This window comes from Populus nigra, chromosome 10 (genome assembly GCF_951802175.1).
Source record: "Populus nigra chromosome 10, ddPopNigr1.1, whole genome shotgun sequence".
Classification (NCBI taxonomy): domain Eukaryota; kingdom Viridiplantae; phylum Streptophyta; class Magnoliopsida; order Malpighiales; family Salicaceae; genus Populus; species Populus nigra.
In genome coordinates this window covers 2,394,002-2,466,090 of record NC_084861.1, presented here as the reverse complement: position 1 = coordinate 2,466,090, position 72,089 = coordinate 2,394,002, and the positions used below count along the sequence as shown (strand labels likewise).

General features: G+C 33.8%; 5 protein-coding genes across 7 annotated transcripts; 2 read left to right on the top strand and 3 right to left on the bottom strand.

The window, feature by feature from the left end:
- The first annotated feature begins 21,355 nt into the window (after positions 1–21,355).
- LOC133705865 (uncharacterized) lies at positions 21,356–26,948 on the top strand. Of its 3 annotated transcripts, none has more exons than XM_062131269.1 (5): positions 21,356–21,806; positions 22,160–22,324; positions 22,443–22,561; positions 23,714–23,788; positions 25,165–26,948. In XM_062131269.1, exons 1-5 carry the CDS (start codon positions 21,684–21,686, stop codon positions 25,307–25,309), a joined length of 627 nt encoding a protein of 208 aa, XP_061987253.1. In that variant the 5' UTR covers positions 21,356–21,683; the 3' UTR covers positions 25,310–26,948. The 3 variants fall into 3 exon arrangements, with proteins under 3 accessions (XP_061987253.1, XP_061987255.1, XP_061987254.1); XM_062131271.1 differs by having other exon boundaries at positions 21,358–21,806; positions 25,154–25,297; XM_062131270.1 differs by lacking the exon at positions 25,165–26,948 and adding an exon at positions 23,880–24,988 and having other exon boundaries at positions 21,358–21,806.
- Positions 25,282–26,776, bottom strand: LOC133705863 (protein DOS2-like). Its single transcript, XM_062131268.1, has one exon. It carries the CDS (start codon positions 26,774–26,776, stop codon positions 25,523–25,525), a length of 1,254 nt encoding a protein of 417 aa, XP_061987252.1. The 3' UTR covers positions 25,282–25,522.
- An 8,577-nt stretch (positions 26,949–35,525) lies between the features above and the next one.
- Positions 35,526–37,365, bottom strand: LOC133705759 (uncharacterized). Its single transcript, XM_062131148.1, has one exon. It carries the CDS (start codon positions 37,229–37,231, stop codon positions 35,741–35,743), a length of 1,491 nt encoding a protein of 496 aa, XP_061987132.1. The 5' UTR covers positions 37,232–37,365; the 3' UTR covers positions 35,526–35,740.
- A 1,627-nt stretch (positions 37,366–38,992) lies between these two features.
- On the bottom strand, positions 38,993–41,152 carry LOC133705592 (BI1-like protein). The gene is made up of 4 exons (XM_062130882.1): positions 40,615–41,152; positions 39,706–39,819; positions 39,431–39,588; positions 38,993–39,309 (listed from the first exon to the last, which is right to left on the bottom strand). The coding sequence occupies exons 1-4, from the start codon at positions 40,892–40,894 to the stop codon at positions 39,103–39,105; spliced, it is 759 nt and encodes a 252-aa protein (XP_061986866.1). The 5' UTR covers positions 40,895–41,152; the 3' UTR covers positions 38,993–39,102.
- Positions 41,153–49,212: 8,060 nt separating this feature from the next.
- On the top strand, positions 49,213–52,187 carry LOC133704256 (protein FAR1-RELATED SEQUENCE 7-like). The gene is made up of 2 exons (XM_062129035.1): positions 49,213–49,424; positions 49,716–52,187. Exons 1-2 carry the CDS (start codon positions 49,252–49,254, stop codon positions 52,033–52,035), a joined length of 2,493 nt encoding a protein of 830 aa, XP_061985019.1. The 5' UTR covers positions 49,213–49,251; the 3' UTR covers positions 52,036–52,187.
- Positions 52,188–72,089: the final 19,902 nt, after the last annotated feature.

Below are 72,089 nucleotides of genomic sequence, written 5' to 3'. Positions count from 1 at the left end.
TAGGAGATTGAAACGCAAAGGAAGGCCGCGTGAGGATACAAAAACAGAAGAGAAGGAGAAACCAAGCGGCGAAGCAAAGCTCATAGACAGTAGGGGAGGTCAGCACCACCACCGGTTTCCTTTCTCCAGAACCAGGTATGATCACTTCATTTCTTCGTAAAAATTGATGCATGTTTGTCTAGAAAAAACAAAAAGAAATAGAAGATGAAAGAAAGCCAAAAGATCGCCATTTTGCAATCTGTTAATAACCAGAGGTCTTCGTTTTTGCTATCTATAAAAAACAAAGTATAAACAGTGCGAAGGTAATTTAATTACCTTTGCACTGTTCCATGCACGCCTAAAATTTTACGCGTGCATGGCTTGGTTGAGTCACTGGGTTGGGTCAGTGACCAGGCCGGGCTAATTAAGTCAAGCCCCACCACATGGGCGGGGATGGGCCCAACCCGAAAAAAAAAAAGAAAAAAAATTCTTCAAAAGAAATTATTCAAAAATTTGTGACTTTCTGGAATTTTTTTACTGTGTTTTGATCAATATTGGTTTGTATTTTTCTACTATAAAGATACAAATTCGATATTAAAATACCTATTTTTCGTCAAAATATTTTTTTTAAAAAAATAAAAATAAAATAAATTAATAAAATGTTTTGTTTCATGCATACGGCTAAGTTTCTAAAAAAATCATATTATATTTTCATATAACAAAGAAAATTTCAAAAATATATATTAGCATGCATTTTGATTTTAATAATCAGTTTATTAAAGTCACGAGAACTAGACCAATATTTCAAAAATTCCAAAAACAATTACTATTTTGCTTTCTTTTAGTGTTATGGGATTATGACCTTATACGTAAGACGTATTCTAAATATTAAATTCTTTTGCTGACGTTAGAACGGTTAGGTTTTGCCTGATAAGATAAGGATTTCTTTACCGAAAAGAACTTTTCTTAAACCACAGACGGATCAACAAGTAGAAAACACGCCAAGACCTTAGATTTTATCAGAAATAAAACAATGCAGTCTACCTTAGGTATGATGTATTTAGGGTGCTAATACATTTCTTTTACACAACCAGTCCCCGTACCTGATCTCTAAGACCAGTTAGGGTTCTTAGTGACCAAAACATTAGGTGATGACTTCCATTCTATTTTTCCACTAATAAAAGACAAAAATTTCTTGTCTCCCCATATTTTCTAGATAGATAGACAAGAAAAAATATGAGGGTGGATGTTTTCGCCGCGATGCCGCACACGTGTGACACCAATGATCCAGGAATAGTGCTTAACATGTTAGCCTGAATTAACTTGGGTCGTTATTTTTTTTAAATGAATTTTTTTTCTAATTTTATCACTTAATATTGTGTAGGTTGGGAATTGAGCTTCTTAATCTATTTTTTTTCTACGGGGATACTTGGTCTTATGATCAAAGTTGCGGGTTTTGATATTTTAACCCCAGTTAAATCAGGTTTTTTTTCTTTTAAAAGGTTATCTCGATCTCATGTCCTTCAACATTGGATTTTCTTTTTATTGGATTGTCATCATCTTATGACCTAGGTTGTGGGTTTGGTAAGTTAATCTAGTTGACTCTTTTTTTATTTGACTTCTTTTCTCAATTTTATCATTTAATATTGTGTTTGATGGGAATTAGGCTTCATGAATTATTTTGATTTGATTTTTATGAGGTTATCTCAACCTTATGACCCAATAATAGTACTTAACGGGTTAAGCTATACTGACTTGGCTTATTTTTTTTGTTATTCCTTTATTTAAGATTTTTACAAATTTCATCGTTCAACATTGGATCCGACATGAACGATTGAGAATTAAGCTTCATAATTTATTTATTTTTTTGCTCTTTTTGGAGTTATCTTAGTTTTATGACCAGAGTCATGGATTTGGCAAGTTAATTTGGGTTAAATCATATTTTTTTTTCTATGAGGTTATTTCGGTCTCATGACCCAAGTCATAAGTTTGGTGAATTGACTTGAGTTATTTTTTATATTTTTTTTAATTGATTGCTTTTTTAGTCTTACCCTTCAACACAAAACTGATTGTGAATGGAACTTCTTAATTTGTTATAATTTTTTTATAAGGTTATCTCAGTCTTATAACCTGAGTCGTGAGTTTAACAGGTTAACTCAGATCACTTATTAGATCTTTTTTTAAAATTTTCTCCTTCAACACTAGGTTGATTCTAAATTAGGTTTTATAATTTGTTTTAATTTATTTTCTATGAGGTTATTATAGTCTCATAACCAGAGTCACAGACTTGACATGTTAACACAGGTTAACCCAAGTCAAACCAATATTTTGTTATCTTAATATTAAAAAATTATGTCATCTTTGTTGCTACCAAATTTTGACCTTTTTTTAAGTATTTTTTTTAATATATGTTTTTGACGTATTTGTGTTGTTTTCAGTGTTTTTTCTACGCGTTTAGTTGTTAAGGTGCTTTTTTTGAGTTGACATTGGTGTTGCTTTAAAAAAGAAGAATAAAGAAAATACAAAAAATATATATAAGAAAAAATCAAAATGGATAAAAGGACTAAATGTGAAAAGAAAGAAGTTGAGGGATCAAATTGTTTTTTGGATTGCTTAGTCACCAAGCAATTTACCTATAAATAGTTGCCACACACAAAAAGGAAAATGGGATAGAGCCATGGAAAAAAAACCTAAAGAAAGAACCCATAGACATACACCAAAAAAAACCTAGTCGCCACCTACAACTTTTTCTCCCTAATATCGATCACTCCCATACAAAAGAACCAAAGCTCCATTGTTTCTAAGGATAATTTTTTTTTTCTTTCCTTCTCCTTTCAAAAAACCACCACCAACTCCTCCCATTATTGTTGGCCATTCCACCAAGTCGCGATAACAATGATATGTTCTTCCTTTGGTGTCCAAGTTTCTTAGGTCTCCATTGAAGCTGAATAACACAACCAACAGTAGTAGATCTCATGCCTCTCTCTCTACTCCTCCAAGCTCCTTCAAACTCAGCTTTTAAAGGTGGAGCTAGCAAAACTCCCTCTATAGAGATCCATTTTGTTGTACTGCTAGTGGGGGATCCAAGAGGTGATGTAGTAGTTTCATACGCTGTAAAACTTTCTCTTACCAGTAGCAACACAAAAACACAATTATAAAAAGAAGAGACAAACTTAGACTATAAAATAGGAAGAAGACTAGAACTTTAATAGAGTAGAGCTCCCTTTAGAAGTGTCTATTTGTTGCACCGTCAGTGAGAAATCAAAGAGAAGACAAAGGAGTTTTAGATTCACCAATTTCTCCTCCTCTAATAGCCACAATGCGTGATTCCATGCATCAGCAATGACGGTGCTGCATGGTTCCACGCACTGCCGAGATTACCTAGCAACCTTGGAAGGTTTCCAACAATCCCTAGATAACCACAACAACCTTGGAAGGTGGATTCCAAACCCTAAATGATTTATTTGATAAATTGTTAGTTTTGGGGATAAATTATTAATTGTGTGTAGCGTTTTGTGACTGTTTAATGATGACTTGTGATTTATTGAACTGTTAGGATAAAAATTATCAATTTGTCTTTATTGGATATAGTCAAGTCTCTCAAAAATAGATTATATCTGCATATTTCCCTATATAAAAAAATCATAAAAAATAGTTTCTACTTTGCATATATTTTTTGGATTTAATAACTAGTTTATTAAAGTAATGAGAATTTGGCCTCTATTTCAAAAACACCAAACAAAATTTTATTTTGTTTAATATTTGGGATTATAAACTTATATGTAAGATGTATTTCAGGTATTAAATAAAAAGAAAGCGTTTTTTTTTCTTTTCATGCTTCAACTTTAGAATGACCAGATTTTAACATGATAAAATAAAAACCTTTTTACCAAGAAGAAATTTTCTTCGACCATAAACAGACCGAGAATTAGTACAATATTTTTTTAGTTTATGTTAGACAAATAAACAAAAAATTACCTCAGGTAAAGCATATTAAGGGTGCTAATACCTTCCATTTATACATCCAGTCCCCTTACCCAAACTCTAAGACTAATTAAGGTTCTTAGTGATCAAAATACTAGGCAACGACTCCCATTTATTTTTTTTTACTGATAAAGGATAAGAATTTCTTGTCATTATCACCCATTTCATTCCCGATCCAGAAGGATGATCGCCACGATGCCGTATACATGTAACAGAATGACGACTCAACTAAGGAGTATCGTGGACTAAGTATTGTTTATTTGTTTGATTATTTTGTTATATTTTATGTTATTCTATAAATTGTTATGCTCTAAATTTTTACTATTTTGTCTATCACTTTTATTATCAATATGCATTCTTTTATGTTTTAATGTTTCATCGCACATGTATTTGTATATTGAATAAGGATTAATGTCTCATGCATTACTTGTTTTAATTTTTAAAAGCACACACAAACTTCTAAGTTAGATGGGGGATTAGCGGTTTGCCCTATAATTATAGGTCAGAGTTCAGATCCATGAAACACTCAACTCATGTTTGAGTGCCTGCTTGGTAATGGTGGATATGCGTGCTTTAACCATTCCTCACAATGCCCTCATACTGTTTTTTCTGAAGATCGTCACTAGGAAGATCTGAGACCCTTTTGAGACTTGATAGAAAACCTACTCATGCTCATTTAATGAATAGAACATATCCTTAGGTTGTATGTGTTACCTACATCAAGGCAAGCCCTTCTTGAAGCATCTTGAGCTTAAGACTTGCGGGTGACACAATGGTTGTCACTTAGGAAATTTCTGTTGTAGAGTTTGGGCAAGAATAAAAAATTTTGTTCATCATGCAAGAGTTACAACCATGTGTCACCCCTTAAAGGGCGAGTTCATCATATAAAACATACTTATACATTTAATATGCATGATTATAGGTTGAAACATAGGTCTCTCACCCAAGGTCTACTATACCTGACTAGGAGAAAAGATGAAAAACGAAGAAAGAGCTCAAATAGAGGTTCATTATCAAAAAGCAATTTAAAGCATCATAGGTGAAGTGGATAAACTCAGTAACTACGCAGCATTTTGTTTGTTTTCCCTAATTCAGCCAACTTAAGCTCAAGTCATTATGTATCCAACAACAGAAAGACCTTTTGACGATAGGTCTACCAGTCCGTGAACCATGATAAATGGGTTCTAGAAAGGAGATTAAGAGCAGTTGAAGGAAATAATCTGATTGACCTTGTATTAGCAGTTAAAATTTGTTTGGTTCCAAATATTATGATGCCAAAGGAGTTTAGAATGCTAGACTTCATCAAGTATACCAAACTAGAATGCCATAACACCCATCTTCTGTCATACTACAACAAGATGGCTGAAATGATCCATAACAATAATGTAACAACCCGACATTTCAAGCCAAAACAACGATATTATATATATATATAGACACACACACACACACACACATACTTGACATATCATCACATCGGAATTCAATGAACCTGTTTCCTTTTATTATCGAGATGTAATCCATACAACAACATGAATTTACATGTTTAAGAGTAATTCTTACACATACACATAACATTATATTTTCCTGATTACAAGTTCGCATTAAAATAAACATACATAGACATGAGTTTGCGTTCCTATCCTACTAGTAGTCATCATGAATTTAAACAAAAGCATCTAATAGTAGTTATACATTCAGTACATTTTGTTCATACAAAATACATCATGATTTAAAACGCAACTACATGGCTCCTTGCAAAAGTAAGTTCTTGAGCATGGGGCTTCTTAGGCACCTCGTTAGTGTGATGTCCCGACTTCAGTACAAAATATTTATAAGAATATAGTTACTTAATAATAATAAGCAGTCTAGTAGTTTAATGAAGCATTAATATTATTCCATGTTTGAGGCGTAACATTCATAGTTTCTATATATATTTGGTATGCACAGTTCGTAGTACATATGCATGCATGAATTCTTGCAATCAACCATAATCTTAAATATGGGTATCCTTTTAAGACATCATTAGTCGAGGTTAACCATTCATTCAACCCAGTCATCCATTTAGGATGCTATTAGTCGAAGCTAATCACCTATTCATCCTAGCAATCCCTTCGGATGTCATTAGTCAAAGCTAATTAATCATTTATCCCGATCATCCACTTAGGATGCCATTAGCCGAAGCTAATAAATCATTTATCCTGGTCATCCATTTAGATGCCATTAGCTGAAGCTAATCAATCATTTGCCCCAGTCATCCATATTATCAACATTTACTCATTTGGCAGTTTGATATATGTATTAACACAATATGATAACATTCATGATAGAGCATTTCATAAATTAACATTATGAAAGAGGTAGGTGAAAATCACCTACCTGTTCCACCTGTGGTTTATCCTTGTCCTAACAAAGGTACGACTCCGGCCCCACCACCTAAGACATCAACGGCCAGAATCAATACATTTGCATCCTTTAATCATATTCATCACCCTACTTATTTCAAGAATCTATATGTTCACATTCAAGTGTTTCACATTTTACACCATCATATAATAAAATTGTTACTAACATTTTAGACATTTATGACCGGGAATTTTATTGTAGAAAATCGGCAATGAAAATTGATTCAATGCAGGCCGCACAATTCAGCGACGAAAACTAGTTCACTGTCGGCCACACAACTCAACAGTGAATGCTACTTCGCTGCAGCCAACACACTTTAGCAGCGAATGCTAATTCGCTGTAGGCAACTCAATTTCGATAACGAATCATAATTTTTCTGCAGACAATACACTTTCAGCAGTGAACATTGATTCGCTACAGACTACGCAACTTTGGCAACAAATCGCAATTTCGTTGCAGACATCACACTTTCAATAGTGAAAGCTGATTCGCTGTAGACAACACACTTTCGGTAGCGAATCATAAATTCACTACAGACAACTCAATTTCAGCAGCGAACGCTGATTCGCTGCAGACAACTCAATTTCAGCAGCGAACGCTGATTCGCTGCAGACAACTCAATTTCAGCAGCGAATGCTGATTCGTTACACACAATATACTTTCGGTAATGAATGTTAATTTGCTACAGCCAACACATTTTCAGCAACAAATGCTAATTCACTGCAGACAACTCAACTTTAGCAGTGAATCACAAATTCACTGCAGAACACACACTTTCGGCAGTGAATGCTGATTCACTGTAGGCAACTCAATTTCGGTAGTGAATCACAATTTCACTGCAGACAATACATTTTTGGAAGGGAACACTGATTCACTGCAGAAACCACAACTTTAGTAGCGAATCATAATTTTGCTGCAGACATCACACTTTCAGTAGCAAATCACAATTTCATTGCAAACAATACACTTTCAGCAGCGAACAATGATTCGTTGAAGACAACACAACTTCGGCAGTGAATAGCAATTTCGTTGTAGACATCACATTTTCGGCAGCGAACGCTGATTCGCTGCAACCAACACACTTTCAGCAACGAATCACAAATTTGCTGCAGAACACACACTTTCAGCAGCGAACGCTGATTCGCTGCAGACAACTCAATTTCGACAATGAATCATAAATTCGTTGTAGAACACACACTTTCGGTCACAAAAATCCAACATAGTCACATGTCACAGATTTTAACTTGAACACACACATGCATTTGCAATTCCAACACATAATTGGTCACAACCAAGGTTGTCAAAAATGCATTTTTGACACGACATGGAAAGTACAATATAAACTCGAATCGTAAAATCACAAGAAAAGTTTTTTACATTGAGATAATAAAGAGTGATTATAAAACATGGTTCAGTGTATATAATAAAGTGAAGCAATCAAACGTGCAAAATATGCAATCCATCATGAGAGGAGCATGCGTCTAAGTTCTTTTTATTGTCAAATCTTGAAACTGAAATTCTCAAACAAAGTGGAATATTAAGGACAATATCTCAAACAATATTTAGGCTTAAAAACTAAATTTTAATCACAATTAAACCCGACTTCATCACTTTTCTGGGTTTAATTATTGTAAACCCCGGGGAAATATAAAGGTTACGTAGATTGTAAACTAACTACATGAGAAATAAAAGTGAAGAAATTCATGCAAATGGTTAAATAAAAACAGGAATTCAGAAATTTTTGGATATAAGTTTCTAGATGAAATATTTCAAGAAATTATAAATTGACCAAAAAATATTGAGGGTTGGATTAAATTAAAGAAAAGAAAATAAACTAAAAGTTGTGGGGTGAAATCATAAGATATGAAAAGAGGTATAACTTAATTATAAGAAAAAAAAAGATGTAGGGGCCTAAATGAAAATAAGAAAAATTATAGAGCATAAATACTCCTATTCTGTTCCAAAAATCTGCAGAAATCATAAGGAAAGAAAATAGGGAGTTTTTGTATTCATTCTTGCAAAATCAAGAAAGAAACATCAAAATTTCAAGAACCCACCCAAGATTAAGGGTTTATAGATGGAATAAACACTTGTGGGCAAGGGATTAACAAGGAAATTGAACAAGAAGAGAAGATGTAGGGTTGGCTGTCATTAGATAAGAATGGAGGGAGTTTAAAAATCTTCAACTGGTTAAAGATCAAAACATTAATTCATACTGGGTAAGGTGTTCTAAACATGATCTTATAAGTCATTTCAAATTCGATAATGAATTGATGCCTTGATGTGAATTATAGATTATGGTTCTTAGACTTCAATTGGGGGAAAAGTATTTGTTGTTAAAATTAAGTTAATTCATGTGTGGTATATGATTTTGGGACGTGAAACCATGATAATTTACCTAGAAAATGTAGTTGTGAAAGTTATGTGTGAAAAGAAAGGGAGGTGACGAATCTGGATAGACTCGTCTCCTAACTTTTAGTAAGATTTCGGATAGGAGTATGAGGGAATTAGAACTAGGTTCCTTATAGAAATTGTAGTTTTGGATGTTAGATAACTAAAAAAATTGGTCTTGCTCAATTTAGAGCTGTAGAACTTCATTTATAAGTTATCAACCGAGACTGGGTCATGATAGACCCTGTAGAGCAGTAAGTCTGATTTTTTGATGAGCAGTTTTGACTATCTTAGAGGTAGAAATGGGTTCTCCTTTCTCGAAAAACTTGTACTCTTGTGTCTTAACTTTCCAACGAGACTAATCTCGCTTGAAATAGAGTTCTATAACTCTGGATATAGATAAAAATCTGATGAAAAGTTAGACAGTAACAGTTCAAAGTTAAACAATAACAATTCAAATGTCTAGACAGTAATAGTTCAAAGTTAGACAGTAATGGTTGGACAGTAAGAGTTCAATGTGTAGACAGTAACAGTTCAAATGTCTAGACAGTAACAGTTCAAAGTTAGATAGTAACGGTTGGACAGTAACAGTTCAATGTGTAGACAGTAACAATTCAAAGTTAGACAGTAACGGTTGGACAATAAGAGTTCAATGTGTAAACAGTAACAGTTCAAATGTCTAGACAGCAGTTCAAAGTTAGACAGTAACGGTTGAATAGTAACAGTTCAATGTGTAGACAGTAACAATTCAAATGTCTAGACAGCAGTTCAAAGTTAGACAGTAACGATTGGATAGTAACAGTTCAATGTGTAGACAGTAACAGTTTAAATGTCTAGACAGTAACAGTTCAAAATTAGACAGTAACAGTTGGACAGTAACAGTTTAATGTGTAGACAGTAACAGTTCAAATGTGTAGACAGTAACAGTTGAAAATTAGACAATAACAGTTCAAAGTTAGACAGTAACAGTTGGAAATTGAATAGTAACAGTTCAAAGTTAGACAGTAATAGTAGACTTTCACGTGAATATTATATATAAGAATATAAAAGAATTGAGTTTACGAACACTTGCACATTGAGATATTAACATTGAAAATATACATGATATATGTATGTATGTTATTATGAGGAAATGAACATGCATAGCAAGTAACATATGAGTAATGGATGAATATGGATTCTCTGTAATATCGACTTGAAGGAATGATAACTATGGTTGGATAAAGGATGACAACATTAATGGGTGTAATGAGAAAAACATAAGATATAAAGAAAGAAATGATTGAAAGAAAGATCTATTAGCTATTAATATGATTATTGTAAAATATATCCTTAAATAAGGAAAATTTATGAGATGAGTCTGTGACTGTAGGAGGGACCACTAGTGTGGTGCAACAGCAGCAATAGGGGAGCATGAGTAGAGCTTCTACTGCAAGTAGGTGACTTCACCTTTCTTTTTAATAATGTCAAATAATGAAAAAAAAAAACTTTATCATGAATGTTACTATATTGTGTTAATTCAGATATCAGATTGTCAAATGCTTAAATGTTAACAATTGATTAGCTTCGGCTAATGGCATCCGAAGGGATGACTGGGATAAATGAATGATTAGCTTTAGCTAATTGCATCCGAAGGGATGACCAGGACAAATAATTGATTAGTTTCGGCTAATGGCATCCGAAAGGATAGCCGAGACAAATGAATGATTTGCTTTGGCTAATTGCATCTGAAAGGATGACCGAGACAAGCAATTGATTAGCTTCGGCTAATGGCATCCGAAGGGATGACCGAGATAAATGAATTACTTACTTTGACTAATTGCATCTGAAAGGATGATCGAGACAAACAATTGATTAGCTTCGGCTAATAGTATCCAAAGGGATGGCCGAGATAAATGAATTATTTGCTTTGACTAATTGCATCCGAAGGGATGACTGAGACAAACAATTGATTAGCTTCGGCTAATGGCATCCAAAGGGATGGTCGGGATAAATGAATTATTTGCTTTGGCTAATTGCATCGAAAAGAATGACCGAGACAAACAATTGATTAGCTTCGGCTAATGGCATCCGAAGGGATGACCGGGACAAACGAATGATTAGGCTAATAGCATCCGAAGGGATGACCAGGACAAACGATTAATTAGCTTTGACTAATGGCTTCCGAATGGATGACCGAGACAAATGAATGATTAGCTTTGACTGATGGCATTTGAAGGGGTTGGTCGGGGTGATTGAACGGTTAACCTTGACAAATGATGCCTTAAGAGGATGGTCGGACTTAAGATTATGGCTGATTGTAGGAATTGGTGCATCTATATGTACTGCAAGTTGTGTATACTAAAAACATGAAGAAACTAAAAATATCACGCTTCAAACATAAGATAATGTTAATGCTTCATTAAACTGCCAGATTGTTTTCTTATTATTATTATTATTAAGTAATTTCATTCTTGTAAATGTTTTGTACTGCAATAAGGACCTCATACCAACAAGGTGCCTAGGAAACCCAATACACGGGGACCTACTTTTGCAAGGAATCATGTAGTTGCATTATAAATCATGATGTACTTTGTATGAATCAATGTACTGAATGTATAACTATTATTAGATCCTTTTAGCTTAAATTCGTGATGACTATTTGTAAGATAGAATACAAACTCATGTCTATGCATGTATATTTTAAATGCGAATTTCTAATCATACAAACATAATATTATGAGTTTATGTAAGATTTACCTTTAAACGAAATGTTGATTGTTGTTGATGTATGGATTGTATATTGATGATGTGAGGAAACATGTCGTCGTTTACCGACACGATGTGTGTCAGGTATAAAAAAAATTAATAAAAAAATTACTGTTGTTTTGGGCTTGAAAAGCCGGGTTATTACAACTATGCTGGTCACTATCAATTATATAAGTAAAGATTTGTTATTTTCTAGCAAAATCTCCTAATAGTTTTAAATTCCAGGATCAAGTTTCTCTTATTGAGCTTTCAAGTGAGCTTCCCTCTCTTCTGAATATGCAAGTTCTGATCGAAGTAATTTTAACTCAATGACAGATAACTCAACCTGCAAATAAAAATACAATGTGGTGATTAAGACCATATAAACCTCAAAATAATTGATAAACATGCTAGAATAGGTTGTTCCATAAACCTTTTCCTGACCAATGGAATTAGAACCCCATGACAGCCTCTATAGGTTAAACAAATTCAGCATAAATGAAATACTTCTTAGTTTTCTTCTAGACCAAAAACGACCATTTGAGTTATTCTAAATCAGAAAAAGAAAAAAAATCACTACAAATTTCACCAATCATTCTTAACAAAGGATCAAACTCAAGCAATTAAAAGTAATTATCTAATTTGTGGAAATTTTTCCTTTGATTTGTGAAATACGAACCCCTATTCATCATTCTTAATTCAAGAATCGACTTCAATATTCTAATCAACAAAGGATCAAACTCAAGTAATTAAAAGTAATTATCTATGATTCAACATTTCTTCAGTTGTGGTTTGGATTGATTCAGATGCACAAAACATGTGAAGAATAAGAGACATGATCCAATAACAAAAATAAAGCGGGATAGAAAACCAATATTGAAGAAAGAAAAATACTTTGGATTGAAAATCAAACCAAATGCAGTGTGTGGACCATGATCATAAGGTTTACTGGAAAAAGAGTGCAACGGATCTGACATGATTTAATTTGCAAACCCAAAAACCCTTTCTTTCTTTCACTTGCAACCAAATTAAATCGAACAAAAAAGAATTGAAATCAAACCAGAATTTCAAGGACAATAACAACAATAAAAAATAACAAATTAAAACAACACTTACTCTTTCCAGTAGCCGAGCACAGATTTCTGTACTGGATTCCTATGAGCTAAGATGGAAGAATGAAGGGTAAGATGTTGGGTCATACTCTTGCTGCAAGTAACTATTTCTAAGGGGATGATTTTTTAAGAGAAAGAAAGAGAGTGGAGGCGTTGCTGGTGTTAGTCTGCTTCTGCTAGGATTGAGTCGAGATTTAAGAATCAGAGAATGTGAGATTTGGGGAAAGGGGAATTTTTGTTAGACAAGATGGAGAGGAGAGGAGATAAGAGGACTGAGAAGAGTCAGTTAATGGTAAACTCGGTCCGAGTTTACTGAGTTTGACCGAGTTTGCTAGTTTTCAAGTTTTCTACCCGATTTCACACGGTATATCTGTGTTAACTCATAAAATCGTATGATTTTATGAGTCAACTCGCGAGTTTGACAACCATGGTCACAACAATCCAACAAAGTCACATGTCATAGATTTTAACATGAACACACACAAGCATTTACAATTCCAGCACACAATTGGTTATAACAATCCAGCAGAGTTACATGTTACAAATTTTAACATGAACACAAACATGCATTTCTAATTCCAGCACATAATTGGTCACAACAATCCAGTAGAGTCATATGTTATAGATTTTAACAAAAACACATGCATTCTGGCCAACTTTTCTGCTAGGGCCAGTCCTTTTCATGTTTTCTTCATTCCATTCATTCATATTTTTTGTTAAGTGCTCTTGGGTTTGGTCCCATTGTGTCTTTATTTCCTTGTTCTCCTAATTGATTTTGGTTTCCTTCATAGTTGGCCCAAAAATCCTTGGTCAATTTTCTTAGGATCTTCTTCTTTATTTTTAGTTATGGGTCTTAAGAATAAGAGGAAGAGAGTTTTATGACCCATTGAATTTAAGTAAGTTTGGGGAAGGTTTGACAATATTCTTTCTCTTTTTCTGCTGGTTCTCCTCCTTTTTTTTCCTCTCTTATTTTCTAGCCCCTTTTTCCTTCCCTCTAACCAGTCCAATCTTCTCTCAAGATCTCAACTCTCTCTCTCTCTCTCTCTCTTTCTCTCTCTCTCTCTCTCTCTCTCTCTCTCTCTCTCACACACACACACACACACACATTCACAAGGCCCTCTATGCTGGTTTGGTTTAGGTTTTTATTGGGAAGGAGGAAGAGATGAGCAACATGCAGATCGACATGCAATTGCTACAGACAACTTTGGGAAGAGGAAGGGTCACCTTCTCTCTCTTCCTTGTATTTATAATCCCCATTAAATGATGTGGGGTGTTTGAGGTTGGTTTAAATGTGTTCATATCCTTGTTTTGGTCTCTCCAAAATCGGTTTTACTCCTCCCTTCTAGCTCCTTAAGACAGTTTGATTTGTCTCTCTAAACTTTTAATTAGACTGAGTTGTTGCTGATTCAGAAATCAACAGTGAAAATTACATCGCTGCCAAATCAGAAGTCGACAACGACGGTGGGGTCATTTTTTATTTTCATTTTTTTCTTTGGGTGTTTACAAATAAGATGCCGATCTATTTTTTCCAAGATAGTCTAAAAGGGTTTGCTTTTAGTTGGTATATGAGACTAAACAATATCAAGATCCAAAAATGAAAGACCTAATAGGCGCCTTCTTGAAGCAGTATAAATTCAATCTGGAAACTACTCCTGATAGAACCAGCTCGATGGCCATAGAGAAGGGAAACCAATAGTTTGTGAGGGCATATATGTAAATATGACAAGATAAGCCAACACATATCCAACCTTTACTGATAGAGATAAAAATGGTATTGTTGTTCACCAACACCTTTTAATCCCTTTATTATGAGCATTTGATGAGAAGTTTAGCTCAATATTTCCATGAAGCCATAAGGATTACTAAAAGAATTGAACAAGCTATCAAAATGAGAAAAATTAAAGGTCTTATCATGGATTCTAGAATAATGATAAGAGATTAATCAGAAGATGGCTCTTAGGTGGGAAATCTTAGTTGTGTGGTCCAATCAAGTATTGTTGTAGCATCAAATGCTTAAATGTCTTTGTCGAAGATTGATATACCTCTGTCACTTGAGTTTGTCTACCAGCATATAATAGACTCCAGACTTGTTGCCCCAACTCCATCAAATTCCATACAACCACTATTTTCTAGGTAGTATAATTCAAACAAGAGATATGATTATCATGGTGGATCCTAGGGCATCCAATTGGTAAGCAAGGGATGAATTGAGTTTGTGAAGAATAGTGGTGCCTACCATATAGTCACCCTTATTTTTAGCAATGACTAGTAACTTGCAAAATGCTAACATGGCATAGATAATATGTAATTACCCAGAGAATGAGCATTGTATTTTGCTTCAATATATTTCCATATATCGTGAATGCATCACATACTTTCAATGAATTGTGTTTTGTTCCTTGTCTTATTATTATCCTGAAATAAAGAGATATTTCTTTCAAGGGGTATTTTGACAAAATATTTTGATTAAACTGGAACATGCGAAATTCCGGCTAGTCAATCCTAAAAAAAAAGTATTTTGATTGCAGAAATGACTCGATGTTCGTTAAAATGACATGACAAATAATATGAGATGGCCAAACAAATTTTTAACTCACATATAAAATTGAACCATACGTCATTTAACTAAGTTTTAGTATTATGCATAATGACATGTAGTGAACTTAGTAGTCCATTTTTGTTGGACGCACGAATCATAATTCTTATAAGTCCAAATCAATATGTTGGACGAGGTCAAAATTTATCAATTCAAACCGACCTTTCTTGAAATGAGAAGAGATCATTTTTGTTTACTCTTTTCACAATTCTTGAAATATATATCAATTACAATCCCATTTGAGCTTGATAAAATATTTTTAAAAAATAAAAAAAAATCCTGACATGGATCACACCCCATACAAAGGGCAAATGAGGGATTTTTAGTTGAAAAGATGAAGATAATAGTAGAATCAATGATAAAGAGAATGTTAAGAACAAAAGTCCAACGATTGAGAAAATGGCTAAAGGTGAAAAAAAAAGCCATAAACTGGGGGGCATCCAAAAAAACTTTGAGGAAGGCTACGTGAAAGCCAAAAAGTGGAGATTATCAGCACTTAAAAGGTAAGTGAAGGTTAAAGGTAGGAAAATGCCTATCAAGTCTAAGAGGGGCAAAAGAGGTTTTTTTTACTTGAGGAAAGGCACAACAAATGCCAATAGTCGATACTAGAAAAAATATTGAGCTACAAACATGTTTTTTTTTTTTAATAAAGCCTGTCGTATCTTCAAATGATTACATTATTTATCTATAAAAAAAAAGTTAGATTTTCCTTATGGCCTTTGTTAAGAGAATATTATCTTTTAGGTGAACACAAAATAAGTGGCATGGTTATATGTCATTCTTTTACAGAGATAATAAAATGAAAATAAGAACATAATGAGACTAATTATTGGCAGAGTACCCTGACCTTCCATTTGAATTGAAATTTAAGATAAAAGAGTACCATAGAGATAAATGATAGGTAATGAGCTTTAGTATTCTCTTTAAGTTTAAGATTGACAATGAAAGGAGTTGCATTGTTATACGTTAATGTTTAACCTTAATGGGTAACACTAAAAGTTTTTGATTGATTCTAAAATCCTGTTAAGAGTGAGGCATGATTATTGTTTGATTATGATAGAGTTTCCTATCCAGTTTTAGAAAACAAGATTTATTGATGAAATGTATGGCATGATTATATATTGTTTCCTCTATAAAAACAACAAAAGAATGAGAGTTAATGAATAGTTGATGTTGATTCTGAAACCCCCTACACACCTTTTGAGCCTATGGATTTCCTTCTCTTTCACAGCTATGAACCATAGCCTGCATTATATGTTTTTTAAAGCCATTTTTAATCAAGTAAGCGATTTGAACCAATAAATAGCACTCTAAAAATCTTGAAGAGCTCTTCTATATGCGTCGTGACTTCATGAATTAAGTTACTGGTTATTATGCATATTGATAAAATAGAAGCTTAAAAGAAATACTCTTTCTTGATAAAGCCTTAAGTTTTGACTTGAGCATCATGTTTTGTTTTTAAATTTAAAAAATGTCACCTCGTCACGTACCATCAAATGATATATCCAATATTAGAGATTAAAATAACACAGAGAACTATAGAAAAAAACTATTTTAATCTTACAACATGTCAATTTATGTTTTCAAAATACAAGACATTCAAAGAACTGCATGTATTAAATGACATGTGTTGGGTCTTTGACCAAAAAAGCATGATTTTTAAAAATACTTTCAAAAACTGACATCTTTCTTATTTTATTTCAACAATTAGACTTAAACATGCATAATCTTTGAAATGTGCAAGTTGATTCCAAAACAAGAAATATTTTCAAACAAAAAAAATCAACTAAGTTTACAAAGTCCTCAACAAAAATGACATTGACACTTCTTTATCATTCTTGAAAAGTTGAGCAGCCGGGGGCAATACAGTGGACCTTGGGAGGGAAAACAAACAATATTCAAATCAGTTGAGAGCAAAGAAAGATAATCATATGATGAATAAGTGAAATCCATTGAATTTATGTTTAGCATATGGCAATGACAAATACCTCTTGATTATAAGAAGAAGAACGAGCACATTTAGATCAACCAAGGGCAATAATTTTCAAAGACGGTTTATGATTTAGTGAATTTCAGCAGCAATTAAGAGTAATGTTACACTTGAAGGACATCTTTATATTTTCTTCTTGGTTTACCCTCTGAAATATGACTATGACTCCTGAAATATGTTATCGCATGAGTGCATTTCAATGAATGTCAGAAGGATGCACACCACTAAGACTGACTATGAGATAATTTGATTTAAAGCCTATTGACTCAAGGTGCATTTTCACCACATGAATGTGGGTGATATAAGGGAATATCATGGATAATGACAATGCATTTTTTTTCATAATTTGATTAGACAAGTTGAGAGGGACATGTTGAGAAAAACACTGAGTATACAACAATTAGCCTTTTACTGCAAGCTATGAGATGTATGTCTGGACGAATTGAGGTTTCAAGTTGACTGAGCCACTAACAAAGATTTTGGATCTAGTTAAAGGAAATCACCAAATTTGGATTTCAAGTTAATTGAGCTGTAGAAAACTATTTTGATTGTGGTTAAAGGGGATTCGCTAGTTGGGATCTCATGTTGACCGAGTTGAACACAAAGATTTAAGTTTTGATTAAAGGTGGTCTCTAGATTGATATTTCAAGTTAACCCAACTAAAAACACAGATTTTAGTTCTGGTTAAAGGAAATTGTCATATTGGAATTTCAGGTTAACTGAGCTGTAAACAGAGATTTTGATTTTGGTTAAAGAACGTCTTTAGATTGAGATTTTAGATTAACCTAATTGAAAATAGAGATTTAGGTTCTAGTTAAAGGGAGTCTCTAGATTGAAATTTCAAATTAACCCAATCGAAGACAGAGATTTTATTTCTGGTTAAAGGGGATCGCTAGATTGAGATATCAGGTTAGCCAAACTTTTGGCAAAGATTTTGATTCTAGTTAAAGGGATATGCCATATTAAGATCTTATGATAACCAAGTTGTATATAGTTTTGATCGTAGTTCTGGTTAAAGGGGATTGTTACAAAGATAGAGTTTCAAATCAACCGAACTAAAAATCTTGAGAAGATTAGTTTTGAAAGAACAGTTTGTTTGTTTTTACAATCTTACTATGCAAAGCACTTAGTAAGTCTTTGCTCCGTAAATATTGTAAAGAGGAGGCATTTGTTGCTGCCTAATTGTTTACATAATTTTTGAAATATTTTAAAAAATATATCTTCTTGATGTATTTGTGTCATTTTCAGTGTTTTTTCTACACATTCAATTGATAAATTATGTGGATGCCAGTAATTTTTGGAAGTTCAATTCCTAACCCCAAACCATTTATTTGATAAATTATTAGTTTTTGGGACCAATTATTAATTATGCGTATGGTTTTGGAACTGTTTAATGATGATTTGTGATTGATTGAGCTGTTAGGATAAAAATTATCAATTTGTCTTTATTGCATATGGTTAAGTCTTTTAAAAATATATTATACCTGCATATTTTCCTATATAAAAAAATCATTAAAAAAATAGTTTTTACTTTGCATGCATTTTTTGGATTTAATAACTAGTTTTTAAAGCCATGAGAATTTGATCTATTTTTCAAAAGCACCAAACAAAAATTTATTTTGTTTAATATTTTGAATTACGAGCTTATATGTAAGATGTATTTCATATATTAATAAAAAGACAACTTTTTTTTTTAGACTTTAGAATAGCTAGGTTTTAAATTGATAAGATAAAGACTTCTTTACTAAGGAGGACTTTTCTTCAACCATAAACAGACCATAGTTAGAAAACACAATATTTTCTTAGTTTATATCAGACAGATAAACAATGCATCGTACCTCAGGTAAGACACATTAAGGGTTCTAATACATTTCCTTTACGCAATCAGTTCCCTTACTCGAACTATGAGACCAGTTAGGGTTCCTATTGATCAAAACACTAGGTGACGACTCCTATTTTCTTTTTTTAATGATAAAAGACAAGAATTTCATGTTCTTTCCACCCATTCCATTCATGACTATTCCCGATCTAGGATGATGATCATCGCGACGTCATCTACATGCGACAATCTTGAAATATTTTTAGTCAAATTATATTTTTATGGGTTATTTGAGTTATTTTTACATCCATAAAATCAATTGAATTATATCAATCAACCCCCATACAGTTTAAATTACAGATAGCAAGGGTCAATTATCTAATTAACAAAGAAACTAAATTTTGTGGTGATATTATTGTTCATGCATACTCATGCAACTGTAGATTACAATAGTAATCCACAGTGCATTCCTTTTTTTTTTTACTTTTGTTTTTGCACTTTTTCATTTTTTTTTCCAACTTTCCCCTTTTTCTTTTTCATTTATTTTTTCTTTTTGTTGTCAAAATTACTTTCTTTTTTTTTTTCCAACTTTCCTCTTTTTTTTTGTTTATTTTTTTTCCACAATTATCTTTGTTGATTTTACTTTTTAAATATTAAGCTAGTTAAAAATTTCGATTTGTAATTTTTTTCCTTTAAAATATTATGGATTGCTACGCTGTTTTCCCACATAGATTTTCTATTTTATTTTTTTATTTTTTAAAATTATATTTGTTGATTTTTTTATATTGAACTAATTGAGCATTTAGTTTTGTATTTTTTTCTTTAAAATATTGTTGATTGCTACAATGTTTCTCCGTATTTTTTTTGTTTTTGTTTTTTTATGATTTTTTTCTGAAATTATCTTTTTTTATTTTATTTTTTAATATTGAGCTGGTTAAAAATTACAGTTACAATATGTGAGGAAAACATTATAACTTTTCTTGCAAATTACTGTGAATTGCTACAGTATTTTTTCCCACATGATTTTTCTATTTTGTTATGTTTTTCTCTAAAATTGTCTTTGTTAGTTTTAGTTTTTAAATATTGAGCTGGTTAAGAATTGCAATTATAAGTAAATATAAGTTTTTCCTCACAAACCACTATGGATTGATATAGTTTTTCCTCGCAAGGTTTTTTTTCTAGTTTCTTTTGTGTTTTCTTTTTTTGTAATATTTTTTTTCAAAATTATCTTTGTCAATTTTATTTTTTTCAATATTGAGTTGGTTAAAATTTAACTTTGTAATAAAGTTTAATCATATGGGGAAAGTATTGTAGCTTTCTATTACAAAACATTGTGGATTGCTACAGTGTCTCTCCACATAATTTTTTTTCTTATTATTTTTTCAAAATTATCTTTGTTAATTTTATTTTTTTAATATTGAGCTGGATGAGAATTACAATTACAAGTCATTACAAATAAGACTAAATCATGTGGGGAAGTGTTGTAGCTTTCATTACAAAACACTGTGATTTGCTACAGTGTTTCCAACATGGTTTTTTCCCCTTTTTTTGTTGTTGTTTTTTGTTATTTTTTTTTTCTAAAATTATCTCTGTCGATTTGATTTTTTTAATATTGAGCTGATTAAGAATTTAACTTTATAATTTTTTTTCTTTAAAACACCATGAATTGTTACAGTGTTTTCCTATACGATTGTTTTATGATTTTTTTCAAAATTATCTTTGTTGATTTTTGTTTTGAATATTGAGTTGGTTAAGAATTATAATTACAATAAAGCTAAATCATATAGGGAAAGCGTATTTTTTCTCACAAAACACTATAAATTACTACAGTCTTTATCTAAATGGTTTTTTATTTTATTTTATTTTATTGGGAAAAGCATTATAGTTTTCCTCACAAAACATTGTTAATTGCTACAATGTTTTTTCTTACGGGTTTTTTCCTTCCAAAATTATCTTTGTTGGTTTTTTTTAATATTAAGTTGGTAGAGAATTTAGCTTTGTAATTTTTTTTTCTTTTTATTAACAGAAAAGTTAAATCATGTGGCGAAAGCACTGTATCTTTCCTTACAAAACACTGTGGATTGCCACAAATCATTTTGTTTAGTCTCTAAGTTTTTGATTACCAATACAATTTTTTTTTTCATTATGAAATATTAGCTCTATCATATCTTTAGCTTTTATTATTTTTCTAGTACTATTTACAATTATAATATTATTAAATATATTTATTTTATAAACCCGTAAAAACGTGCATGGATACCATCTCGTGTAATCTAAAAGATGTGCATAATCGAACCCGGGTCAGTTTAATAGCTATGCTTTTTACCATTTTATTTTTCAACACTTGTCACTTTTAAGCTGATGTGCTAAGCCACGTGTAATTCGACTAATATATGTGTCTTTCTTTCACCTCACCAGTCATCGGAAAATTGATCAAAATTCAATCGGAGGAGCTCCATTAAAAAAGTTAAAAAGAAGAAGAAGAAGAAGAAGAAGAAGAAAGGTTACATTAAACCAAAATCCATTGGATGAAACACAGGGAGACGACGGCAGAGATACGGCAGCATAATATTTTTTTCTTACAATTTACAGCTACGGCAAGCCTGAGTGATAAATAAGGGTAGAAATAATACTTTTTTTTTAAAAAAAAAACCTTTTTTTGATCCATCGGTCGACGAGATGTCGTTTTCATTCTTCAAGGCGTCACGCCCGAAGACACCACAAGAAGTGGTGAAAACAATCAAAGATAGCCTCATGGCTCTTGATACCAAAACCGTTGTTGAAGTTAAAGCCCTCGAAAAGGTATCTTCTCTCTCTACTTTTATTTATTTATTTTATGATTACTGGCTTGTTATTTGATGATCAATTGCAGATTAATTTTTCCTTGTTTTATTAGATTAAATACAGACTTAATTACTGTTTGTTTATGTAATTATTTGTCAATTGTGAGAAATATATAAAAAAAATTAAAAATTCTGTTGGTGGTGGTTAGGATGTTTAGACGTAATTATTTGTTATGTGAAATGCAATTGGCGAAAACAATTTATTAAAATTTAAAAATGCAATTGCGAGGCGAAAATTAGGGTTTTTAGTGATTCTGGATGGATCATTGGGATTTAATTGATTGTTGATTGATATTTTGAAAGTTATGACAGGCTTTGGAAGAAGTGGAGAAGAATTTTGTGACATTGAGATGTATGCTGTGTGGAGATGGGGAGGTAGAACCGAATATGGATCAAGTTTCGCAATTAGCACTTGAAGTTTGCAAGGAGGATGTTCCTGCTCTTTTGATTCAAAAGTTACCAAATTTGGGATGGGAAGTAAGTGCTGCTGCTGCTACCCCATTCCTTTGGTTAGCTCATGCATTCTGTTAAGTCTTTTTTTTTTTTTCGTTGCCGCAGAAGAGATTATAATTTCTTAGTTTATGTTGAAATGCAGGCGAGAAAGGATTTAGTCCATTGCTGGTCCATATTGTTGAAGCAGAAGGTTGACTCCAGATATTGCTCTGTAGAATACATAGAGAACCATTTTGAATTTCTTGACTTTCTTGTTGTGTGGTAAGCATAAGCATAGAATACTTGTTGTTATGCTCTGATTTAAAAATCATGCTTTTGTGTCTTGTGGGCCTTTGGGGATATAGTTCTTTGATTTCTTCTGATTATCAGTTTTTTTTTGTATGGGTATTCAAGGGGTGTTCGGGAGTATGGTAGTTGTTGTTCTTCAAAATGTATTTTGCTCGAAAATGCATTAAAATAATATATTTTTATTTTATTTTTTAAAAATAATTTTTTTACATCAATACATCAAAACCATTCAAAAATATAAAAAAATTAATTTTAAGCAAAAAAAATGAAATTTTTGGGAAATGTCGTTTCAAACGCGTCCTTAATCTTTATATAGTCTTCCTGAGTACTGCCATGTGAATGCATTTTCTGCCCAAGAAGGAAACAGGGTTGTTTCATCTAAAAGAGTTGGAATTTTGTGTCTATTACCAAATTGTAATTCAGAATGATAATGTTGCAGGAAAATAAAATGAAATAAGAGAATAACTGATGTCAAAGATCCTTCTAAATTTTTTTCATAAGGGTATCATAAGAAAATAGTACCCTAGTCAATGAAGTGAAAAAAATAGTTTTTGCCGAAGACCCATAAAATTGTCTTGTTTTTGTGCCCAAAGTTATTTGTTTCAAGATTATTTTCTCTGTTAGAAGGTTTAAATCATACTTGCTATTGTGGATGGTTGGAGAAGGGATTTGAGTTTTTGGAAGCTGTAGAAACTATTAGAGACACACTAGTAGGGTTTCTTGGAATGATACCTAGAGGATAGAAAACTTAAGGTTCATACCTAGGGTTCTTTGGCTAACAGTAACTTGAGTCACCCAATCAAAAGCAAATTGCTGAAAATTTTATTCGTAAACTGATTTTCTCTCTGTATTGAACAATTACATAACCTAAAAAAGTGGTTGTCCTATTTAAAGTAGGAAAAACCTAATAAACCTAATTAATCATTAGGACTAATAAAATACCCCATTAAAAAATTAAACCTAGACAAATTTTCCAGATTTTCCTGCAAATCTGGATATTACTGCTGCAAAAATACGTTAATTTTTCTTATATTTTTGTACATGCTACTTTTTCATATGGAGTCTCTGTGAATAAGAAATGTCATTAAGGTTACTGTATGAGATTTAATGTTTTACTCTGAACAGCTATGATAACAAGGAAATTGCCTTGAACTGTGGACTTATGCTAAGGGAATGCATAAAATTTCCGACACTTGCAAAGTAAGACATTCAAGCTCTTTTTTTTTTTATTTCTTTTGTGGCCACTGTGTTATAGCTAAAACTCTTAAATTTTTTAATTTGATGGTATCAGTGGAAGGAGCTCTATTGTTATCCTTGCATAATTGATCAGTGCACAAAAGTAGTAGTACTGAAACATGGAAATAGTGACTCTTATGCGCTTCTTATTTGGCCTGTATGTAAGCTTCATCTTCATAAAACTTTCTTGTACTTTGGCATCCTCATGTGTTTGTATTTATGATCACAAGTCATCATTACCATTATTGTGATGACCTTTGACTCCATTGGATTACAATCACACTCATAGGAGGCCTTCTTGAGGTGAGACTTCAGGTGGTCAGGGCTTTGAATCCATAGCTTTTATGTCACCCATAAGTGTGAGACAGCAAGAGGTTTGAGTTCTCATTAACAGCTCAGCACGGTAACTGTTTCTCATGCACATTGAGAAATTTTGACCTTCTTAGAGGAGAGGATTTTTATAATGTGTTTGTAAGCATGAGGAGTTGCATATCCTTTTTTTTTCCTGAATAAAAACACATGGAGATTTATGCCTGTGGAGTTATGAATTTTCAACGCATTATTTGGTAGAACTCCTTCCTGTATTTATTTTTTTCTGTATTCATTATTTGATGTTTATATTCCAAATTATTTTTTTATGGTTAATGGTTCATGTGAGAGCTTCCCTGGAAAATAGGAGAATAATAACTCTAAGTGTGAGTACCTGCGACCAGGGGCTAGTTAGAATTTAGTTTTATTTGGTATCTTGACATGGGCTTTGGGGTTTCCCCTTCTGTACATTTTTGTGCATATAGGGTTGCATGCCCTTTTATGTTTTTCCCTTTATTTTGGCTTCAAGCTGATTTCACAGGGATCTGTTTTGTCATTTCTATATTTTTGTAAAATACCTTTTGTGATATCTTCTCCATCAATTGAAAGGACTGCTCATGCGTGACCTGGGTTTCTTTATGATTTTTTTTATGTGCTCATTGGTTGTGGTTCTACCCTGGTCCTTGGGGTCTTTCACTGGTTATGGCAATTTGAACTGTGCTCACTGCTGCTAAAGTTATTTAATTCCAAAGTTTGAATGCTTTGATATGATTTATTCAGTGACTAGCTTATTTACTGTAGAGATTAATGGCCCCACTTCCACTGATTGTTAATGGAATTTGATAATTGTTAGCCTATTGCTTTTCTGAGATTTGAAATTTCAGTCAGTTTCAATTCTAACAATTACTAAGTGTAAAATGGCTGTTACAGTCAATGCTGCTTTTGACATCTGCTTTTGATGATTTATTTTTTTTATTATGACAAGCAAGTTTTAAGTTTTCACACGGATAATTTTTGTAGTGATGTTTCAGATACATATTAGAGTCTGCAAGCTTTGAGTTATTCTTCAAATTTGTGGAATTGCCTAACTTTGATGTTGCTTCCGATGCTTTCTCTACTTTCAAGGTCAGAGTTATGAGTTTACATGGTTTCCACAACTTGCACATTGTCGTATAATTCATTAATCATCACAAAAAAGGTTCTTGTTCAAAGCACATTCTGGGTATTCTTTAACTAACATATGTAGATCAACAAATTTTAAGTAACATTTCAATCAAGATTGGTCTCCCTATATCTATCTAGAATCATAAAATTGACAAGCAAGTGTACCTCATCATAATGTGCAGTAAGATACTCAGCAACCACAGTGCAAAGTGTACCTCATCATAATTACTTTACAGGCAAATCAACTTCGTCTTCATCTTCATCTTCAACATCCCAACTCAAGTCCTCTTCTTCTGCACTTCCAAACCGATTATGCAATTCCCCTCTACTTGTACCAGCACTTGCTGTGTTCTCAGCAGCTTCCACCTTGCTCTCATCATTACTCCCAATATATTCAATCTCATCCCAGCCAAGATCTTCCTCCTGCAACGACTGGCTTGAAACGATGGACACATCACTGTCTTTACACGATCCACCATTACCCCCCTTCTCCTCCAACGTATCCATGCTTTTGTTAGGCGATCGGAGTGAGGGCAAACCACCATCTTCCCTCTCCTCAATTTCCTTCTCAATTACACTCTTCTTATTTGATTCACCTTTCGACAAAAACCCATTACCCTCCTCCTCCTCCTCATTATCATCATCATCATCATCAAAATCCCAGCTTAAATCCTCCTCTTCATCACCGGAGATCGCTCTTTTAACAAGCAATGCCCTTGCTTCCTCTGCTTGTTTTAGCATAAACAGTCTATAAAAATACCGGCTCCAAAAACTTTGATCATCAACCTTACTAGGCACAACCTTGCAATAAATTTGATTAACAACCTCATTTTCGCTGATTAATCTCTTAATCTCTTCATTTTTCTCTTCAAACACAAAACCCTCCGACTCCCATTTCTCATAATCTTCCTTGTCCCCCGGTTCAGAACAATAAGTATCCAAATCACATTGCAACGCACGCACTTGAGCATCGAAACGACTGTACTTCAAGCCCAAATGGTGTCGTTTAGTCGAACTACTTGCATCACTATCATCATTCAAATCACGATGATGATCAACGGCTGAGAAAACGGAGTCCTTACCGTGAGAGATGATCTGGGCCGTTGAATTCCAAACGGTGGATCCGATATCATCAATGACTTGGCCGACGGACTCGAGGGAGTGTTGAGCGACGGCGGCGCCGGATTCAAAAGAAGCTGGGAGGTCGTGGACAGCGCGTGAAGCGACGTGGCGTATGACGGCGGTTTCTTTGTTAAAACCGGATCGTAATTCTTGGAGGTCTTTTTTATATGTTTGGATGATGGATTCTGATTTAGTTGATATGGTTTTGATTAACGAGTCAAAGGACCACGCGAGGTTTAAGGTTGAAGGTTCCGGTTCCGGTTCCGGTTCCTGTTCCGGTTCCGGGTCAGGGTTGTCGGAGCTTGGGTTGTTGGGTGGTGCTGTATCTTCATCGATGACGGATTTGAAGAAATTCATGGGAATAATTTAGGGTTTTCTGTCAGAGCGTGAAGGGAATCGAAGAGCGTGATCTTCTTGCTCTCCTCTGCGCTGTTATTTATTTATTTATTATGTATATTTTTTTTGGATAAATAAGAAGAAGGATTTATTTATTTATTTATTGAGATTGAGATGGAAGTTTCAAGTTTAAGTTTGAAATGATAGTAACGGTCAACGGTTGTATAGTGGATCGTTTTTTTAACAAAATATAATTGAGTTCTTATAGATTTGAATCCTAATTAAATATGATTGTGTAACTGATAATTTTTTTTTATGAAACAAATTTGAATCTCTTTAATGAAATAGATTTGAGTCTCAACTGCTATACCTTATATTATTTCCATTGGCATGTGTTCTGTTTTTTTAAATGTAAAAATAAATATTAAAAGTATGGGGGATTTTTTTTTTTGTAATGTTATTAAATCCGGTCAAGCAATTAAATCTTGAAACCTTTCAACCTTATTCTATACCTCGTGCAAGTTCTCAATTAAATCACAGTGGAGCTAACATAAAGTAAATTGGTTAATTTCATGGGTTTAAAAGCTATGTGAATACCCCCACAAAAGCATATTTTAACTTATAAAAACATTAAGATGAAAAACAAATACTGAGACAATGACATATTAGATTATCTCGATCACCTTATGACTTGGTTTATAGACTCGATTGGTTTTAATAACTTTTTGTTTTAAAATAATCTTTACTTAATTATATAATAAAAAATAGATAGTTGCAATTTCGAGCATCAATCCTAAAATAGATGTTTATTTGAGACCGTGATAACCCTATACAAAGTAGAAAAAAATCACTCAATAAAATTCATTTCCCAACTAACCCAATATCGAATTATGAAAATAATAAATATTTTTTTTAATTATTATCAATATTAATTAAAAGACCAAATTGCCCCTGAGATTACAATTAAGCACATGAAGTCAAGCTTTAAGAGTGAAATTTTAAGGAAAAAAACCCTTAGACCCAAGTGACCCAAGTTAAGTGTTGTTTTGCTTTCAAGGCTATTATAGTAATTTAACTTTGTAAAAAAGATGTATAAAGACAGTAATAACCTCGATCAATTAAAAAATAGTTAATCCACAAAATTGAAGGAGGGCGAGTGTGAAATGTTTTGTAGGAAAAAATGGTAAATTAATTGTTTCAAACCACAATAATTGATTCAAGCGAATCTTCTCAACCTGGGTTAATATTTCAAATTCACAATCCATGAAATTCCAGACCTGAATTCAATTAAGAAGTTCAATTTTCAACTAATTTAATATTGAATAATGAAATTGGAAAAAAAATCCCAAAGAAAAAAACTTATCAAAGCAAAAAAAAAATGAACATCAAATATGAAAGAAGAAAAGAAATGGAGGGTGAAATTGAAAAACAAAATAAATTCAAAAATTGTCTTACATAAAAAAAACAAAAATCAAAATAATAAGGATCAAATCTGACATGTTAAAAAATTAAAGAATGATGAAATTGAAAACAAAATCAAATTTTAGAAATTAATTAAAAAAAAGAGAGGGAAGACATATAAAGAAAAATAACTTGAAGGGCTGATTTGCAAATTTGAAGGGTCAAACATGGATTTCTAGGACTAATGAGAAAAGAACGAAAAAAAAGATCGTTGGCACCGAACTGGAGGTCAATTGACCATATACACTACATGAGGAGGAAGACGAGGCTTAAACAAATCGTATGATATGGTAGAAGAATGGTTTTGACCATTGGAGTCAGCTACACACGTTGCTTGAAGGTAGCAGAGTGGCTAACCTGAGCAACACAACGTCATCAATTTTTTATTTATTTATGAAAAAACCACATTGCACCTATAACCCAAAAATTATTATGAAAATACCTTTGTGAAATGACAAAAAAAACGCATGTAGACAAGCTTTTAAAAACACATGGTAGAAGAATGGTTTTGACCACTGAAGTCAGCTACACATGTTGCTTGAAGGTAGCAGAGTGGCTAACCCGAGCAACACAACCTCATCAATTTTTTATTTATTTATGAAAAAACCACATTGCACCTATAACCCAAAAATTATTATGAAAATACCTTCGTGAAACGATAAAAAAGTGCATGTAGACAAGCTTTTAAAATTTGATTCCGAAAACAATAGAGTCATTACACTGTAGCAAAAAATACGAAATATAAAAAATAGCCCCTAAAAAATCATGAAAATATCAAAATGCTCCTTAAAAATCATGAAGGCAATAGGGTCACAATGTCTATCATTGTAATATTTTAAGGGCAAAACTGTAATTCGCTATTATAATCCACAGTAAATCGAGGCATATGTACAATACTTCACTCACATGTTTTAGGTTTTCCTTATTGTTAGGGGGGGTGGAATTTTTTCTAACAGAAGAAAAGATGTTAAGTCAATGTAAGCGCTCCTAAAAAAGGGTCATTAACTCTATTGTGTTTATTAAGCTCGACTAATTCAAATAATACAAAAAAAATATACAATGATAATAAATAGACCAAAAAAATTGACAATGTAAAAAAGGCTAAAAAACACCCAACTCAAGCTCATCCAAATTAGTATGCCAAATTTATCACCTAAACATGACACCATCGTAAACTTGTCAAAAGTAAATTGAATAAAACTATGAAACTCAATTATCAAACAACCAAATTTTAAAGGAAGAAACTTAAAAAAAAATAATTAAAAAAATATATGAAAAAAAGATTCAAGTCAACATGGTAACCCCAACCATGGAAATAGGATTGAGATAACCCTATCGAAAGGATATTGAGAAAAAAAACACAAAGATCAATTCCTAATAAATTAAATGTTGAAAAGTAAAATTGAATCTTTTTTCTAAAAAAAAAGATCTAAAAAAAAACCAAAGTCAACATGTGTTAACTTTCAAAACTCGTGACCCTAGTCATGAGCTCGGGACTAACCATGTAGAAGGAGAACCCTAAAAAATAATGAAACAAAATTCCAAATCATCAAAAAATTAAGGGATGAAATTGAAAAAAAAAACAATACCAAAAAAAAGATTCACAACAAAAAAAAAAACATTTAAAAGATTAGGAAGTAAATTTGATATAAAGATAATTTGAAATCAAATGTTGATAGATGAAATTGAAAATAAAATTCAATTAGAAAAGCATTAAAAATAACAAACAACAATCAAACTAATAGGGACCAAATTTGATATAAAAATTAAATGAAACTAAATTATGAGGGGAGAAATTGAAAATAAAATTGATCAAAAATAGATTAAAAAAATAAAACAAATAGCAATTAAAGAATGAAGACCAAAATGGAAACAAAATCAAATTAGATGACACCTTTATATTTTGGCAAGAGGAAGAGAAAGAAAAGAGGAAGGAGAACAAAAAAGTTTATCAGAGCCCAAACCACCACACCGCCGTGCACATGCTTGACACTAATGGAAAAGGGACGGTGAGACACTTCCAACGCCACCCTAAAAGGTGATGTTTGGTGGTGAAGCGACTTCACACGCCAATAATGTTTTTTAATAAATATTATTAAAAAGATCAAATCGTCCCTTGTCAACTTGTCTATCACAAAAAAAAAAAAACTAATATGAAAGGATGGAAAAGCCCCTTTATATAAGTTAAACAATTTTTGCATGTAAGAATAATAAAGTCTTTACTCTGTGTCTTTAAAATGTAAAAAGATTAAATTGCTCTTGTGTAACCTTTTTTTTTAGGGCAATATAATCATTACATCATGCATTTAAAAGGTAACAAGACTTAATTGTCCCCAATCAATTTCACAATGTCTAATGGGTCCTTTTTAAAAAGACCATTCTACCCCTAACATCAAGGCAGTTGATTTTTTTAAGGAAAAAATAGTAATAACACTTTTTTTTAATAGTGATATGTGTGTATGTGCATAATGAATTCTCTATGGGTTTTAAGGCTTTTTTTTTTTTTTGTAATTTGAGTTCTAATTACTATAATGTATTTAGTTATTATAAAATAAAAAAAATATTATTTCTCGCAAGATATAATAAATTTCTCAACTAAAAAATTTATTAGTTTTTGATGAAGTCGTGAAAAAACTTCGTATAAAAAACTTTCCATTACCAGTCTTGGGTTAGGTTGTTCTTGAAAAACCAAACCCCTATTAAAACAAATGATACTCTTATGTTTAAGTTAGTAGAGATGTGAAGAGAGAACAATGTACTATAAAAGAGAAATAAAAGTTAACTTTAGGAGCGTGTATCTGTATGTTTTACGTGGCTCTGTATGTATGTAAGCATGTGTGACTTTTTTGTGGAAGAAATTCTTTCGTACTTCTTGGTGGATGAGTATATACGTTCATCCTTGGACTTTTTTCGTGGATAATGAGACATATAATTGGTGGAGAAATTAATGCTAGACATTAATTGTGGAGCTGGAATCCATGGGCTAACCATGGTGACTCGTTGATTATTATGCTATGCATGGGCTAGACACCATTGATGGAGAAGTCAATGCCCCATACTAGTTGTTGTGCATGTTATATGATTAGAGGAGAAGTTGTGCTACAATTGAGAAGCTATGCTAGCATGAAAGTTGTGCTAATTGCAATTGGCGTTGAAAGGAAGTCACGACTCAATGTCGAATTTTTTGTATATAAAAGTTTGTGTATAGCTAGAAAAGTGTGTGGTCGTATGTGTGTATAGCTATGAGTGTGTTTGGTATTGCGGTAGTTGTTGTGGTTGTGGTTTGAAAAAAAGTTGTTTTTATAAAAAGTACTTTTAGTTGAAGTTGGTTTGAAAAAATAAATAGTTGGTTAAAACTGTGGTTGAAATTAAAGTTGAAGAAAAGGTAGTTTAATGTGTTTGATTAAAAATACTTTTGAAATTGAGGTTATAAAATAATTTAATATATATATATATATATATATATTGATGGTTTTAAATTTAAATATTGTAGAATTAATTACTCTTATTATATCATGAAACAAATAATACTTTATATAAAATATTTTTTATTATCTCATCAAACTATTTGCAATCCTATCTCATATACATGAGGGCCACTGTGATCCTTGATTAGCTGAGCAAAGTACAATATCAGATAAAAAATCATTTAGAATGAAATTGAGATTGCAATCATACTCGAAAAAAATTCATCATCTTGCTTCCTCGAAACTTAAAGCATAATTCTCTCAAGAAATCAACATCACCAACAGATAAAACTACACACAAGAAGACAGTTTACCGAAATCTTGAAATCCACCAACACTACTAAGAAAACTGATCAACAAAGTGTAAGGAAAACACAACAAGTTTAAATGGCAGATTAACAACAAAAAAAGCCCCACATGAGATAAATAAAAAAACAAAATTGATCCATAAATCGGATACAAAATCTCCAAATTAGTACTCAAAACCCAAAATGGCAACTATATAATTTCTTCAACATACAATTTTCATTAAAAAATCAAGATTTCAGAAACAAGTTCCCAGCACTGTTGTGCTTCCTGCAAACCGAAACAGTGGAGACTGCTTGGCACAAATGATTTCGGTGAAGGTGATCTGATCTTCGCTTCACAACAAAAGGGACAGTAGGGAACAATGACGAACACTGTCTATGGCGTCAATCTTCGTCCAAATCAAGGGAATAGGGGGGAAGGGAACAGAGGAGACAAGCTCGGGTTGGGAAAATGTTGTGTTGAAATCTTTCGTTTTACAGGAGAAGGGACAGAGGGGAACAAGATGGATCACTGTCTCTGGTGTCAATCTTCGTCAATCTTCGTCAATCTCATCCATATCAGTAACAGAGAGGAAGTGAACAGAGCTTAAGCTCGGGCAAGGAAAGTTTTTTTACAAGAACAAAAGTGTCTATGAAAAGTGTATGGCATGGAGTGAAAACTGAAAAGCAGTTGTTACTTGCTTTTCCAAAACTGAGGTCCAACCTCAGTTTTTGGTGGAGCCATGTTAAATAAAAAGTGTGGTTGAAAATAACCAAACATCTTGATACTGCTTTTTTTATTAACCGCAACCATAACCGCAGTGCCAAACGGCCTGATAGAAGGAAATTATCAGCAGCACTTGGAAAAAAAAACATAGTGGTGCGTGCAAGAAAAAAAAGAGAAGAGAGAGAATAGAGAGAGAGAGAGAGAGAAGAGAAAAATGACAGAGAAAAAGATAGAGGAGATAAGAGAGAGAATAGAGAAAAAAAAAGAGACAGAGGGAAAAAAAGAAAAAATAAGAGAAAAAAATAGAGAGAAGAGGGCCTAGCTTGGCCGCATGGGTTGACGTGGTCAGCGGATCTTGTCATGTGAGCTCAATCGATGTGATCAAAGTAATATTTATTTTAAAAAAAATTTGCTCCATTAGTTTTCAAATTTGATCTATTAGTTTTTTTTTTACTGTATATTTAGTTTACTTGGGGAAGTAGTGCACTATATTCTTATTATCCATAGTTGAAACTTTAAATTTGGTTTGTAGCTTTTTTTTATGCAGGATCCCATATGAAAGTTAGAAGGTGGATTTTTGCCTAATATGAAAATACCTAAATCCAAAGCGGTTGCTTCTCCATATTTAGCTTTGCTACTTGCAGATTATCATTTCATATGATTTATGTTGTTGCCTTGTTGATGATTCATGCTTTTCTTTTAGCTCTTACTACTAGTTAGTGGCATGCACACCGATGCGAAGAATTTTTTGGTAATGTTATTAAACTCAATTAAACTTGTAGAGTCCACATCATAACCCCTCAACCTAGTTTCTAGATAAAGTTGGGTTTCAAAGTAAACTATATGGGATTTGACTTAGTGTGATCTAGTTGACCTGATGATTTGGTCAAAACTCGGTTAGAATTTTAAAAAACAATTAAAACATCAATTTAATGTTTTTTTTTATAAAAAAAATACTAGAACAACAATGTATTGGATTAATCTAGATCAAATTAGGTTAACTTAACTAATCCGTGATCTAGGTCATAACCTTAATCGGTTTTACTAACCTTGTCTTTTGAAATATATTTTTATTTAATTAAACAATTATAAAAGTAAATGTTTGCAGGAAAAACAATGAATATAATTATAAAGAGAAATATATTTCTTCAACCTAAACTTGATTTTTTTATTAATGCATCTCTTGATTGTATGAATGAAAGTATGTTTTTTAATTATAAAAAATGTTCTTTAAATAAAACCTACCGTGATTTTAAAAGTAAGTTTAAAAAAAGTATTAAGAGAATGAATTAATATTTTGTATATGATTGAATGAAAAAAAAAATAAACAAATATGATAAAATAATATAAAAAATCTATCAAAAAATTTTATTTTTATTGAATATTCATGAGTAATCTTTTATTTTTTATTTTTGCATATTAGGTACATAGTAATTGAAAAAAATTATTAACATTCTTATAAAAACCTATAATATTATTCAAGAACCATAACAAAATTGAACAATAATTTTAATATTATGTTAAGCCTTTTCCCTCTAATGCATTACAATGAAAATTCAAAAACAAAAATGAAAAGAAAATAAAAAAAATGTGAGGTGCATCTGCCAAGAAGACTGAGGGCCACATGTATGATTAAAACAAAAAAAAAAGAGCTAGCTCATGTGGGCTTGCAAAGCTAGGCTCACATGCTCCCCTTCAATTTTATTTACTAAATGAAAGATTTTATTTTTATTTTTTTAATAAAAAAAGCAGATGAAAGCATGTACATGCTTAGATTTTAACCATAAAAAGATAGTTGAAAATCAAGTTAAAATTTTTGTTTTCCCCAAAAACTATTTTTAAAACATATTTTCATTTAAAAACATCAAATAAAAACCTTTATAATCTTAATAAATCAATCTTTCAACTCAAAACACTCCAAAATTAGTTCAAAAACACAATTAAACACCTCAATAATATTTCTCTTATCAAGAAGTTCACATTGACCCTAAACTTGGTTTTTTTTTTTCACAAAATATGAGCAACCAATTATTTTCTTTCCTATGTTATTTTCCAACAACTTTTTCTTTCTTTTCTTGAATTGAAAAACTAAAATGTAAATAAACTAAAGTATTGAATCAAAATATAAAAATTTTAAACTAAAGGGACCATAAATAAAATTAGAAAAATCCTATAAGGATTTTTTTTTTTTTAAAAAAAAAAGGGCACTAGATGGACAGTATCAAAGAGAAAAAACCTTGTTTTTTTACTTCAATATCTATTTTGATCCCTGCATTTTCAATATCTTGCAGGCAATAAAAACTAATTTTTGTTAATGTAAAATCAAACATCAATTCAATATTAATTTTTTTTTTAACATCATGATAACTCAACTCTAAGTAAACACCATGTAGAATGATAATTTTCCTTTTCTTTTGTTACTGGTGACCCTTGTGGGGCACTATTTTCGCAATGTAGAATCCAATATATTGCAGTGCACAACTAGCATTTGCAACAGTAGTGACTTTGTTAATTAGATTTAACAGTATACAGGCTAGATAAATCAAAAAACTAAATCATAAAAGGTCTGTGCAATCAAAGGTGGATAACCCCAGCACAAGAGCCAAATGAACTCTCACCACAGGTTTACAAAACTCTTGCAGCATGCTAATTGCTACTAGCAAGCTCAATTCTTGCTGGAAAAGATTTCTGATAAGGTGAAGGATGATCATGCAGACAAAGACCAAGCAGACCAGCATCTATAATCTCACCAGCCATTTTAAACGGTATGGCATGGTAAATCAAGATTTTGGTCATAGCAACAGAAGAAAGAGTGAAGAAAATACAAGTAGCCAATAATGGGATTTTATTGCACAAGAAAACGGAAACACGTTGGCAAGCACTTCCATTCAGATCAATTTGTATTTATATTTATGGAAACTCGTAGAACTGTGACAATAGCATGAATTTAATCACTTGAACATCTAGAAGGGAAGATATGAAAACATATACATCACAATGCAGTACAATGATAAACTAAATAATAATTAGCACACATGAATAATCACTTAACTCGCGCATCATCTTCATCTTCAATATCCCAACTAAAATCCTCCTCTTCCTCCGCCGCACTCAACTGCTTATGCAAATCAACTCTACTTGTACCAGCACTCTTCCTGCTCCCAACAGCTTCCCCTTTGCTCTCATCATTACTCCCAATATCTTCAATCTCATCCCACTCAAGATCCTCCTCAGCCAGAGACTTGCTTGAAACCACCGAAACATCACTATCCTTAGGTGATTCACCATCATCCCCCTTTCCCTCCACCACCTTCTCCTCCAACTTATCACTATCCTCGCATGATTTGCCATTATCCCCCTCTTCCTTCCCCATCACGGCCTTCTCCTCCAACTTAACATTATCCTTACATGATTGAACAATATTGCCCTCTCCCTCTCCCTCTCCCTCCACCACCACTACCTTCTCCTCCAACTTAACATTATCCTCACATGATTGAACAATATTGCCCGCTCCCTCCACCACTACTACCTTCTCCTTCAACTTATCCTCACTTATATCCACCCCAACTATTACCTTCTCCTCCAACTTATCCTCACTTCCATCAACCCCAACCCTTTCCTTCTCCGCCACATTCTCGACAATCATACCATCAACACTCCCCTTCTCTGCGTCTACTACGTTCACAGTTGATTCACCGCCTTTCGACAACAACCCATCACCCTCCTCCTTATCATCATCAAAATCCCAACTTAAATCCTCCTCTTCATCCCCAGAAATCGCTCGTTTAACAAGCAAAGCCCTGGCCTCCTCTGCTTGGTTCAACTTAAACATCCTATAAAAGAACCTGCTCCAAAAACTCTCATCATCAACTCTATTAGGCACAACCTCACCATAAATCTCCCTGATCACCCCATTTTCACTAATAAACCTCTCAATCTCCTCTTTTTTCTCATCAATCACAAAACCCCTTGATTTCCATTTCTCATAATCCTCCTTATCCTCAGGTTCACAACAGTAAGTATCGAAATCACATTGCAATGCACGCACTTGAGCATCAAAACGACTGTACTGTTTACCCAAACTACTTCTATTGGTATCAGTATTAGATAAGAGTAAATCACGATCATGATCATGATCAGAGGCTAAAATGGAGTCTCTACCTTGAGAAATGATCTGGGCCGTTGATTTCCACATGGAGGATCCAATACCACCGATGGCTTGTCCAACGGACTCCTGAGCGACGGCAGCGCTGGCCTCGAAGGAAGCGGGGAGATCATGGACGGCGCGTGAAGCGACATCGCGGATAATGGCGGATTCATTTTTCAAGCCGGATCCGAATTCTTCCAGGTCTTTCTTGTAGATTTCGATGACGGATTCAGATTTGGTTGCTAAGGTTTGGATGAGAGAGCCAAAGGACCAGGTGGAGTTTTGGGTTGGCGGGTCAGGGTTCGGCTTTTCAGAGCTGGGAGGAGGGGATTTGGGGGAGTCTGGTGGCGTTGGATCATCAGCGAAGACTGCTTTGAAGAAATTCATCGGGAATTTTTATTTTTTGGGGAAGAATTACCGTTTTGATTTGATGATATATGTAAAGGCTCTGTGGAGTGGCCGATCTTTAGCTTTCACACATTTGTAGAAAGAAAATAATACAAATAATTGCCTAATTGGTAATATAATTTTCATGTTATTTATTTGGCGTGCACATTTTGTCGAATAATGGTCACCAACGGTAATTAACAAGAATAATGGTCACCAACCGCAATTATCTATATGATGGAGTATTATCATGAAAAAAAAAAACTTTCAGAACAGTAGCTTAAGGTACTGTTTATTTCTGGGTTTTTTAAAAACATTAAAAAAAATTATTTTTTTTACTTTAAATTAATATTTTTTTAGTATTTTTATATTATTTTGATGTGTGATATTAAAAATATTTTTTAAAAAATAAAAAAAATATTATTTTAATATATTTTAAATAAATAAAATTTAAAAAAATAATTAAAACTACAGTCAACATACGAAGAAGCAACTGGAAAACAACACGGAGTGAAACACAACAGCACACCTGTACCAGATTGCTGGCCTAGAGGCCGATTTATCGACAAACATATGTGCTAGCGCCACACTTTCAAGAAAAGATCTTCGGCGGCGCCACCCAGGCCCGAAGATAACCCGGTTCCTTTCTTTTTTTTTGTATTTTTATACACGTTTTCCAAACTTTTCTTAGTATTCTCTACACAATAAATTTTTATCACCCAATTCAATGAATATGAACCCTGTTTTTATTGGATAATCAAGCTCTTTTATCTAAACCAATAAAGCTCCACTCTATTATTTCGCAGTACGAGCTACAAATAGCCTTGTCGCCTCTAAGTCTAGCCGTCGTCTTGGGAAGGGTTGTACGTCAAATCATACAACAATATGATCAGTACAATACACACACGTGCATGCCCTACTGCTGACCTGCAGCACCATAGCAACAAAGATTACCATTGCTTCAAAGAATATTTGCACAAGATAGTCGACATCTTCCCTCCTCCAATCAGCCCAGAGAGCATGTCCAATAAAGGAACAAGCCATGGATGCATTGTAAGAGAAATTTGGAAGACCTTGACGAAATTTGGATTTTATTTTTACATGGATGCATTGTAAGATCCCACTGCGTTTATGTTACAGAAGAATGTGATTCAATATATTATAATGCCACTGGGGCTTCCCTGACATTAATTGTGTTTGTCAAGAGAGAGAAGCGTGATAGGGGAAAGTGCAAGAAATTTGCCAAAGACTCGACATGGCAAACCAGGCATGTCTTTTCAGCCAGCGAAATGCATTACAACTTGAGTGGATGGTAGGGCTGAGCCAATTCCACATAGCAGAACAGGACCTGCACTTTGAGTTGGGAAGTGGGCATTCCCAGCATCCATAACTTGTTAACAAGGATATAGAAGGGGATTCAACCTAAGTCCTCCCAACTCATGGACAACTTATCATGATAGATATCATTCCACTTTTTGCAAGACTGAGGTGATTAGTTTCGATTAATGATGATTTATCCACTTTTCCTACCTGACAAGTTTCAGACAGCCACTGATGGATATACAAAACAACCGACGGTAATAACAGCGCCCTATAATTCATGCTAGAAAACAATTTAGTGTGCAAAAGAAATCGGAGAAAAGGCAATACACACAAGCAGAAGAAACCATAAAGTGGAAAACAATTCACATAGAATAAACATTTACCATGGTCAATTAGAAAAATGGAACACCAAGGACTCTGCAAAATGGAACAGCCCACTTAGACAATACTAGATTGCATTAATAACGTATCAGTTATTATCAATCTTACACCGAGTATCAGTTATTATCAAAGATATAATTGCATGCTGAAGAGAGTATGCTGCACAACTAATTGTTTCTCTGACTCAGCACCCGCAGAATGGAAAGAAACAGGTTCAGAATGTCCAAATAGAGAGCAGCCGAGGCCAAAATATACTGATCATATGAGAAGCGCTTGATCAGGTGGTCAGTGTCATAAACTATGTATCCACAGAAAATCAAAGCGCTAATTCCACCATAAACTGCAGTAGATGTTGAGCCAAGTGGGAAGAACACCTGCAATATACCAGAACATCCATAACATCAGACCAATGTACTGGGTGAACATGCAATATCTTTGGTTTGCTCAGAAAACATATCCATGGCAGAATGAATTGAAGAAAATGAGGCATCTAACCTGGATAAAACTAGTCAGGATGAGGATAATGAGGGCAGTGAAGAGAATTGGTCCAAGAAAGCTAAAGTCCTTGCCCTTCTTAGAAGCCCAGAAAGTGTATCCGGTTAGAGAGCAAACCACAGCGGAGGTCAGAATTAATGCCTCAAGCACGATTTTCCCTGAAAGCATTTGAATGCAACACAATATTCATATCATAATTACAAAAGCAACTCATAAAGTCACCAACACGAAACGAATTATTAGATTTCCAAACAGGATAAGATCAAGATGCCAACCTTCTATATTAGCACAGCTTGCTCCAACCAAGAGACTCAGTGAAACAGTGAAGAGGCCAAGAATGATTAGATTCACAGGGTGTTTCTGATGATACACATGCAAGGGCCACAACACTGCATTTTCCAACACTTATGATTTAAATTAAAAGCACAAGATCTCAAGAAACAAGCAAATTCATAATACTCTTCCACGTGAATTGACTTAAGCCAATGATATATTCGAACATTTAGGCGTCTCACTTCCTGTTATATGCAAACAACAACGATAAAAAGAGATCCAGAGGCTTTAACCCAGTTCAAGTTTCAATTCCACCCTACATCAAGACAAAAATACGCATACTATCCAAAAAACACAAACATGAATCAAGAAAACAAAAGACAAGGTAAAGATATTTCGCTTTAATCTTTAACCCAATTCAAGTTTCAATCTTAAACCTCAATCAAGATTCAAACCTTAACCCCAAAAGACATCCTGAAACATGAAGTTTAAAGAACATAAAATCAGCATGTTGCAACCCTCGTAATTGAATTCAATTAGGTTTCAATAAAATCTCATATTTGGAATCATTTTAAGTGTCAATAATTGAATTCAATCTGTACAAAAGTAAATCAGAGGAGACTAAATAGGAGAAATTAATGTTAAAAATATGCATCGAACCATCTCTTTTGTTATAGACATTTGAAAAATAAGATAAAGATAATAAGGATATAATACAGTAAACAAAATGAATTGAGTTTTATTTTTTTTCCCCTGAATATGTGAATTTAGCTTATTTATTAATTGAATTCAAATTAAAATTTAATTACGGTAGAGAATTGGAAACCTGTAAGCAAATCAAGAAACATTACATGAAAAAAAAACAGAAACAAGAAAGGAGAAAGGAGAGATCTTGAATTTTGAGTACTCACAAATAAAGGGAACAATTGATAGGAGCATAACGAACCCAAAACTGCCCCTGAGGAGATCAGTGATAGGAGTATATAGAACCGTAGCAGCAGCGACGATGGTGGTGAGGACAAGCTGAGCAGCCAAGATGCCATAAACTTTGCGAATCAAGCCCCATCGTAACTGGTTCTCTCCAAGACTCAAACCTGGGTACAAAGTCTCTCCATTCCCTGCCTCCAAATCAACCTCCTTGCCCGTATCCTTGTTGCTAACGCTCGAGTATCCGAACATCTCTGCTGACATTTTGTCTTCTTCTGTGCTTTCCTTGAAGAGAAGGGGCAGGGAAGATGACTTTTATTCTTTCTTCTTGGTGGTGAGGTTTACTCTTTATTTCTTTTATTGAGAGAGAGGAAGAGGTGGATGACCAGGTGTTTGGCACAAGAAGTGTGACAGACGAATGGGGTGATAGGGAATGAGATGGGGTCCAGAGGAATTGAGGGGAGAGGAAGGAAGACGACGGTGGTGATACGGTTTGGGGCTATCTCCTCTGGATTTTTGTGGGTGGGTGGGATCTGACCAAATATGCAATGGAGGCATTTCTTTGGAAAATGAGTTGTTACCAAGAAAGTTCCTTTCGAAAGGTTCTATTGTTCTGGAGGCATCCTATCCTTGTTGTCGAACTTGGATTGGTTGGAAAAAAAAGTTTGAAAAAAACTTAATTGACTTTATTAAAAATATAAGGTGGCCTGCTGAATTCATCATATAGCCTCATCTGATTAAAACTCAGTTCTTAAATATTAATTGTTTTTAAAATAAATTTAGTAAAAATAAAATTATTTGGAAAAATGAATCCGGGATCTATTTTAGATTGAGCTATAATATCAAGTGTAAGTGATGCTAAACCTAATTAATAAATAGTAAGAAAATTAAAAATTATAGACATAAATTAATAGGTAGAATATTATGAAATTGGATTTTATTTTATGAATTTGATATAAATTTAATTGGCTTGGCTTTTTGCCATTAAAATGTTTCATGAGATATATTTTCTTTTGTATGAAGAATAAATCATTTGGACAATTCAATTTGCTTTGTTTTGGTCATTTCTTTATTATAATTACCAAAAATAAAGAGGGAAAAAAAAGGGTACTAGGAAGAACAGGTCAGGGTGGAGCTAGGAATTTGAAGTTGGAGGAAAAAAACATATTGAGATGCAAAAATCATTTTAATTATTTTACTTACAAGGTAGGGATGGTAAGAGATATTCATGAGTTGAATATTTATACTTTATTACATAAAAAATTTAGATGTTTATATTGTCAAAGAATCATCCCAACCCAATAGTTTAAATTATTAGGTAAGGTCTCAAGATATGATTTATATTATTCTCTAACACATCGTCCCAAGTGAAAGCCCTTTGGGCTTGAAACTTGCACGCTTACATTACTATGTGCTTAATTTTTATCAAATAAATGAAAATAATGAGATTCGAACTCGTGACCACTTGGTCATCAAGACTTTGATACTATGTTAAATAATCATCTCAACCCAATAGTTTAAGTTATTAGGTAAGGTCCTAAAATATGATTTATATTATTTTCTAACACATACTTTATCCATCAACTTTTGAATATCTATACGGATATTTCTTAATTGATTATTATTATTTGAAGTACGTACATATATATTAAATGATAAAATTATAAATATTATACATATATGTGTATGTGTATATTATGTCAATATTGAAATATAGGTATATTATATTGGATTAAAAATAAATAAATGTTATATATATAGGGTTAATTTTTTGTCAAGTTTCATAATATTCATTACTCATCGAGTAAGATAACTATATAAAAATAAATACACGCACATTTAAGTCATGTTAATATCCATCGAGTTTGGATTTAGTTGTCATCCCTATTACATAGAGACATAGTTGTCATCCCTATTAAAAATTACACACACATTTAAAAGTGTGGTGACTCTTGCTTGAACCTCCTAGTTCCACCCTTGCTCACAACTTTTAATTATCACAGTTATCTATAGGGAAAAACTATGGTTCAATGAATTGTGTACTAAAAAACAATCATTTTTATAGGTTATAAATGAAACAATTAGAATCCTGATGGTCCATGGTTATTAATGAAGTTGGGAAAAAACTTTAGATAAACTTTGGGATTTTTAGGGTTGCGTTCTAAGTTGATGATTTGATATACTTAAAAGTAAACTTCGTCTTTGACCTGGGTTGTTTCTAAAAAGCAAGTTCTCTGTTGGAATGGAGAACTGTCCAATGCTTAAAATATAAAAAGAAAGAATAATGTATAGGAAAGTTTAAAAAACAATAATGTATAAGAAGATAAAAATAAAGTGAAGTTGTGAGGAGTGCATATATAAAAGCCTATAAAAAAATTTAAAAAAAAGAATTATGAAAAATATCTAAAAAATAAAAAACATGGAAACACGAATTTATAACCAGATGGAAAAAATAAATAATGAAAAGACTTATGGTGACATGTAGTATAATGAAATTCAAAATGCCATGTTTCAATGTTAATAAAAACAGGTCTCACAATAAGATAAAACTTTACCCGGGGGGGCGGGGGATGCTTGGCTGGACAAAATTACAGGAGTTACAGGAGAGAAAAGGAAAGAACTCTATAAAATTCTTAGGAGACTCATGGAAAAACTTAGGAAAAAGTGAAAATTAAAGAGAAAACCTGGAAGATTAGTAAGAATTAAGTGTGTTAAACATCAAATTAAGAGGAAAACAAGTGTGAGGAAATAAATAAAGGGGAAGAGAGGGTTGTCCATGGAAGGAGGAAAGAAAGGGAATTCTAGAAATTTATTTGGAGCACATTTAAGGCTTATACAAGTAGTTAGTAAGGTATTCTCCTTTGATTTTAACAAGTTTTCATGATAATTAAATGATTTGAGTTGAAATTTTCAAGTTATATTTAGGATTTGGATGAATTGAAGTTTTTGAAAAATTAGTTTGAATTAATATTATCGGTTTGTATTTAGTTGTGATACTAGTGAAATTATAGAAAAAATTAACAAAACTTATTGTTGTGTGTTATGGTGTATGGTCGGCCATGGAAGAAGAAATTTAAGAGTTAATTAAAATATTTTGTTTTTGAACGTACACATGTGTAAATCAAGGGAAAATTAAAGAAGGAATTATAGTGGTTGGAAGGGAGAAGGAGCTGACCATGGTAGGTGAAAAATAGGAAACATTTGATATAAATTTGTATGGAAAAGAATTATGAGTGAATGAAATAGTTTACATAATGTGATTTAGAGAAAATGCACTTATTTATTGTTGCTAAAAAAAATATAGGTTTACTGAAGGAAAAATAAATGATAATTTACATAGGTAAGTGTATTTATTTAATGTATTTCTAATTGAATATCATGTTGTTTGGTTATGAGATGATGAGTGATAAAGTAACTATGAAAACATTACATGAATATGGTGAAATCATGTTTATTTCCTAAGTGTAAACATGTTGATGGTGTCTTGACATTAAATAGAATTTTAAGTGAATTAGTATATATTGATTTATAATGAAATTGAATTTTTGAATTTTTGAGAAATATGGTTTGCAATTAATTGGATTATTTGATGTGATGATTTTATTAACAATTTGTCGCGCCTTAAAATTAGGCACATTGGGCTTATGGATAAGTTTATAATGAATGAAAATCCTATTATTAAAGGGGAGGTTGCTAGGGGAGGAGCTCAGTTAGGAGGAGTGAGATTGTCACGAGTAGTAGATAGGTGTTTTCACCTTATTTGAATTTTAAAATTTATTCCATAATTTTATTTTTTTAAAAAAAATATGTTAATGGATGTGTAAAAAAAAAAAAGAAACTTGGAGATTAGAGATATTGCTATATTTATTGGTAACCATAAGAGGTTATTGGATTATTGGTAATTAGATGGATTACAAGACTTATTAGCAACCGTAAAGGGTTACTGGAGTAATGACAATCAAATGAATTGCCAAATTTATTGATAATTGAGATGGGTTACCAGAGTAGTGAAATTAGTTGGATTGCTAGATCAATGGTCTCCTTGAGAAAATGAATGGAATATCAGTTATCAAATTGTGATTATGAAAATTGGTTATTAAGAAGTGTAATATCATAAGGATATTTAAATTAATGATGATGGTACTAATGACATACTGAAGACAAATAGTAAAAAATTATGGATATTAATTTCTTTTATATCAAATATTGTTTTAATCTAGTGGATTAAATGTTCAATTACATGTCATCTTCACATTCTTGACCAAAGTAGTAGCGACTAATATAGTATACAACAATATAGTTATTGTAAATGTATGACATGTTTAAAATCTTTTGAATGTATGACTAAATATTATTAGGATAGTATTTTGAGACATGTAATGATTATATTATCATTTTGGAGAATGTAATTAATCTTAAAAGTTAATTAATTATGAACTTGTTTTTATTATTAGAGATAATAATATATTGCGTAGAGTAAATATTTTGTATGCAATACATGTGTTATTATTTAGATTTCAATATTTAGTTGTATTTTAAATTCATGTTTAAATATATGATTGAATTGTTAAGATAATATGAAATTATGGTTGCGTTTATATAAGACATGATCCAGGATGGTTGGATCAAAATTAAGATTGAATAAATTGAAGCAGGATGGTTGGATCAAAATTAAGATTGAATAAATTGAAGTAGTGGATGGAAGTGAAAATATCAATAACTTGGTATATTAACATGCAAGAGAAACTTCGCCAAATTTTTTATAAAATAAGTATAATTATTACATGATAAACTAATGTAAAAATAAAAAAGAATCCTTGTGAAATTTATGAGTCATATATAGCTGTATTTGGATGGTAAAATTCAAGGATATTGCAATGTATTTATGTTTAGCATGCATATGTAGCATGAGAGAATTTGTATGACTTGGAATTTGTATCTTGCATGACTTTCAATGGCTTTAGCTTTGTACTAGGTGACTTGGTGTCTTTATACAACACTGATATTAACCCATGGAGAAGGAAAAAATTGGTGTATCATTGATAGAGAAATTGATGCTCACTATTGATTGTAGAGTTAGTAATCTATTAGAGGAAAAAGTTGTGTTTGTCAATGTCATCTAATGCTTTTCATATAAAAAAAAACTATTAACTAGCCATGATGTCATGTTGTGTGCAAACTTTGGAATCAGAAAATAATATTTAGGTATGTGCTATGTTAACTATAGGTAATAACATTTTTCTTGAAAGTTGAGTCATGATTAATTATTTGTGCCAAGTGTATTCTTGATATAAGTGTATTCTTGATAGAAGTGATGGTGATAAAAAAGCGTTATTGATAAAAAAAAATGGTACTACTTAAAGATAGAAAAAGTTAAAACATATAATTGTGACTCCTACGATCCAAAAATACATAGAGATGGGTATCGATATAAATAGTATCTTGAAGTACATTTATGTTTTTTTTTTTATTGCTAGCATTAATGTGCAGTATCTATATTGACTTCTGTAATTTTTATTTTTATTTTTAAAATGAGTTTATCACTTGCAACCAAGGAAAGGGACCAACATTTGTTAAATCTACAATTAGTTAGTAGCATGCAACATAGTTATTGTACATGACCCAAGGATTGACCCAGTAGAAGACCCAGGTCACGAGTTAGGTGAGTTAATTTAGGTCAATTATTTTTTTTAGAAGTCAAAACAATATCATTTTGATTTTTTTAAAAAAGTTAAACCATATTTTTAATCAAGTTGATCATATCACGGGTTGACCTGTAAGGTTCATCAAGTCAACTTCAAGATGATTTTTCTTACATCTGGCTCAAGCCAGGAGGCGAGTCGACTAAGTCTTAGAGCAACTTGCAATGTTGGGTTTAATAACAATGGTGTGCCTTGAAAGAATGATTAAGCAATGGCATGAATGATTAAGCAATGACCCAGCAGTCTTAGAGCAACTTGCATGAATGATTAAGCAATGGCTAAGTAGAAAGAATCAACATCCATTTATTTTTTTTAGGATAAGGGCTCCCTACTTTCATTAAATATAGACCACCACTAGTTTTGTTGCTTTGTTGCGGGTATAGATTTAATATGGTAGTAATGTTTTTATGAGTATATTTTTTGTTCTAAAATAATATGTGTAAACTCATAACATACCAAGATAAACATGTCAAAATTTGATCCGACTAAAAAAAATCTATAAAACAATGTTATTCGAATTTTGTTTTTTTTTTTTTAAAAAATAAAATTAAACAATGTTGTTTTTTTAAATCTAAAAATATTGTGCAAGTTATACGGAACTCTTTGATAGGGTCATTTAATCTTAGCCTAGTAGGAAGCCTTGAAACATTTTTAACTGATCCTTACCTAGCCGAAACTTCAAATTAAACTATGTGAAAATTATTATGATATGATTGAGTCGATTTAGTAAGTTCAAGAGCAACCTAAATGAATAGAAAAAAAGTTGTTTGTCTTAAAAAAAAAAAAAACAGGATGATATCATTTATTTTAATATTAAGACGAAGATATATTGGATCGACCATTATCAACTTAGACTAACCTGTTAAATTTACAATCTAGGTCATGATGTTGCCACAATGAGCTAACCCAATTACCATCCGTCTCTTTGTTTCCCCTTCCCTTCTTCTCTCCCTAGATGGAACTTTGTTGGGCTCAGATGAGTTAAAATTCAGGATTAAATTAAAGAGTTATTAGATAATTAAGGACCAAATTGAAAGAAGAGGGCTTGGACTCGGGTAAGATGAAACTTGGGACTAAATTGAATAAAGAGGAAAAATAGTGTCCACAATGTGTACAACACGTGCGAGCATACGAGAGGAGCTGTTGTATTGAAAAAGTGCGTGCAATTTCCCTCGACCCTCGACGGAAGCTTGCTTTGGTGTTGTTGGAACTGTCTTGATGAGGCCTTCATTCCAAGGTGACGCGTGGAGTCGATGGATCTCCGGTGTGGCTCCAAAAACCAATTTTTCTTCTCCTCCTTTTCTACATGTTCTCTCTCTCCTACCCTGGCTCCCATGCTTGGTTTCTTCTCTGTTATAAAACCTAATGTAATTCTTCTTTAATTTCAATTCTAGTCCATCTATTTTTAGTTTTCTGTAAAATAAAAAATTTAAATTATTTTTTATAAAATAAAATATCAATCTAATATCAAGATATTTATTGACAGCATGATAATATCATAACAAGTCAATCAAATCAAACCATAGAGCCCAATATCAATTAAACAGAATTTGAAAGGATTGAGTTGAATAACAAAAAGTCATAGTAATGGAAAGAAAGGACAAAAAAGAAGAAGAAATGAAGGAAAAAAAATGGTAAATAATAATTTAACAATAGTAAACTTGTTTTTATTTTTCTTTTGATTTCATAGTCTAAGCCATTTTTGTGTTTTATCCGATAATCTATTTTTCCCCCCCTAAAGTATGTTAAAAACTCTTACACCAACCTGTTATATTTTTCTTAAACGTTTCCCTAAATTTGAACTAAAAAATAAAAATAAAAAACGTATTTTTACCATCAATTATATCATATAAAGTATATTTAATATTTGTTAAAAAAAGTGTTTATTTGATTATTCTATTTTTTTAAACAGCAATAAAATTTTTAGATCTTATAATTTTTTTGTATTATCATTAAACCCAAACATAAAGTTATTTTGAATTTTTTATTTTATAAATATAAACTTTCTTATCAATATATATCTTATTTATTTAAGTGAATGCAATATTTTTAACTAGAAGCACTATTTGTGTAAAAAAACTATAATTGTTAAAGCAATTTTAATTTTAATTTATGAAAATAGTATATTCATATTTTACATGATTAATAACTAACAAAATTATAAATGTTATAAATTATGTTGCAAATCTATTTAAATTTTTTAATAATAAATAACTAATTTCAATCAAAATTTCTTAAACTATTTATTATTAATATTTTTGTTTTATATCAAATTTGAAAAAAATAGTAAAATTTAAATAAAAATTTATAATAATATTTAAAAATCTTGTCAAAATTGAAGTGTAAATGAATTCGATAAATGTTTTTAGGAGAAAAAAAATAAAAAAAAACAAAAACAATAAAGATTTATATGCGTGGGTTGAATTCGTTTGGGAACGCGGTGCAAACTACATTCCTCAAAAATTCAATTTTATTTTTGTTAAAAATTAATTTTTTTATGTGTTTTGGATCATTTTGATATGTTGATCTCAAAAATAATTTTTAAAAAATAAAAAAAATATTATTTTAATGTATTTTAATATAAAAAATACTTTAAAAAATAACCACAACTATACTTTTAACCAAACTCGGGACAAATGCTTGTCGTCATCCAAATTTATCGAGTTTTAAAACTATATTTTTGTGCAACCGTGCTTTAACTTTGCCTGTTCTTATTTTATTTTTATATCTTTTGTACCAAAAAACAAAAAATTATGACCATGGTATCATCATAACACTCTTGTAAGAATAGAGGGAGTTAAAAAGAAAAAGAAAAACAGGAGGGGTCAACCTCAACCCTAGCAAAAAATAGGTGGATTAGAAACAAAAACAAGAGCCAAAAACTGTAAAAAAAAAAAAAAACAAGAACTGAATAAGCAAATGGAGAAGAGACAGCATCGACGACCTCCTCCTCCTCCTCCCCCCCTCCCCTTCGAAATCCACACGCTTGATTTAGAGCCAGACCCACCAGGGAACACACAACACTTGTACAAAAAGGGAAAAAAAGATATGGTTTTCGACTCGATCCCCAGTTTCTTCAACAATATCAAAAGGTAATTAGTCCATCCGGGGATTGATTGAATGCTCTTTAATTTCAGTGATTGGTTTGTTTATTTATTGATTTATCTTTTTTTCTGTGATTTAAGTTGTTGGGAAATGATTTCAAAAGGAAAAGAAACGAACTTTACCGATTTGCAGTTTAGGCCTTTGAATTAGCAGTGTCACTTAACTTGCAAAAAAATTGTGCTTTTTATTTATTTGTTAATCCCGTTTAATCAAAGTGCATGTTTGTTGTAATTGCTCGTAATTTTGTTATTCATTTTTGGTGCCTACTGTAAATGCAGTTCAAATAGTGATCCTTACAGCGAGGAGTATGGGAATGCTGTGATTGTAAGAGCATATCCACTTGGTATGGCACGAGCGAACAGCAATTTCAATGTGGAGGATGGAAGGGAGTCTGGAGTTGAGCCGCATAAAGGGTTAGAGTTTGATTCGGCAGATGATGCACGTGAGTTTTACAATGTGTATGCTACGCGTGTAGGATTCAGAACTAGGACTGGTCAACTATATCGATCGCGTTCTGATGGCTCTGTTTCTTCAAGAAGGTTTGTGTGCTCCAAGGAGGGTTTTCAACTAAGTTCTAGGACGGGTTGTCCTGCATTCATAAGGGTACAAAGACGGGATTCTGGAAAATGGGTCATTGATCAAATGCACAAGGATCACAATCATGAACTTGGAGATGTGGAGGAAAGCCATCCTCCGGTTTTGCAGCAGAAAGCTCCTATGGGTAGGAAATCATCAGTTGAGGTTTCTTCGAGGAAGAAATTGAAGTTGCTTGCAGAAGTTGATGATGGACAACCATGCTCCTCTGGATCCATTAGTGTCAAACGGGTTAGAACAGGAGCCGATGGACAACCATTAGCTGAACCATATGCTGGTTTAGTGTTTACATCAGCTGATGAAGCATACAATTTTTATGTAAGGTATGCAGATGAAGCTGGATTCAAAACTCGGATTGGCCAGCTGTTTCGATCAAAGAATGATGGGTCAATTACATCCCGGCGATTTGTGTGCTCTAAGGAAGGATTTCAGCACCCTTCAAGAGTAGGCTGCGGGGCTTTCATGAGAATTAAGAGACAAGAATCTGGAACTTGGATGGTGGACCGTCTTCAGAAAGATCATAATCATGATCTTGAGCCACATACAGGAACTCATAAGAAAAGTTCCACAGCTTCAAAGAAATTTATAGATGAGGTAAATGGTGGACTAGACTCCTTGGATCTATTGGAGATTAATAATGGTGTCCATTTCAATAGCAGTCAGGGTAACAATATTGGAAGTGAATGGTACCGATTGCTTCTCGATTATTTTCAAAGTAGGCAAGCTGAAGATACAGGATTCTTTTATTCGGTGGAAGTTGATAATGGTGTTTGCATGAGTATTTTCTGGGCAGATGGCAGATCTAGATTTGCATGCAGTCAATTTGGTGATGTTATTGTTGTTGATACTTCATACAGGAAGACTAATTATCTGGTGCCATTTGCAACATTTGTCGGAGTTAACCACCACAAGCAGCCAGTGCTACTTGGGTGTGCTCTAATTGCCAACGAGTCTAAGGAGTCTTTCATCTGGTTATTTCGAACATGGCTTAGGGCAATGTCTGGGTGCCGTCCGAAGTCAATTATAGCTGATCAAGACATGGCAATCCAACAAGCGATTGCCCATGTTTTTCCTGGGACTCGTCATCGTTTTTCAATGTGGCAGATTAGGGAAAAGGAAAGAGAGAATTTAAGGGCAATGTCCACTGAATTCAACTATGAATATGAAAAGTGCATCTATGAGAGCCAGACAAATGCTGAATTTAATACCATGTGGAATGCGCTTGTCAACAAATATGGTCTGAAGGAGAACGCATGGCTCAAAGAAATGTATGAAAAGCGTGAAAGCTGGGTTCCATTGTACCTCCGAGGTACTTTTTTTGCTGGTATTCCCATGAACGAAAGTATGGAATCATTCTTTGGTACATTCTTGAATGCTGAAACACCACTTGGAGACTTTATAGCACGATATGAGCAAGGCCTTGAGCAACGTCGCGAGGAGGAAAGAAAAGAGGATTTTAACTCTTCTAATTTGCAGGCTTATCTGCAAACAAAGGAACCAATAGAAGAACAATGTAGAAGGCTCTATACACTTCGTGTGTTCCAAATATTTCAGAAGGAACTTTTGCAATGCTATAATTATCTTGGAATAAAGTCTTACGAAGAAGGCACCATCAGCAGATATTCAGTGCGAAGATGTGGGAATGAGATTGAGAAACATATGGTTACTTTTAGTGCATCCAACTTCGATGTCAGTTGCAGTTGTCAAATGTTTGAATTTGAAGGTGTGCTGTGCAGGCATGTTTTGAGGGTCTTCATCATGTTGGACATAAGAGAAATTCCATCTTGCTACCTCTTACATCGGTGGACAAGAAATGCTGAGCATGGTATTGTTTGCGATGTTGACTCTGGGGTTAGCTTTCAAGAACTCAAGGCCTTAATGGTGTGGAGTTTAAGGGAAACGGCCTGTAAATACATAGAGTCTGGGACAACATCTCTTGAAAAATACAGACTTGCCTGTGATACTATGCGAGAAGGTGCAAAAAAAATTTGCCGACATAGGTAAGCCTTGGATGGGACCAATGACATGCACGGCTAACTTTTGTACCTTGTTTCTGGCCAACTTCACTGTATACTGATAACTTGGGAATAATGGCATTTCTCTCGCATGTTGTGCATTCCAATTTCTTACAATACTAATTTAAAAGATTGTCTGTAGTTTTTAAAGTGTAAATTCTATCACCAATTTTCTCCTCATTACTTTTCACAATTTTTCCTTTCTTTTCTTCTTTTTTCTTATAATAATTGCAGTTACAGACCATTTAACAAATCACATTATTACTTGTTAAGTACTTGATGTTGAGATGGAAAGAGATGTTCTTTTCTAACAACATGATGCCTGTAGGTATAGATGAGGTTGCCAAACCTGCTATGCAAGTTGATCATTTATTCTGGATGTTGTATCTCTAGTTAATTGATTGATGTGGCCAGTGCGCTGAGAAGTAGACAGTTAGATTAGATTTCTGCTGCCACAGATAATGTCTGGGGTGGGGTAAGGCCCCTGTTTGACAGCGGCAGGCAATATAGCTGGGCAACAAGAGTTGGTTGTGAAACAATCACAGCGCTCGTGCTCCATCCATTTGCATTTTCTTCACAAATCCAAGAGATGGATGGCTAAATATTTCTATAACAGTTATCATATTGTGCCGCCCATGAGAAATGTTTTATGATGTAGGATAAATGGTTTATAAATAGAACTGTTCCTTATTCTCCAGATGGGACATGGGAAAGTAGATTAAGCATGTTGATCTTTTACCAGGCTGTAATGAAACTAACGTGGTGCAACTGGGTCGAGAATTTCCATGTCTGTCTTGTATCCCATGTATTATGCATTTGAGCCTGTCAACTTTGTTGAATCAGAGTGGAATGGCTCTTCTTCCACGAGTAGTAATAGTTCAACAAAGGACATGATATACTGATTTAAAAAGTTTAAACTGACACGCAGTACATTAAATGGATTTCAAAACTCGGAAACATACGGACAACGGAAAGTGCTACAGGAAACAATTGTTTGTGCTGCTACTACTGATGCAAAAAGGCGAGGATCGTGAACGAAGAATTGAGTAGCGATACTAATTGCATCTATTATAAAATTTGATTTGAAAAGGATTAAAACAAAATTGATTGGGCTGATATTGGATGTTTGGATCAATGAGTTGCAAATCCATCAAATTAGACTTTCATGTACTATTTAAATTATATCTAACGCTACAGATAAAGTTTTGTTACTATCGAAATTGAGTTGAAAACTAGATATTTTAAACTTTTCATCTATAATATGCTTAATAACTCATCAAGATGTGAGTAAATGACGTGTTTGAAATCAGGCTTAATTCTATCCCTGATATGCAAACAATCCTTTATGTTTTAGGATTTCTTATACAGCAGTAACAATCCTTCTTTTAAATGGAAAGATTTTGACACTTTTGACAACATTGGAAGTTCTATTTTTGCAAGGAAACAAAATTGGCAGCTTTGTTTTGCAACGAATCCTTAATTTTGATATCAAGTTGGTAGCTTGCGGATTGTACAAGGAGAGAAGTAGTTTCACACTTATTTTTTTTTAATTCATAATTTTATACTAATAAATATAATTTTCAATTTAATTATTGGATCACACTGAAATTCTTCTAGAAAATTTTAAAAGCCTTGTTATTTATAGAGTTAAAATTTCATAGTGATCACACATTGGAAAGACTGTGTGATAAAGTCCAGAAGCTACTATGTAAGATTTATATTATTTTCTTAGTTGGTTTATGATTCTTTTTTTTTTATTTGGATAAGTACTCTTACTTTATTTTCCATACTTTTTTAAGATGTTTTTACCTATTATAAGTATGATTATTTTCAGAATAATATTTTGTGTGCTTGTATGAAAATTGATTATACCTATTAGTTCTTCATTGAACTGACTTTAATTTATCAAAGATCATCTATTTTTGTGGTGTTCTACCTTATATTTCTGGTTCACGATTCCTTATAATTGTTGGGTTAGAGTCTTCATTCCAATAACTTCGGTGTCTTGGTTCAGGTAATCATTATATCGAGTTTTTGCTATCTTTAAAAATGATTTTATCTTTCTAGAATTTATTCTTTCTTACATGTGGATTCAAGAGTTTTTACCTTTCGATTTTGCATAAACTATCTTTAAAGTATCCAAGTGATTTGCATTCTTGTTTTTCAGTTGACATACTTATTCTTTAGTATAACAATTCTCTAAGTTAACTAACAAGGATGTTTTGGAAACCATCATTAATAAGAGCTTTGGGTTGTAGGACAAAAAGACTGAAAAAAATTGTGTAATTATATGAGAATATAGATGATGTTGTGGTACCTTTAGAGTCTTTGCTAAAAGCTTCAAAATATGTATAATGCTTCTTTTATTTGTTTTCTTAATGATAAACTTTTACCTTTTATGATACAGGCCCAACATTAGAACTTAAACCTCTTTCCGAGCATCTCAAATATGTGTATTTAGGTGAGGAAGCTAAGTTGCTTGTGATCATTGCAAAGAACCTCACGACTTTTCAAAAGGAAAAACTAGTTCGTGTGTTGAAAGATCACAAAACAACAAAAGGTTGGACAATCACTGACATAAAAAGGATTAGTCTTTCCTTATTCATGCACTAAATTTTGCTTGAGGATGGAGCAAAATAGACTAGGAAAGATCAATGCTAATTGAATCCTCCTATGATGGATTTCATGAAAAAAGAAATTTTATAATTGCTAGATGTCGGCGTGATCTACCCCATTTTATTAACAAATGGGTGAGATTGGTCGAAGTTGTTCCAAAGAGATCTGAACTTACTATGGTAAAAAATGAGGAAAATAAGCTAGTACTAACCCATATCCAAATCAGGTGACTAGTTTGCATTGGTTATCGAAAACTTAACTCTACTAGTCACAAATATCATCTTAACTTTTTCATTTTTGATCAAATATTAGAAAGATTGGCAAGTTATTCCTACTATTGTTTTTTTTTAATGATTGTTTAGGTTATAACTAGATCATGTTTGCATTTGAAGACTAGAAGAATACCACATTCACTAGTCTCTGTCACACCCGACATGAAAATTTAGATTTCCTAAAATAAAAATGATGCGGGAATACTTAGAAAAATTGGAGTCCACACCTAATAATTAAAGAAAACTAAGAATCCTAAAACTAAAACTGGTTTCAAAAATTCAAGGTAAGGGGTTATTATCCTTTCATTTGAAAGTTTACATTTTATTTTTATATTGATCCTCGAAATAAAAGACTTATCAATTTAAGATATTTTTTATTAAATGAATATTTATTCCTAGGATTTGATTATTAGAGAAAATATGATTTTCATTTCTAAGAATATGAAACTCATAAATTTGAGTATTTATTAAAAAATTAATGCCAGTCCTAAAAATTAATGCTCGAGTAGACCAATAAGTTTTGCGAGCTCTCCTTTAAAACTAACTATTTTTTCTGATGATTCATCTCTAACCGTGCTCTCTTGTCATGTCCCATATTCCCCGCTCTAAACCTTGAATTGTAAACGTTGAGGGGGAATTTTATTTTTGGCGAGCGACCTATATTTGTGTCTAAACTGGACTGGATTTGAAGGTTGTATGCAAAAGGAGAATAAACGTACAAGAATATGCAAAATGCCAGATTGATTATGCATGTTTTTATTAATTTTCTCTTATTATATTCATTTATTATTATTTTTTAAGGACAAAGGGGATTGAATTGATAAGTTTTTCTTGAAAATTTCTCACTGAGGACTTCATACCTACAAAAACTTTGACCAATTTTAGGAAAAAACATTTAGCACCTCATCATATTGGCCTTTTCTGACCTAGTCCTTATATCCTCGATAGTAGGTATCCCATCATCTTACACTTTCTATAAGGATAAGTGGAGATTTAATAAGATCACAAGTTATTTATTTGTGTTCAAGGGCTCATCCTAAAAGATAGGATCTAGCTCATAAATGATCTATCTCAGTTTGTCTATTTTTAAAAACTTTCAGGTTCCCAGATTGTTCGAATTACTAGTGGGGTAACTCAACCTCTTAACCTTAAATAACTTGAGTATGCGAATAATCCCATGACACCCTATGCCTACGGTGAGTTTTAAACTAAAAAGAAGTCCAAGTGAACATCAATGAACATAAGTTTCACTTGTCACTTAAATCTCCCTATCTAATCTTAAATGGGACAAGATCAAGTCCAAAGTTTTTTCTATTGGCTTTTAGTGAAGTGTGTTCTGGGAGGAGGAGTGTTGAATGGTTGGCTTGCTAAAAAAAATGAGCCTCCATAAGAGGTGTGTTATTGGAAAAGAAAAAGTTTTGAGTTTAATTATAAAATTATGATTAAAGTTCAGGAGTTGTCACCTAATATTATGATTACTAGGAACCTATGATTTGTGAGAGTTCGTGCAAGGGACTGGTTGTGCAAGGAGAATACGCATCACCCTAGTGCACCCTACTTAAGGTAAGCTGCATTGTTGTTTGATTTTTTTTTTCTAGGTCAAGTTTCTATTCATTGGTCTTTTCCTAAAGTCTAAGGTAAATCTCCCTTTGTGAAAGAGTCTTACCTCATCGGATTTAATCCTAACCATTCTAAAGTTTAAATTTTAGCATCGAATTTATTTTACTCTTTGTATCTTTAATACTTTAGGGTGTACTTTATTATGTAGTTTTACACCCTACGGATATTAACTAATATGAAATGAACAAAATGATTGGTAAAGAGTTTTTGACATTTTGGCCAAATCCTAATTGATAATCATGAACTGGTCACGATATCCATCTTTTTTGCTTTTTAAAACTTGAGAAAGATGCAATTTTTATGGTTTTTTTTTAATGAAAATATGCTTGAAAAACTTTTTAGGGACTGCCCATATGCATGAAAACAAAATATTTTTTGTTGAAAGGGGAAATTAATTTAAAAGTTTTGAGATTTTTTTAGAAATATTTCAGAGAAAACCGATTATTTTAATATTGAATCTATATCTTAGAGTGTAAAAATACAACCCAATAATTAAGAAAAATTGGTAGAAAACACGCATGCAAATTAGAAATATTTTGAAATGACCTTTGGAATTTTTTTAAATTTTTTCATTTTTTTTATATTATATAATATTATAACATATATTATTATAATTAAATATATGGGTTGGCCCGACCCAGCTATATGGGCTGGACCTATACAGGTTTGGCCAACTGGCGGCTTAACCAATTGGGCTGTCATTAGCTCAATAGATTTGGGCTCCTCATTTTCTTTTCTTTTTTTTAGGCCGGACCCGACCAAAAAATATGGGCTGGATCTAGCCCAAGGCCTATATGGTTTGTCGCACCCTCGCGAGCGGGTCGCGGCGTCGCGGCGATCCTCGATTGGTTTCGGGGTCTTTTGTTTTGATTGTGGATAAAGGGAGTCGCCACCTAGTATTATGGTCACTAGGAAACCTCACTGGTCTTTCAGAGATTCTAAGGCAAGGGACTGGTTGCGTAAAGGGAAGGTATTAGCACCCCTAGTACGCCCTACCTAAGGTAAGCTGCTTGGTGTTAATTTGGTTTGTCTTATAATTGCTATGGTGTTGGTGTTTTCTAATCCCATCAATTTTCCTAGGTTTGATTCAAACTAAATTTATTAAGATAGAAATCCAAGGAGATTCCATGTGCTTTAAAAGCTCATTTTTCCCTTAGTATTTCATACTCTTACGGCTCGTAAACTGCGGAGTCAAAAAAAAAAATTGAAATGTCCACGATTACAATCAAGGCTTCTTTCAAGGATGTGTAATGACTTATTATTCCTAGAAAAATATTTTGGATATTAACCACTTTGGGTTTCTTTATCCAAACATTAACAGCGAATAATAACAAATTATTCCCAATAATATTTTGGATATTCATCCCTTTGGGGTTTCTTTATCCAAACATTAACGGTGAATAATAACAAGTTATTCCCAATAATATTTTGGATATTCATCCCTTTGGGGTTTCTTTATCCAAACATTAACGGTGAATAATAACAAGTTATTCCCAATAATATTTTGGATATTCATCCCTTTGGGATTTCTTTATCCAAACATTAACGGTGAATAATAGATTAATTCCCCCCAAAATAAGATTTTTATATTTTTTTGAATATTGGCCAATACCCTTTGGAGTTTTACAAACATGTTGTAAAATCCAGAAATGCAAGAAAACAATTTTTTTGTTGTGTTTAAGAAATCCATGCAAAAACACATTTTCAAAACTTCCAATATATTTTTTTTATATAAAAAAACATTCAAAACATGTTAGGGTATTGGCCGTATGCAACACAAAAAAACATTTTTCATATATTTTTTATTAAAAAAAAACACAAGCATCACAGTTAATGGCAATTAATTGTGGGCTTGACGGGATTTAGCAAGGCTCAACCCGGTTACTGGCTCACACCAGTAACCGGTTCTGCCACTGTTGCATGCATATGCATGCTACAGTGGCAAGGTAATTAATTTAGCAAAAACCAGTGAAAGAGAGACTTACCTGCGAGGCAACGGCTGGAGGCGAAGTGGAGGGAGACGACTGGGCGCTGCTCATGAAGGACGCCCCTGCTCGCTATTCCCAGTGGAGACAGGTTTGCTGGCTGAAAGATGATTGTCTCAATGGTGGCCCTTCAGTGTTGCTACGAACAGTGCAATTTCTGCAGGGAAAAGAAGGATGCTGCTGGAGGAGCAACCTATGGCCCTGCTGCTTCTTGCACCCGGTGCAGAGAAGAAAACACGGCTACTGCTGGGGCGATGGGGAAGAGATATGGCAAGGAAGGCGACTAGGACCAGCTGCTGGTGCAGAGGCGAGACTGGTCACAGCGCTGTTGCTGAAGGTTACAGTGCAGAGGCTGAAGCTGCTAAAGCTTGCAGTGCTGTCATGTTAATTTTTGGTGTTGCTATTGCAACGTTGTTGTAGAGGAAATAGCCAGTGAGGAGGAAGATTGCGGGAGAGCCGTTTCTGGGGGCTGTGTTGACAGAGAGGGAAGGTCGGTTGGCTGAAGGGGAAAATGGTGGGTTGTTGATGAGAGGGAAAGGCTGTTGGAGGCTTGGGGGTTCTGTGACCAAAATCTCCAAAGCCGGGGGAGCCGCTGGTGGCTGGCTTAGACTTGAAGATGAGAGGATGAAGAAGAGATGGAAAGGCAGAGGGGCTGGTGTGTTCTTTGGTCGGCTGAGGGGAAGAAGAAAACGAAGGGAAAAGGCTGGACTCGGGGAGAAGGGATTGTTGGTGCTGTGGTCGGGTCTCTGTGGGGGTGCAGTGGCTGAGATGGAGAAATAAATGGGCTCTCGCTGGTGGCTGGCTTAGAGAGGAAAAAAAATTAGAAAGATGGGGGCGACGACTTGGTTTAGGCCAGGAGAAAAAAATTAGATTTAGGGTTTTTTGTGTTTGCCCTAAATTTCTCTCTTTAAAAATTTGTCCTCTGTAAATTTTCCTCCCCTCAGGCATATGGCTAGATGTTCACTTATATAGAAAATCTCTACACATTTTATTTAAGGAAATATTGCAATAATTATTGTAGAGATTGTCTTCTATAACTAACACCAACAAATCCTATATATATGGTATTTTTTATTGCAGTGATTATTTTCCATAACCAGCACGAATCAAATCATATATCTATGGTATTGCAGTAATTATATATGATTCAGTAATTATTTCCTTGACATATTGCTTCTTTAACCTTGATGCTCTATGGTAACGCCACATGTAAACCCTTATTATTATTATTATTATTTTTATTTATTTATTTTTTATTTGAAAATTTATCAAAATATGGGTCAAAAATTGGGTAGCAACAGATGCCCCCTCTTTATAATGCTTACGAAGCAAAACTCCTCAATGTTTTGCATAGTAAGCTTGTAAAGAAAAAAAAGTATTCCTTGCTTGCTGAGTGATCCACTCATCCAAGGACTTCACTTTTTTAAAAAGAAAATGGTCTCGTTATCATGGGTGACCTGCTATATTTTTTTTTTAAAAAGAAAATCGATCTATTTTCACGGGCAACCTGCCCATGCACACTCTAACCTGGTCCATTTTCAGAGGCGACCTGCCCACATACTCACGCTGGTCTATTTTCACGGGCGACCTGCCCTTTTGAGGGGGTTAACCTAAGATCCCATCTGGCGATCTCCTTTAACCCGAAGTAAAGTCAGTGTGTAGCTCGGTCAACCTGAAATCCCATCTGGTGATTCCCTTTAACCAAAGCTAAACTCTGTGTGTGGTTGGGTTAACCTGAGATCCCATCTGGCGATCTCCTTTAATCCAAAGCAAAGTCGGTGTGTAGCTCGATTAACCTGAAATCCCATCTGGCGATTCCCTTTAACCAAAGCTAAACTCTGTGTGTGGTTGACTTAACTTGAGATCCCATCTGGCGATCTCCTTTAACCAAAACCAATACAAAAATGTGTGTGTGGTCTTATTATGACGGGTGACCTACCCAAATGAAAGATGATCTTATTATGACAGGTGACCTACCCAAATGCAAGATGGTCTCATTTTAACGGGTGACCTACCCAAATGCAAGATGGTCTCATTGTGATGGGTGGCCTACCCAAGTGGAGAGAAGGGAAGAGTGGTCTCATTCTTATGGGTGACCTACCCAGGGGAAGAATGGCCTCATTATAATGGGTGACCTACCCAGGTAAAAAAAAAGATGGAGAATGGTCTCATTCTAATGGGTGACCTACCCAAAAAATGGTCTCATTGTGATGGGTGACCTACCCAGGTGGAAAAGAGGAAGAGTGGTCTCATTCTTATGGGTGACCTACCCAGGGGGAAGAATGGCCTCATTATAATGGGTGACCTACCCAAGTAAAAAAAAAAGATGGAGAATGGTCTCATTCTAATGGGTGACCTACCCAAAAAATGGTCTCATTATGATGGGTGACCTACCCAAGTGGAAAAGGGGAAGAGTGGTCTCATTCTTATGGGTGACCTACCCAGGGGGAAGAATGGCCTCATTATAATGGGTGACGTACCCAGGTAAAAAAAATGGAGAATGGTCTCATTCTAATGGGTGACCTACCCAAAAATGGTCTCATTATGATGGGTGACCTACCCAAATGGAAAAGGGGAAGAGTGGTCTCATTCTTATGGGTGACCTACCCAGGGGGAAGAATGGCCTCATTATAATGGGTGACCTACCCAAGTAAAAAAAAAGATGGAGAATGGTCTCATTTTAATGGGTGACCTACCCAGAAAAAATGGTCTCATTGTGATGGGTGACCTACCCAAGTGGAAAATGATGGTCTCATTATGATGGGTGACCTACCCAGATGTAAGAGAAAAGGATTTTAGAAAGGGGTCTCAATATCTGGAGACATGCTCGTTTTATTTTTTATTTTTATTTTTATTTTTATTAAAAAAAAAACTCCACGCTTTTGCTAGGGAATGGTCTCAAAATCGGATGACCTTCCTATTTCAAAAATTTTAGAAAAACTCACGTTGTTTTTTTTTCAAAAAAAATGGACTCAAAATCGGGTGACCTGCCCGTTTTGAACTTCAAAAGAAATCATCTTACCTCGAGGAATGAAGCAGTGCCGCTTCACAATTACTATCCTTTTCCGTAGTTCCGTTGACCTATTTTCGGAAATATAGGTCCCTCCTTTCCGTTGTGGACTTCTTCGAGCTCCTGTTTCCATTTGTTTGTTCGACCTATCCTCTTGAACTGGAATATGCTCTACGCGCTATATTTCCTATCCTTTTCATGCTTGATGAAGAGATCTCCAGTTCCTCATGGGGCCCTTTCTTGCTCCATTGAATGTTGCTTTGTGTTATACTTTTACCAATGTTTTAATTGTCTTTTCCATTTTTTTCAGAAATTATTTTTAAAAGGAAAACTCAAAAAAATTGGTTTTGTTCATGAAAACTAAAACTTTCAATGCAATCATCATATTTTGTTTTAAGTAACTCTCATAAAAGGTGTTTCAGAAGTTCTATGATGATACCACTTTGGGCTTTGGTTTACTATAGACCCCTACGTGCACTTTTTGCCCCCAGTGTGGTGTGCAATACCTATTAGGTTTAAATTTGGTTTGGATCCCTCGAATTTGAGAATTGATGGAGTCATCTCCTTAGTCATGTGTAAAAACAGTAAAAAATTTTGAATGCTATGAGATCATGCGTTTTATGAAGAAAAGGTTCCTTACAGAGAGAATTCATGGTCGAACTTTATTTTATTGACTGGGAAGCATAGTATTTCTTTATAGAGTCAGAATTCACAGGTCTAACTAGATCTTCTCCATCCATTCTAGATAACAATAAAGCTCCTCCCGAGAACACTTTCTTTACCATGTAAGGGCCTTTATTGTTTGCTTCCCATTTACTCTGATCTTCTCCTGGTAAAGGCTATATTTTTTGTCAGTACAAGATCTCCTTTATGGAATCCTCGAGGTTAAACCTTCTTATCATATGATTTGGCCACTCGTGATGATGACAGATTGCAGCTATCCTCTTTTCACCGATTAGATTCAACTATTCATATCTAACTTTTACCCATTCCACCTCTTCTAAACTCAAAGTCTACCAATACTCTTAATGAGGGGGTTTCCACTTCTAAAGGCATCACCGCCTCCATTTCATATACCAAAGTGTACGGGGTGGCTCCTGTTGAAGTTTGAATTGTGGTGTGGTACACGTGAAGGGCAAATGGCAACATCTCATGCCAATCCTTGTAGGTGACCACCATCTTCTACATAATCTTGACATTTTCGTTAGCAGCTTCTACTGGACCATTCATCTTTGGCCTATATAGCGAGGAATTGGAATGCTTGATTTTCCATTTAGCGCAGAGTTCTATTATCATCTTGCTATTGAAGTTTTGGACATTATTAGTTATAATATTTTCTAGTGGACCATATCGACAGATCAAATCTCTTTCCATAAATTTCTTTACCACCTTTTGCCTCCACGTCATCCAAACATCTCAACAAAGTTCTGTCAGATGATTTCTTATACAAAATTTCCCTATCAAGATAGAAATCCAATGCCAACCTCCTCAAAGTCTTCTTGTTGATTTTGGATGCCCTCATGGGATATGTCTAGTTTTAGATCATAGTACCAAAGGTTTTCATCTATTTCTCTTTCAACTGAGCAACAATGAGCTGAGTTATTTCTGGTATCAATGTGTACCGGTTGTACCTTGTGTCCAAAGTCTATTCTAGCCATAGAAGCTAATGTGACCAAAGCATCAACAAAATGTTTTCCTTCCATTCCTAAATGGGTGAACTTTATTTCCTCAAATTCTCTAGCCAATTTAGACAGGTATTCTTGGTAAGGTCTCAACTTATCGTCCTTGGCTTGCCCTTTTCCTTTCACTTGGCAAATAATCAAAATTGAATCTCCATACACATCTATCTTTCTGATATTCAGCTCCAATGCTACCTCTAAAATGAGAATGCAAGCTTCATACTCCTATGTTGTTATTGCACCCAAACTACGACTTAAATGAAACCAGATAATGTTTCTCATCAGGAGAGATTAGCACTGCCCCCACTTCGTTACCATAGCACCATCAAAGTATATAATCCACTAATCTGATTTCCCTTCCTCGAATGAAAACACATCTTCATCAGGAAAATCAAAGTTTAACAGCTCATAATATTCCATAGCATGGTCAGCTAGGTGATCGGCGATGACATTCATGGCTTTCCTTGTCATATATACTATGTCGTACTCAACCAGTAGAACTTGCCATTTAGCTTGATAGATAAGGGTGGATTAAGTAAGTACTGCTTGATTTTCACGAAAGCTTCTTCACACTCTTATTCCAAATTCCAAGATTCTTCTTCCTTAACAATCGAAGATTGGGTCACAAGTCATGGTTAATTGGGATATAAATCGGGCAATGTAATTCAATCTTCCTACGAACCTTATTACATCCTTCTTAGTCTTGAGAGGTGGCATTGATTGAATATCCTTTACTTTGTTGGGATCCACTTTTATCCCTTTGTCACTTACCAATTCTAACAACTTCTCAGATTTCACCCTGAATGAACACCTCGTTGGGTTAAGCCTCAAATTATATTTCCTTAGTCTTTCAAACAATTTCTTCAATATTTGGACATGATTCTCTCCCTCTCTAGATTTAGCAATCATGTCATCCACGTATACTTTAACCTCTTTTTTGCATCATGTCATGAAATAGAGCCACCATGGCCCTTTGGTAGGTGGCCCTGACATTCTTTAACCTAAATATCATGACTTTGTAGCAAAAGGTTCCCTATGGTGTTACAAAGGTTGTCTTCTCCTTATCCTCTTATGCCATTTTTATCTGATTGTAGCCTAAAAATCCGTCCATAAAGGAATATGTGGAGCTATGTGCTGCATTGTCAAACATATCTATGTGTGGTAGACAAACTCTGATTTTATCTTCCTTTTCGGGTACTACCACTATATTGGACACGCATTATGGATACTTGACTACTTTTAGAAAATCGACGTTCCACTGCTATTCAATTTTTGCTTTTACTTTGATTAAGACATTCGGATTGGTCATTCTCAACCTTTGCTTAACTGATTTGCACCCTTCTACTAGTGGTACCCTATGCAAACCAAGCATATCCTTGTAAGACCAGGTAAAAACATCTACATAATCTCGGAGTGGTGTAATTAACTCTTCTCTTTCTTTAGGGGTGATCAAAGTTCCTATCTTCAACTCTCTCTTGATTTTTTCATTGCCAACATCTATGGTTTCAAATTCCTCTTTAACGGGTTTCCAAGCTTGTTCATGTTGTTCTTATTAATTTTTGTGAATCCCCTAATGTTATTTTCTTTAAAGTTCGACCATTTATTCTCGGTGTAAAGTGCATGTGTTTGTTATGGAAGATCTGTTTTTAAGGTTTTTAAAAGCAGAAAGTGATGTGTAAATGCATAGTAAAAACATAAAAATGAACTTTTGAAAATGCATGATCTCATTAAAAGGAAAAGTTTGGCTAAAAAAAAAAAAAAAAAACAAGGATAAAATTCCATTGACATTTGGAACCTCGATTTAAAAAATTGAAAAAGGCAAATAGCACAATATCATGATCAAACAAGCGTTATTGATTAAATTTGAACACCTATGGAGCTTCTTGGGTCTCCCAACTCTGGAACATCTCTCTCTTGGCTAGCTTTTGAATAAAGGTCTTGAGATTCAAGATGCTTTGAGCTTAGGCTTATTTGGATGCAAAAGGATATTATGGAGCATACATCCTAAGGATAGGTTCTAGTTGCTTTATGTGAGACATAGGGTTGGTTTACTACTTGGTTCTAAATAGGGTCTCTTGCTGTCCTAGTGATCACCCTCGTAAAGGCAATATGGGGGTTCAGCAGATAGTGGGATGGTACATGTACCAATCACTATCAGTCTAAACACTCAGCAAAGAGTTGGGGTTTACACAAACTTAAACCTTGACTAAAGTCATAAGGCAAGCTGCTAGTCCCCCACTTAACTTAAAATTTAATGTGTGTGCTCCCCAAAAAGAAAATAATAATAAAGTGATGAATGACTACATCATGTATATCATAATGTAAAGATGCATGCTAAAGCTTTTAAACAAATTATCATTCATAGTAAAAAAACAATGACACATAGCATAATAAAAAAAAACAATTACCAAGCTTAGTCCAAGGGTCCCCAGCGGAGTCGCCATCCTGTCGCACCCTCGTGAGCGGGTCGCGGCGTCGCGGCGATCCTCGATTGGTTTCGGGGTCTTTTGTTTTGATTGTGGATAAAGGGAGTCGCCACCTAGTATTATGGTCACTAGGAAACCTCACTGGTCTTTCAGAGATTCTAAGGCAAGGGACTGGTTGCGTAAAGGGAAGGTATTAGCACCCCTAGTACGCCCTACCTAAGGTAAGCTGCTTGGTGTTAATTTGGTTTGTCTTATAATTGCTATGGTGTTGGTGTTTTCTAATCCCATCAATTTTCCTAGGTTTGATTCAAACTAAATTTATTAAGATAGAAATCCAAGGAGATTCCATGTGCTTTAAAAGCTCATTTTTCTCTTAGTATTTCATACTCTTACGGCTCGTAAACTGCGGAGTCAAAAAAAAAATTGAAATGTCCACGATTACAATCAAGGCTTTTTTCAAGGATGTGTAATGACTTATTATTCCTAGAAAAATATTTTGGATATTAACCACTTTGGGTTTCTTTATCCAAACATTAACAGCGAATAATAACAAATTATTCCCAATAATATTTTGGATATTCATCCCTTTGGGGTTTCTTTATCCAAACATTAACGGTGAATAATAACAAGTTATTCCCAATAATATTTTGGATATTCATCCCTTTGGGGTTTCTTTATCCAAACATTAACGGTGAATAATAACAAGTTATTCCCAATAATATTTTGGATATTCATCCCTTTGGGGTTTCTTTATCCAAACATTAACGGTGAATAATAACAAGTTATTCCCAATAATATTTTGGATATTCATCCCTTTGGGATTTCTTTATCCAAACATTAACGGTGAATAATAGATTAATTCCCCCCAAAATAAGATTTTTATATTTTTTTGAATATTGGCCAATACCCTTTGGAGTTTTACAAACATGTTGTAAAATCCAGAAATGCAAGAAAACAATTTTTTTGTTGTGTTTAAGAAATCCATGCAAAAACACATTTTCAAAACTTCCAATATATTTTTTTTATATAAAAAAACATTCAAAACATGTTAGGGTATTGGCCGTATGCAACACAAAAAAACATTTTTCATATATTTTTTATTAAAAAAAAAACTCAAGCATCACAGTTAATGGCAATTAATTGTGGGCTTGACGGGATTTAGCAAGGCTCAACCCGGTTACTGGCTCACACCAGTAACCGGTTCTGCCACTGTTGCATGCATATGCATGCTACAGTGGCAAGGTAATTAATTTAGCAAAAACCAGTGAAAGAGAGACTTACCTGCGAGGCAACGGCTGGAGGCGAAGTGGAGGGAGACGACTGGGCGCTGCTCATGAAGGACGCCCCTGCTCGCTATTCCCAGTGGAGACAGGTTTGCTGGCTGAAAGATGATTGTCTCAATGGTGGCCCTTCAGTGTTGCTACGAACAGTGCAATTTCTGCAGGGAAAAGAAGGATGCTGCTGGAGGAGCAACGTATGGCCCTGCTGCTTCTTGCACCCGGTGCAGAGAAGAAAACACGGCTACTGCTGGGGCGATGGGGAAGAGATATGGCAAGGAAGGCGACTAGGACCAGCTGCTGGTGCAGAGGCGAGACTGGTCACAGCGCTGTTGCTGAAGGTTACAGTGCAGAGGCTGAAGCTGCTAAAGCTTGCAGTGCTGTCATGTTAATTTTTGGTGTTGCTATTGCAACGCTGTTGCAGAGGAAATAGCCAGTGAGGAGGAAGATTGCGGGAGAGCCGTTTCTGGGGGCTGTGTTGACAGAGAGGGAAGGTCGGTTGGCTGAAGGGGAAAATGGTGGGTTGTTGATGAGAGGGAAAGGCTGTTGGAGGCTTGGGGGTTCTGTGACCAAAATCTCCAAAGCCGGGGGAGCCGCTGGTGGCTGGCTTAGACTTGAAGATGAGAGGATGAAGAAGAGATGGAAAGGCAGAGGGGCTGGTGTGTTCTTTGGTCGGCTGAGGGGAAGAAGAAAACGAAGGGAAAAGGCTGGACTCGGGGAGAAGGGATTGTTGGTGCTGTGGTCGGGTCTCTGTGGGGGTGCAGTGGCTGAGATGGAGAAATAAATGGGCTCTCGCTGGTGGCTGGCTTAGAGAGGAAAAAAAATTAGAAAGATGGGGGCGACGACTTGGTTTAGGCCAGGAGAAAAAAATTAGATTTAGGGTTTTTTGTGTTTGCCCTAAATTTCTCTCTTTAAAAATTTGTCCTCTGTAAATTTTCCTCCCCTCAGGCATATGGCTGGATGTTCACTTATATAGAAAATCTCTACACATTTTATTTAAGGAAATATTGCAATAATTATTGTAGAGATTGTCTTCTATAACTAACACCAACAAATCCTATATATATGGTATTTTTTATTGCAGTGATTATTTTCCATAACCAGCACGAATCAAATCATATATCTATGGTATTGCAGTAATTATATATGATTCAGTAATTATTTCCTTGACATATTGCTTCTTTAACCTTGATGCTCTATGGTAACGCCACATGTAAACCCTTATTATTATTATTATTATTATTATTATTATTTATTATTTATTTGAAAATTTATCAAAATATGGGTCAAAAATTGGGTAGCAACATGGTTGTTGGCCCGGCCCAATAACCATGTTAATTATAATCCATTCCCTACATGCAGAATGAATTCTTATTCTGCATGCAGGCGACAAATTCTGCAGGGGGCAGGCAAAATGAGGAGAAGAGAGAAGGGGACTACTTGGCATGGAGGCTTCAATCGTGAGGAGGAGGTTTGGCTGGTGGTTGTGGGGGTGTTGGTGAAGTGGTTGGTCATTGATGTTGCTGTTGTTTACGTTGCTGGAGCTATTGTTATTGTGGCCGGTGCTAGAGTTGCTGGAGTGGCTAAGGAGAGAGTCGCTACCCCTGCTACTATTGGAAAGGACAATAACTATCAGACACGGTGGTAGCTGCTACTGCTATTACTGGGTCGCGGTGATAGAGGAGGAAAAGTAAATAAAACGATAATGGCAGAAAAGCTGGGGGGTAGGCTAATTGTTCTCCAAGTTTGGCTTCCGATTTCTCCTCCATCAGAACATGAAATCCTCATCTATTTATAGGGGTTGGAAGAGGGATGTTTGGTCTCCACTGGTGCCAAAATCTTGGCCTTTGGTTTGACCAAGAAGAATCCCAGTCGTTGGCTCAAAGTAGCCATCATAGGCTGTCAGGTTTGTTGCAGGAAAATGACTGGTTGGGTTGGTCATTTTGGGGCGGTGCCACCGTCTCTGTGGTGTCAGTCGGCCAGAACTGATCACACCGAGGTGTAGTAAGATGTTAGGTGATCATTTTGGTGTAAGTTTTGTCCAATTTAGTGGAGGAATAAAACATAAAATGCCTTGGAAAGAGGGTCACTCGAGCAGCCTCTCTAGAGAAGAAGATGAGCAGTCAACACCAAAACGATGCCATTTTGGCCAATTTCATTTTAGTCCTTTGATTTGTGATTTATTCTTCATTACACCTCTGATTTTCTTTAAACTTTCAGTTTATGCAATTGTACCCCGGAATAACTTCAATTTAGGCCCCATATTTGAGTGCATTTTTCATTTTGATCATTAGTCTTATATTTCTTTAATTTAGCCTCAATTGACAATTATACTTTCAAATTTCTTCAATTTCACCCTTGATTTCAGCCAATTGGATCCCTAGAGTTTAGCGCCTTTTACAAAATGGTTATTGGCTGAATGTCTTCGATTTAGCCCTTAATTGACCCTAAAACTTTGATTTATTTTTTTTGCAATTTTACCTCTGATTTCAACCAATTGATTTGGTAAAGGTTAAATTTGGTCTTTTAAATTTCAATTTTCTCAATTAAGCTCAAATTGAGCTCTCATACTTATTTTTTCACCAATTAAGCCCTCCTAATAAAATTAATTTGACCTATTTAAAGCATTATTAAGTCCTTGTACTTTATTAAATCCTTCAATTGGACACAAATTAATTCTTAAACATAATTAAACTTTAATTTGGCCCATAATTAAATCAAATTGGCCTATTAAAAATCTAGTTATATCCCTAGGCTTAATTTTTATGCAGATTTATCTGATAATGACTAAATTTGTAATTAAACCCTTTAAACATCAATGTATGAGATTAAGTGAATAGAGAGGAACCATTAGTAAAAAAAAATTATTGTTATGAAAGACAGAAAGGGGTGGCTCAAATTCAGAAAAAGAATAGAAATGAGGCTAAAGTGTAATTAAAAAGAATTGGGACTATAAGTACCCAATTTCTTCTCAATTGAAAGTTGGTAGCACACACAAAAAAGAAGGGGGGAACTTTAACTTGAAGTGAGATAATGTATAAATGAATAAAGATAGATTTGGGACCTAATATGGGGGGAAACAAAGAGGAGAGGACTAGATTTAAAAGTTATAAACAAATGAGGGACAAAAACAAAAAAGAAGAAGAAAAAGCCGTCAGCCTTAAAGAAAGAGAAGGAGCTAATGACATAGAAAGGAATAGGGGAGAAGAAGAGTCACTCACTTTCTCTTCACTTTCTCTCAAGAACAAACAAGGAAAACCACATGCAATCCAATATATGAGAGGAAACAAGAAGGGCGAGTAAAGATTTAGACACCAAAAGACAAAACAAGAGAAGAAGAAGAACAAGAAAGAGCTGGTGGCAACAAGGGAAACGAAGAAGAGATGCTGAAACCTTTGAGGGAGAAGGGGTAGAAAAAACGACTAGGACAAACCTAAAACCTTCATAAAGCAATTCCAAACATTTTGGGTAAGTTTTATGCAAAACAATAGTAGCCTTTAGATTAGAGTTCTTGAGAAATTTTCTAGGGAAGTTAAATGTGAGGATGGATTGTGGAAGAGAGGTGGAGAAAGGCTCGATAATATTTTTAACCAAATTAAAGGACAAAAAGACTAAGGGAAGGCCTGCAAACCTTTGGCCAAACATGAACAAAGATAAGGGGGGAACATTCTTGATACTAGATAAGCATGCATGTTGAGAAACAATGTTGAATCCTACAAAGAATTATGATGTGTTAGAAATTGAGACTTGTGAACAAATCTTTGTTACACATACTCTTGTGAAGCCTAACTTTTAAATAAATTATATTCCCATGTGTGATTGTTGATATGAAAAAAAGAAAAGAAATTCAGTGAGTAATGCATGAAAATGATGGTCTATGTGTGTTGATATCCATTTTTGGGTCCCTACACAAAAAAAAAAGAAAATAAAAAAATAAAAAAATTTGTTGGAAGAAAACCAAAAAATATATACCAATCAAAAAAGGACACCAGGATACCTAGAAAATGGTCAAAGATGGGTTGAGAATGTTCAAAAATACAAAGACTGAAATTTGATAGTATGTTTTTGACTAATACCTAGCCTTATTGACAAAGAAAATCCAATTTGAGGAATAAAAGTCCAAAATTAGATGTTTAAGAACTCAATTAGATTTTGTTGAAAGATTAATTGAGTTTATGAAGGGTTTGATTGAAAGAAATATTGATTTTTAAGTCAATTTAGGCTTTAATTGGAAGAAATTAAAGTTTGGGGGTCGAATTATAATTTTTAAGAGTTAATTTGGTCAAATGAGGGGCTTAATTGCATAAATATTGAAGTTTGATGGACAATTAGGGACTTGATTGGAGAAATCCCAAACCAAAGACCAAACTGGAAAAGGAGTTAAATTGAAGAAATTAGAAGTTTATTTATCAATTGAGGGTCAAAATACACAAATTCAAAACTAAGGATCAAAGTGAAAAAGGCGGGCAACTTCAGGGTTGGCATTTGAATTTGACAAGGATGCAATTGAATTGATTCTTAAAATCAAAATTCAATTGAGGACTTGATTGAACAAATTGAAAATTGAGGACTGATTTGGAAGTAGACACTTTTTAGCGCTATTTTCTTTTAAATGAAACTGCGTGTTTTGTTCAAAACGACGTCGTTTCATTCACTGTTCATTTTTAAAAAACAGAGAGCTCAAAATGGTGCTGTTTTGAATGGGTACATCTTCTTCTTCCCTGGACGTGTTACAGGCAGGGGAAGAAAAAGATTATTCCCCTGCAACGTCTATCTCTCTCTCTCTCTCTCTCTCTAACATAAACCCAAAAATTGACAAGACCCATGGCCTACCACTAGACAAAAAAATAAGGGGGACAAGCTTTGTGGGCGACTGCCCAGTGACCGCTCAGCCATCCTACCCTTGCGTCATGAATGGATAGAGGGTAAAGTAGCTCCCCCCCTTTTCTCCTTATAAATACCAGGGGACGAGAGGACGACGAGAGATGAGGACGAAGAAAAACAGAGAAAAAAAGAGGAAAGAAACTGAAACATAAATGAAAAAGAAGAAAAGGAAAAACAGGGGAGAACAAATGAAGGAAAGGGATAGGAAGAAAAAAATAAAAAGAATAGGGAAGGGAAGAAATAGAAAGGAAAGAAACAAGAGAGGAGAAAAAAC

Bases quoted from the DNA above. Each gene is read 5' to 3' on its own strand.
- LOC133705865 (XM_062131269.1), top strand. From the start codon at position 21,684: ATGTCGTTTTCATTCTTCAAGGCGTCACGCCCGAAGACACCACAAGAA. The intron at 21,807-22,159 runs GTATCTTCTCTC...AAGTTATGACAG, and splicing joins AAGTTAAAGCCCTCGAAAAG to GCTTTGGAAGAAGTGGAGAA. The intron at 23,789-25,164 runs GTAAGACATTCA...GTGATGTTTCAG, and splicing joins AAATTTCCGACACTTGCAAA to ATACATATTAGAGTCTGCAA.
- LOC133705863 (XM_062131268.1), bottom strand. From the start codon at position 26,776: ATGAATTTCTTCAAATCCGTCATCGATGAAGATACAGCACCACCCAAC.
- LOC133705759 (XM_062131148.1), bottom strand. From the start codon at position 37,231: ATGAATTTCTTCAAAGCAGTCTTCGCTGATGATCCAACGCCACCAGAC.
- LOC133705592 (XM_062130882.1), bottom strand. From the start codon at position 40,894: ATGTCAGCAGAGATGTTCGGATACTCGAGCGTTAGCAACAAGGATACG. The intron at 39,589-39,705 runs GTTGGCATCTTG...AAATGCTTTCAG, and splicing joins AAGCTGTGCTAATATAGAAG to GGAAAATCGTGCTTGAGGCA. The intron at 39,310-39,430 runs GTTAGATGCCTC...GGTATATTGCAG, and splicing joins TCCTGACTAGTTTTATCCAG to GTGTTCTTCCCACTTGGCTC.
- LOC133704256 (XM_062129035.1), top strand. From the start codon at position 49,252: ATGGAGAAGAGACAGCATCGACGACCTCCTCCTCCTCCTCCCCCCCTC. The intron at 49,425-49,715 runs GTAATTAGTCCA...CTGTAAATGCAG, and splicing joins TTCTTCAACAATATCAAAAG to TTCAAATAGTGATCCTTACA.